The sequence below is a fragment of the Leguminivora glycinivorella genome, chromosome 2 (assembly GCF_023078275.1).
Source record: "Leguminivora glycinivorella isolate SPB_JAAS2020 chromosome 2, LegGlyc_1.1, whole genome shotgun sequence".
Taxonomy (NCBI): domain Eukaryota; kingdom Metazoa; phylum Arthropoda; class Insecta; order Lepidoptera; family Tortricidae; genus Leguminivora; species Leguminivora glycinivorella.
Genome location: NC_062972.1, coordinates 8,607,465 through 8,679,553, shown reverse-complemented (window position 1 = coordinate 8,679,553; position 72,089 = coordinate 8,607,465).

Sequence of the window (72,089 nt, the reverse complement as noted above, 5' to 3'; positions counted from 1 at the left end):
TAGCAAAAAAACTAAAATAAATATTATATTAAGTATAAGTATTAGTATTGAGGACTGGTGGGTTACTTCAGGGGATAGGGATGCGTGGAGGAATTTGAGGGAGTCCTTTGCCCAACAGTAGGACAATACGGGTTCTTAATAATAATAAGTATTAATATTGCCCAAGCTAAATTAGGTGAGCTGAGTACTTACCATAGTTTTACTTGTCTATCGTAGTTATTTAGTGTTAAACCCTTATAAAGGTCGCTACTTAGGTATCTACACCTTAAGTTGTAATTTGAATAGAATGTTTACTAGCAGTATATAAACCTAAATCACTTCAACAAAGATGCTAACTACCCATCATTGCCTTTACGAATTGATATGCACCAATTAGCATTACCATTACAGGCCTTAGAAGCATTAGGCAACCCACTAAATAGGATCACAAGCACACATTGCGACTATTTTTAGGTAGTTGTCAATTTGTCCTTCGAACGTGAGGGGCATAAAATTAATGGACTAGTCCTTCTTTGCAACTACAGGGGCCTACCGCGAAAGACGATGCTCGCAAATGTGTCTCTGTGATTGTCACAGAAAATTATGTCCACACTTTGCGAACTTGCAGTGTTCGCGGTAAGCCCTCAGAATCGAACGTTTTCAAATTAGCATTGATGACGCCGCTGCCGCTCGGGATCTTCCATTTTCGCCTACCAAGCACGTTTACTACGGTAAAATTAACATTGGCCTCGTGTCCATGAGAACATAACGTCTTCTCCTTTTCGATGAGAACCGTTGAGTCGTGGTCGTCGTTAATAGTGACGTAGCGCTGTGTTTGTAAACGGTGATATTAGGTGCCTACTGAATAATCAGTATGTACGATTTGTACTTACATGTATAATTAAAAACATTAGTAGAATGAAATAGGCTTCCTCTACAGGTGTCTACAGAATTTCAATTCACTGACGCATATAGTTATTTTAGTGAATGGGAACAATAGGTAGGTACCTACATATAAATACATGCATGACGTTTTTGATATTGGGCATGTTGCCACTTTATTTAGGTAGATAAATAAAATTATAAATAATATCGGCTGAAACAAAAAAAAAATGTCATTAAATGTCTTTGTCTGATATTATTACCATATTGGATACAAATGATATATTGATGTAATACGCGTAGCGTAGGTGTATCATATCGTCACTACTTTGAAAAAATCTCGTATCTCACACTGCTCCTCAAAGGCAAAACGTAGTAGGTAAGTCTATATGTATTCCATACATACTTAATACATTTTTCTTTCGTTTTTTTCAAAGTAGTGCGATATATCGGTTGCTAGCCAAACTGGCCCGTCGCCAGCACACGAGCTAAGAGTATGATAGAACCAAACAGTCTCGGATTAACTTCCGTACAGTTTTACTTTAAATTATATTCGTGGCCATTCCGTTGCAACTTCATATTGAACGTTTTCACATTATCCGAACCGATATCGGATGTAGGACAAATATCCTATTGGCTACGAGCATGCAAGAGTGGCACTGATGGTCACAAATACCTAGGGGAAGGTTGCGATCATTGGACCAGCGCTTTGATTGGACCACTTCAATATTTCAAAATCTAATCGTGCTAGATGAAATCCAGTAAGGTACAAGGTGACCTTAGGCCTCACCTTGGGCCACTCCGTAACCTCAGTCGCGCCTCGATTCCCGGAAAAGAGTGACGCGTCCAAGTGTGTTTCGAGCGCTGTTGAAGTTAAATTACGTGAAGGAATAAAATCACGAAAGTATAAATACATTGACAATTGAATTTGTGTGTTGAGGTAATGCTTTTAAATATTTATTAATGAGCAAATTTCACTTACTCAGATCAATGGACCACCTGTGGGTTCTATCATCGGACCGGTCCAACTATGCCAACCTTTTTATTAGTATTATTCACCCGTGCGCATATATATGTTATGGACCAAGTGATAAATTGGACATTATACATAATGCCCGGGCATTATGAATAATGCCCATTGTGAGTGGGCTAATAACTATTCAAATAATTAAATTGCCCGGGCATTATACATAATGCCCATCCTTTGTTGGGCAAAGTAATAACACACCGGACAGCTGAATTTTGCCCGGGCATTATACATAATGCCCATCCTATGTTGGGCAAAATGATAATAACATATTGAATAGCTGAATTTTGCCCGGGCATTATACATAATGCCCATCCTATGTTGGCCAAAGTGATAATAACATATTGTATAGCTGAATTTTGCCCGGGCATTATACATAATGCCCATCCTCTGTTGGGCAAAGTGATAATAACATATCGAATAGCTAAATTTTGCCCGGGCATTATACATAATGGCCATCCTCTGTTGGGCTAAATAATAATACCACATCGGATAGCTGAATTTTGCCCGGGCATTATACATAATGCCCATCCTCTTTTGGGCAAAGTAATGATAACACACCAAATAACTGAATTTTGCCCAAGAATAGATATTTTATAGACATTTTTTTATTTTATTTACACAAAGAAAATTACACAGTATGAGCATCCATACTAATATTATAAATGGGAAAGTGTCATAACGCCGGCGGTCTGCTGAACGGATCACCGGAATCTGGCTACCGCAGTCTCACCTCTCGACAACCTTTCAGCCACTCTTCAAGTGTTGCTCTGTTGTCGCACCGTGTGTGCGCCCGTTTTGCAGGGCCCACTCAATGAGTTGGCAAATCACCTCCTGTCTTTTACAATTGTGAGACTTATTGTCACGGCAGGTGTCCGATAGTCTCCTCCCATAGCCCAGTTCATCCAACTTACAAAACAATAACCCATGACTTTAGCTCCCATCGTAGCACAAAAGACAGTGTTGCACTGCAATAGTTTTTGCACCTGGCTCCCCCATACTTAGTGCGCTCGGGGATGGTATCCGCCACGTGTGTCATCTCTACTCTTGCCTTTAGATTTAAATGTCTTAATGGACCTCTGTGCTGTTGGCTTCGGCCCCACGCATGCCTCGCAAAGGTCCGTGACCCCACGGTCCAGAGATATGCAAAAGACACACCGAATAGCTGAAGTTTGCCCGGGCATTGTACATAATGCCTATCCTCTGTTGGGCAAAGTGATAATAACATACCGAATATCTCAATTTTGCCCGGGCATTATAAATAAATAAATAAATAAATAAATAAATATTAAAGGACATTCTTACACATATTGAATGAGACCCACGGTAAGCTCAAGAAGGCTTGTGTTGTGGGTACTCAGACAACGATATATATAATATGTAAATACTTATATACATAGAAAACATCCATGACTCAGGAACAAATATCTGTGCTTATCACACAAATAAATGCCCTTACCGGGATTCGAACCCGGGACCGCGGCGCAGCAGGCAGGGTTACTACCGACTGCGCCAGACCGGTCGTCAAATTATGCATAATGCATGTCCTCTGTTGGGCAGAGTAATAATAAAACATGTAGAAAAGCTAATAGATTGATTGGCGCAGCTTCAGCGGACTTTCGTGCCGATCTGTCCAAGAGACTGTACGCAGTTTCATATCAAACTACTTAGTCGGTTCTAAAGTTCTGTCACAAATGCTTTAACTGATAAAATTGTATATAAAGGTTTTTATTCAATAAAAATACATGATATCAAAACCTGTTTTATACTTATTAAAATGTGATATAAACGATCGAAAATGTAGATCATGATTTTTAAGAATCCTAGATTACTTTGAGTTTGTCGATAGACGTCAGCACGCGGAAAAATAGACTTCGCAAAAGGAAGAAAAAAACATTGTTACATTAGCCAAATAAAATAATTATTTTTTTAGTATGAGTTCTCTGAATTTGGGCATATTGAATTACTGGTATTTCATTTTCCTAGAAATCTTTAAGTCTGCTAGTAACCTTTAGAACTTGGGTACTTTTCAGTAAAACGCTTAGATTTCAAAATCATCAACGGGAATGAACAACAAAACGTTGTACAGTAGCAATATTGTCCATTTAATTCACAAAAATCATATACAAACTTAAAGATAAAAGACCCAGCGTTTATAATAAGTATCATTAAAGCATATTAAGCAAATTAAAAACGTCCGGAAGAGGTCGCGTGTTTCTTGACTTGTTTTTTTTACCAAATTTTCAGATGTTACAAGGAACCACGCGAAACTGCGACAGCAAAGTACTTTAAGTAATATTGCAATTTATTCAGTATGAAACGAGCTTTCAAACCATGCATATGCATAGTAAGAAATATCTGTCAATAAAGTTTTTATCACTTAAAACCTTTGTGACAGAACTTTAGAACTGACTAAGTACAAAGGACACAGCCGCGAGCCGCCTGCAGTGCCGTAGGACCTTTCAATGTCAAGGATGGCTAAGATAGGACTTATAATCGATGATTTAGAGTTAAACGACAAGTCCGACATAGGCCGCAGAGCAGAGCTCGCCTTTAGCCTTAGTGAGATATAGATGATGTCGGGGGAGGGCGAGAGCCATAAGGCAGAGCTACCGGTAAGCGCTATCATAAAAGTGTACTTTCACGAATGGCAAAGCTGGTGAAACGCTTAGTTTGTTTCGTAGGTATGACCAAGTGTCCCTTTCTTGCTAGGAGAGGGATAAGATAGCACTTTAGTGTCAAAAACCAATTGTTAATAAACTTAGATGATAAACTAGCTCTGCAGAATGCCCCCACAAACATTGTGCCGCGGTAGGCGGGACCGGGTTATAAAATTGTACCGTTTGCAAATGGTGGTCAGTCGGCTTAGTCGGGTTCTGGTACTCTCGAAGCAGAAAAAGAGGGGTTGACTTATTACGGGCAGCTGCAGCATCATAATGCCCGGGCAATGTGATAAAAAATGGCGTTCAGGCAAACTTGTTAAACTTATTATCAAATTGCCCAACAATCACGTAGCAGTATCATAATGCCCGGGCAATGTGATAAAAAATGGCGTTCAGGCAAACTTGTTAAACTTATTATCAAATTGCCCAACAATCACGTAGCAGTATCATAATGCCCGGGCAATGTGATAAAAAATGGCGTTCAGCCAAACTTGTTAAACTTATTATCAAATTGCTCAAAAATCACGTAGCAGTATCATAATGCCCGGGCAATGTGATAAAAAATGGCGTTCCGGCAAACTTGTTAAATTTATTATCACATTGCCCAACAATTACGTAGCAGTATCATAATGCCCGGGCAATGTGATAAAAAATGGCGTTCAGGCAAACCTGTTAAACTTATTATCAATTTGCCCAATGGTCACTAGCATTATCATAATGACCGGGCAATGTGATAAAAAATGGCGCCTAGACAATGATTAATCACTTTGCCCAATATGGCTAGACATTATTCATAATGCCCGGGCATTATACATAATGCCCTTATTAATCACTTGGTCCATAACATATATATATATTAATTATAAAATTTGTAAAAAAAATATTGTTTAAAAAAATATTTTTGTCGATTTCCATAAGTTTCCTTGATTGGACCATTGTTCTAAATTTCCTAAGTCCATTGGTGGGGACTTTGTGGTCTAGTGAAGGCGACTCTGGTCCAAAGAAGGCAACATCTTATGAAAACCTTTTCACGAATTTTCTCTAAATTTATTATATTTTTTTATTGTGAATAAGGTAATTCATAAATAGATGTCAAGAATTAAAACTTCTCAAACTAGTTTTATTTTTTGACATAAAATCTATGAATTATAGAGCAGCGAAGTTAAGTGGTCCAATGATAGCAACCTTCCCCTACACGGTATCTTATGGACATGTCCAACATTAATGCCAGCGGCGGCGGTTGGAACTAAATTAACACAATAAAATTTTACACGGCAAAGCCCACAAAATGAGGGCAGCACCAGTCGTGCACTTAACGAATATTATGTTAAAGGCGCCATCTTTGACGTTTGCCTTTGACATCCTTCGTACATCCGACATCGGATCGGAAAATGTGAAAACGCTGTGCAAGTTGATATCGGTCAGGCAACGAATTGTCGCAATGTTTTTAGGAAAAGTTGGCTCGAAAGACTCATATGTGTTCTACTCAGTTTCTTTGGGTTAATTGTCAATTCAAACTGATGATAGTTTGTAAATTGAAATAGATATTATACATGACGACTGGTCTGGTCTAGCGTGTAGTGACACTAGTGACCCTGCTTGCTAAGCCGCGGTCCCGGGTTCGAATCCCGGTAATGGCATTTATTTGTGTGATGAGCACAGATATTTGTTTCTGAGTCATGGATGTTTTCTATGTATTTATGTATGTAATTATCTATATAAGTAAGTTTATCATCGCCTAGCACCCATAGTACAAGCTTAGCTTAGTTTGGGGCTTGGTTGATCCGTGTAAGGTGTCCCCCAATATGTATTATTTATTAATTTACAGTAAAGAAGGAGTGACTAAAACCACTGGCGGCCAAATGTGATGTGATGATATAAATAGCTATCTTAAGTAATACTCTTTAAATAAATTAAAAAACTTATATCTCCGTTAATTGTTTGATATAACATGTTACATAGGCGTAATCACGAAGTGTTAAAACTCCCATTTGCATTACGTGATTATAATTAAAGTGTTGTTATCTTATCTTTTATATAAACATGTGTCACGATAGTGAAAACTGACTCACTCAATTCGAGTGAACACAGAATGATAGCTTAATGATAATACCTAAGTATTTAACTACCGTGAGCGTCACGCCAATGCAAAGTTCAAATAATAATATGCACAAAATATCAGTTTGATGTCAACAAAGTGTCTTCGAATGGAGATGATGATGAGTAGGTAGGTACCTACTCATTCCGATAACCATATTATTCATTTATTCGTTGTCAGTCACTGTTCATGGTATAATCTACGTGTTTTCAGGGTGTTTATTCAGGTGCAGTAACAAAGTTACAAACGATCGTTTTACTTTTGAAATCATGCAATGTGTTCCATTTACACATTTATTTAAGTATTTATTGAGTCTCCATGTGTGGTAGTAAACACGACTAGAGTTACTATAATAAGTTTGCTGTCAAACTATATCTCTCGCCTGAGCTTTGATTAAAATGAACATTGTAACATCTTTGATGACACAGGAGACTAAGCATTTCCGTGTTCTGTTCTAAGCATCTATATTTTAAATATAACTACATGTATGTCATGTTTAATTAGACGAAATATTGACTCCACCACAAAGTATACATGTACAATATTTTTCTTATAATGTGTAAATCCATTTATTCAGGGTTAAAAAAAAAGTCAAAGTCATAACCAAACCCAAAATCCATACCAACAAAAATAGTTCGTGATATCAGCAGCGCAGGCTTCGTCAAGTGGACATAAAACAAATCAGCTACAGGCTTTGTCACCTACACATACAAATGAAATAATCCGCAACAGGCTTTGTCAAACTTAAACACTATAAACTACCCTATGGTGCCACCCCGGATCGTAGCTGGCCCAAATGTTCCCATGACACTGGCCACGTTACCTCGCTGTACAGCCAGGGAAATTTGTTGGACCAGGTACGATCCGGAACGAGGATCGCAACCCCTGTCTCTAAGCCGCCGACCCAATTCCCACACAAACTTCTTAGCCTCTGCACCCCAAGGCCCTGCATGCAGTCTCCACCGCAACTGGTATAAAATCATACCAGTCGCGCGACCGTCGCCCACGCAAGACACGGCGTAGAAACGTACCTATATAATGATCATAAATTCATACTTATGTATGTATTTCGAATCTACAACGTTCGACGATTCGATTAGATTGTCGATAGGTGGTATCAAATCCCTTAATGTAAGTATTAGAAATGAAACTAATCATATCAAATATTTCTATAACATTGTTGGGGGTGGCATTATCAGAGTCTAAATGTATCGTAGGTCTCTTTTGAATACTAACTAGTCAATATGTTTCACAAAAATTATAGGTAGTTTGACATGTGTCGAGTTATTTGCATCGGCAGTTTAGTTCAGGTAAATAAATATATCAAAGAAATTAATACAAAAGTTACGGGTAGATGAACTTTATATGTTTTGTCGCGTCGCCTGGCCGTTGGCCAGATCTTTATTTATGAAACCAGACTGAACTTGGTTAAGAATTAAATGAAGTGGTCGTTTCAGTCAAATAAATAAATAAACATACAAATTTGCTCACGACGAAATTTAGTGTCTTCTTGGTTCATGTTTTAATCCAGGTTATCTGTCAGCTACTCAGGTCTGTCAATAAGCGGAAAAAATACGTTCTCAGTTTACTGAAATACTTATTAGGGCCGGTTGCATCAAACCGTCTGTCACCGTTAAAGCGTTCGTTAAATTGTATTGTATGGGAAGTTCCATAGACGTCTGCTGCGTGACGATGATGTGTCTGTCAGATGTGCTTGGTGCAACTGGCCCTTAGTAATGAGTGGTAATGATGATGGAGTGGACTAAATTATGGATGTATACCTACATAATTAAGTATCTAATTACTTCTTGCGGCTTACTTCTTGGTAATTACCACATATGTACCTACTTAGAACGTGCTCCAGGGAAATTCAGTGGACACATATATAAATGGCGCTTTGGTTAATAGTTCAATATAAAGCCTACCAGTAATGACAAACCTAGAACATGAACTGACAACGTACCTTCTTCATTCTATCTAGAAACAACAGACGTTGTCAACAAGAAAGCAACAATCACGTCTACCTACGTTATTCAACGTTATAAAATCCGTCCTGTCGCAACCTTGCCAGACGTATCGACTAGATATGACTTCCCGTCTCCTACAGGAGCCATGGGCATTGGGCAATAAATATTGTTTACATAAATATATAATGCACATATCGTTTTGATAAATGCTTATACAGAGTGTATTTTTTATAATTGGCAATATTTTGGTGGGCTGGAATGGGAAGGGAAATATGATATTTTACGGTATAACGATTATATGATATAACGACAGGGTGTTATAAGTTTCACTGTCTGTCTGTCTAAGGCATTGCTTTCGAATGGATGAACCGATTTTGATTAGTTTTTTTCGTTTGAAAGAGCTGAATTAATCGAGTGTTCTTTTTTTTTTTAATACAACGTCGGTGGCAAACAAGCACACGGTCCGCCTGATGGAAAGCGGTCACCGTAACCTATGGACGCCTGCAACTCAAAAAGTGTCACATGCGCGTTGACACCCTATTAGAAACTTGTACACTCCCTTTTGCTGTGTTAGATTTAATAAGTATGTTAGTATTATCTTCTTAGCCATGTTTGATGAAATCGGTGTAAATAGGTACTATTTTATATTTATATATGTCTATCCTATTATGTATTGTCCTCATGTAAATTTTAGCTTTCTAGTACTAATGATGATTGAGTTAAATCGTAGACGGACAGACTGACTGACGGACAAACCAATATGCGGTATAAAGATTTTTAGCTAACTAAGGAAGTTTAAAAACATAATATCCGGGTCTCTGTACCTTATTTTATGAGTTTATATATTTTAATATACTTTAAATAATTATAAGTATACCGGAATAAGATACACTCATATAAAGTCGTGTACTTAATTACGGCAGTCAAAAAAAGGCTGTATTAAAAGATAAACAAGATTTTTTTTCTTAGTATATTGGAAGATTATATAACAATTATACTCAAAACTTTGAAATAAATAAACTTTGTGCTTTAATTTTATGAAATAAAACAAATTTAATGTTGATGCCAGTCCAATATTTCGCACGTATTCCTCAATGAGTATACATTTCGTATTCAATTATCAGATTAAAATCTAAAAAATATATGTACCGTAATTATGTCACTATCTATAGTTAATTAAATACTGCATTAACTTAAGATTTTACTGATAGTTTCCTTATTTTGCGACAAAAACCAAAGTATCCCGGAATAATGTACCACATTTTACTATCCCGGAATAGTGTACAGATACCTTAGCAACACAAATATAAATGCAGAGTTTAACAAGCCACCTTGTTATAGGTACTATTTTGACGATGAGTGGCCCTTGTTCAGCGACTAACAAGTCCCCTTTGAAGTTAAAAAGTGTACTGTCTGTATTTTAGGTTAATATTGAGTTATGAGCTTTGGAGATTTCTTTATTCACTGTTTGGGAGTTTACGACTTGGCTTCGGTAGTGATTTTGTTGGGTATTCGAGAACAAGCGCGATGATTTGTTTTCATGCCTTGTTTGTTTCTAGTATCATAATGATATATGTTTATCATTTAGATACCTACCTCTTTTAAGCCTTTGATGTTAAACCTAAGATTAATAAAAAAATCTTCTAATACTTACTTACTCGTAGTTTGTTAAATGAGTAATTAAACCTGCAATTACATATTTCGGCGAAATAATAAAAACATGTCGCCTATTCATTCTCAGGACATCCCCATGTTAATTAGCATTATTTGTATACCCATAAATTCTAATTCAGTATAATACATTACCCACCTGACACCCCTAGCTCATTTCCATACCAATTCTCACTCACGGTATCCATATCCAATTATCAATTTTAAAACTAAAGAAGCTTAAGTCCAAATTTAGACCATCGTAAAATCCTTTCAAATTCAACAGCAAATAATATCAAACGTTGTTCCTCAGCGCCGATACTGAGTCCTTTTTAGCTTGGTTTGTGTCGCACGTCACCTCTCGTTTGATTATGGGGTTGTAAATAGGTATAATGCTAAGCAGAGATTGCGCGCGAGAGTAGCGAGTGTTTTAGGGTGGAAATCGCCGGGTGCGCTGTCGTTTGTCGGTGACTGAGCGGGTTCAGGGTGTATGAGGTGTATCGTTCATTTCCCGATCAGAGGCGCGCGGGTTGCATTTCTGCGTGCAATCTCATTTCTGACGTAGCGTCAGCACAGTAGGGTAGGTATACGGGGACTTAATAATTTTCATTCACCACTATCATATTCGGAGGTTTTCTTTGAATAATGATGCAGTTTTAATGTTTAAACCAAGGCACTTGTTATGGGAAAAAAAAAACAGGTCGATATTGAAAATAAGGTAACTAATTGTAGTGTGTCTTATTGTCTGTAGGTAAATGTTGTAAAAAAAGGAACTCTTAAAATAGAAAATAAATAAAGGGACGTTAATCTCTCTAAGGCCCGCTTGCACCAACCACTTAACTCAGGGTTAGTGGGATGTCAACTGTCAAATTCCATATAAAATGGTGGTTTAACCCTCGGGTTAACCCTCATTTTCGTTGGTGCAAGTGGCTCTAATACTGTTATGTAACACTTGCTTATTGAATGAGTGTTCTCCTCAATCGTCTATTGTATAGGTACCTAAATAATATGTGTATAGGAAACGTGAACGTGGGTTTTCCTTGGCTTTTTTCTGGGTCCACGCGCAGCCATGGAGTATTATTGACATGGAGGATTGTTGAGATAAGTATAACCGGTTCAACCAGTAGAGAACAACTAATCCAACAAGCCGTGTTGCAACTTAGTGTAACGCCCTGTGAACTATACCGTCACATACATATATACTTATTTAGTATAGCTAGTAAGTAATGTGTTAATGGCAATGTTTTTGTGATTTGCAAGTGGTTTTCTTGTTGGAGAAACTTAAATGATATAAACAAAGTCCCCACCGCCTCCAAAAAAATATTAATTTTCTTTTTAATCTATTTCGAGTGTTTTTGTGCTCCGTACTTCACTCGGTTTGCACTTGCAATCTCCGCGCCTCACCGTGTAAAGGATAACATCGGATCTTACTCAGCTTTATTTTCAAAACAAACTGCAGAATCACACATACACACACATACACACACTACATAATCAGTGTCAATGGGGCGCCATCTTTATCCCTTCGTAATCCAAAACCCAGAGCTCCTTGTCACATAATATTTGCAAATTTATGGTAATTTGAATAAAATATCTAATGGTAATAATATGGTGTTTAATGTATGGGATCATTGTTTGCAATAATATTTTAAGTTGGTTGTTTCATGCTGTAGTTTTTTTTACCTTAACTCAATATACAATTATGGTACCTACGTACCTAATCTATGTGTTTTAATCAAACAGAAATGACTTCGAGTGAAAGTACTACTTTAGTTCGTTTCATATTATCCGATCTGATATCGGATGTAGGACCGATATCCCATTACATTCAAGCCGCCATCTTTGATTTTTGCCTTTGAAATCCTTCCGACATCCGATATCGGATCGGATAATGTGAAAACGCACTTAGGGTAAGCTTGGTTAATGCTTGTGCTTTTAAAATCAGATAAAAACGTTTATTACTTTAGTAGAGTTAGTTGGTGCCCTTGAAACGCGCAAGTGACCCTCAGTGAATAAGTTATAGGCACCTTCGATATTCTAATATTTACTAGCACCTATAATGATTTGCATAAAATGAACTGGAGCAGATTTTACTACTTAAATAGGTACCAACTGTTATTTATTAGGTACTTAATACACACTCACCTTACCACAAATCAAATTCTGCCAGGAAACGTGTCTGACAAACTATATATACGTTTAATTTAAATCCATTAAATTTCGAGGTCTCGCCAAGCACATTTGAAATGAAACCGATATATGATATGTAGGTATCTAGTACCTACACTCATTTATTCGCGTAACATCGACCGACAGGCCTTTTCATTTCCGAAAATTGGCCATTACGTTCGAAAAGATCCACCTCCTTTAGTTGCGCCTATAAAATCAAAACGAATCGACAATTTGTTTGCGCGTTATCGCCACTCGATTCTTCTTTATGAGAACAGTTAAGCTAATTGCTGAATTTTAATGAAAAATCTTTTGCGATTCTTCTCAGAGATGGGATGGAGTATTTCGTGTAGGTATCGTTAGGTTTGTACATCGAGTTTTCTCAGCGTGACATTACTTTAATACGTTGTTTATTTCATGTTGCTTTTGTCTTGCGTAAACTGAACATTTTATTAGCCCATGGGTGATATTTAAAAAGGGTGTGTGGTGGGTGACTTCACTGGTGTTTTAATTGCACTGCATTATTAATAAGATAAAGACTATGAGACTACCCGGCTTATAGGCATAGGTACTTTACCTATGTAACTTAATAATCTAGAGGAAAAAAGGAGGAGTAAAAGGATATCTATAACAGGTCTACAATACTCAGGTAGTATACAGTATTTGTTAGATATTCGATTCATTTTAGTCAAGGCTTTGATAAGATTGGAGAACCTTTTAAGGGAAAATCGATTTGTACTTATTAGATATGACAAGATTTTTGATCCCGGACGTGACCGAGCTGCTACGTGAAAACGAAGGAACCGCATTTTGGCATCCTCCGTCAATAATAGATAGGTTACTTATCCAATTTTCTATCGGATCCATGCCTACCCCTTCGAAAACGAAAACAGCCCGACCCTCGCTGGGGAGACGTAGGTTACGCGTAATAGCTAAGAAAAATATTTACCAAACCTCAAAGCGAATAAAAAGACGTCCCTTAATACGGACCCAGATGCATTCGACCTATTATTTGTTTCCCCAGAAAAGGTTACCTTGCCCAAGAAATATGAATAGGTAAATAATGCAAATCTACTTTCCGGATGGAAGAACGCTCTGCGGGCACGATTTTCTTCCTTCTATCTATGGAAATACACCGCTGGGAGCTATGATATTAGAGCAAGATATCTTACTGAAAAGGATCTTACCTACTTTGTGGAGCTTTCATCTCCTTTATCTCGAAAGATAGTGATACGAAACGTCTTTGTGCAATTTGTCACAATAACTCACTAGCTACTAGGTCAGCGAATTTATTCCATGCTTACCAATAGGTTCTACATTTACTACTACGAGTAAACGTACGTTTTAGATTCGCTTCACCAATTTAACAGTCAAAACCAGTAACGGTCTAGGTCGCGTGCAGGTGTTTAGATACTTAAGTCTAAGAAATGGAAAGTTACGATCGCATTCAAATGAGTCGTGAGTCACAATCGTAGCGTACGCATCCGACTTATAAACTGTGACGTCACAGATTACGACTCGCTCGTAAAATTCGTTCGTCCATTGAGCAGAACAATAAAACTCCATCAAATGGTGTCACTAGCCCCGCAAGTTCAAGTGCGCTGTTAAGTTGCACAACAGCCCATAAACGAGGAATAAAAACGTAAATATTATATCATCGTAAACGGTATCGTTTATAATAATAGCGGGTGCATGTTATACGGCGGGGTTAGGTATATTATCAGTATCGGTGTGCTCGTAAAAGTAAGAGTAGACTAGAGGCAGACGGTTTACGGCGTGACGCGGCGGGCTTGCCGTGCAATTATTTGACAAGTGTCCACGCTTTCGGCGCTTTCGACGGGTCCAACTAGAACGAAGCAACTGGGAACTATGGACATAAAGCTGCATAATTAATGGAGAGAAGTTGTCCAGATAGAGAGCTAAAGTATCCTGGAGCACACAAAGTTAGCCTTTTGTTTGGATAATCCGTGTTTTGAGGGATGTTGATTTGAATTAGGTTAGGTACCTATATTTTGACAAGACAGGACTAAGATACAGTATAAGTTAAGTATATACCAATTGTACATTAAAGTACTAAATATAAACTTATTTGTATTTTCACGAATGCTATAACGGTCTGATAATTATGCAAAGAAAAAGTTGATGGCTCTGTTTACACACGTTTTCGATAGGTGGTCTTGGTTCCAATATGCGAATGAACCTACGTTTTTAAATACATATCTTATGTTGTTTGTTTCAGTTATTTCGAGATAATGGCTGACTCTGGACAGGGATGTGTAAGGTGAGAAGTTTATTACAGTTTTATGTACTTACCTACACTACTTATATTATAACCATCTGCTGTGTAAACTATAGGAACATAGCTTCTTATCTTACTCTACCTACATTAATTTAAAAATACAAATTGGAAGGAATGGATGGTCCTTTTTTGATAGCCTACCTATATAATAATGTGTCCCACTTGCTGGGCAAAGGCCTCCCCTGTTTTCCGCCACTCGTCACGGCTTATCGGCGGCGAATGGTTCTTATTGAATAAATTAAAATGGCATGTAGGCAATGTCATGAAGTACATAGGTAGGTGTCGTGAAGACATTTATTGCCTCAAAAGTCCCAATTATACAATTTTATACCTACTTTCGGATAATGTTGCACGCGAAGTAATGTAAAATCTTTATAAATAAGTAAATTGGCTCCTAATAATTAATTGGCTCCTAGTATTTAATTGCCTTGCCTTAGCCTATTCCATCTTTTTAATTTACCTATCAATCATTCATTTATTTATTGAACAATAAACTGATTCCTGGACTCGAATAGGGATATGCGTGGCAAAAGTGATTCAACCGTTTCTTGTTAGAAGTCAATTTATCTTCTTATGCCTACCTAAGGTAACGGACCCAATCATGGACAGTTTAAGAAAAAATTTCGCCTCTTTTCGATATTTCACTGATAAATGTAAAAATTCTACCGCTAAGCGTGTTAAATCTTGAATGTCCTATCCTTCTTTTACATTTCAAGCGTATTGCAGAATGGATACTCCTATTGGTTTCTTCATAGTTAACAAATTAAAAATAGGTGTTTTTTCTCCAATTATGGACGGCAGTTCTCCAGTAATGGATCCCCCATTATGGACAGTGAAATAAGTTTAAAATTTTACTTTTAAAGCCAACTGATACTCAATGCGTCAATATTATATACCACAAATACAATTAGTTTGAGTTATTTTAACATAGGATTGTTTCTTGTAAATTTTGGTTTTGTAAATTGTTCCTTGTCCATCATAGGAGGTAGGCAGTTTTTCGGTTCCAGTAATGGACACTCGCAAAATAACGCTATTTCTTTATATCTTTGGAGCAACAAACTAGTATGTTTTATACCTTATCTCATGCTTAATGCAGTAGGTAAAACGCATTCAAGTTTACACCAAGTATTATTTTTTTATTATTTTATACATGAACTCAACTCTCTTAGCAACATTACTAAGAATTCGTCTTGATATTTTTTTCAGTAAACTGATGAATTTTATCTTGTCGCCAATTCCTTCAGAAATAACCGAATTAATTGAAACTTCAAAATGAAACAGCTCTACAACTCTAGTTTATGGTACATAGCTGTCAGTTTTTAGAAACTAATTTTAGATACTTATTTTTAAGGATTTGTGTTTTTTTGTCCATAATGGCATCACCGTCCATTATGGGGTATTTCACCTTACAGTTGTTTCAATCCAATTCAATTACTTTATGCTAATATCTTGGTTTTCCATACTAACTAGCAAGGTAGGTGTTACAATGTAATTTTATAGGTTTTTAATCGTCCTATCATGAAGTTGAATGGCTTCAATTAACAATTACCTAAGTAGAGGTAGGTTAGCAATAATTGATAATAAAATCTATTATCCAATCTTTGTAGTATGAAAATTAATAATAAGGCAGTCGAGGTACCTATAAGGGTCTTTCATCGTTTTTGTGAGGGTAGGTAATAGTAATAAGAAGACCGGTAACACATGCAAGGCGTCTACCAAAGATGACACCTGGGCATTGAGAATAGCCGATTGAGAAATAAAATTACACCTTGTCAATGACATCAATAAATAAATAAAAATAAATATTGAGGACACCTTAGACCGTTTTCACATTATCCGATCCGATATCGGAAGTCGGAAGGATTTCAATAGAAAACATCCAAGATGGCGCTCGTAATGTATGGGACATCGGTCCGACATTCGATATCGGATCGGATAATGTGAAAACGCAATTACACAGATCAACTTAGCCCCAAACTATGCAAAGCTGGTACTATGGGTGCTATGCGACGATATAAGTACATAAGTACTTAAATAGATAAAATACATACTTATATACCTACCTACATAGAAAACATCCATGACTCAGGAACAAATATCTGTGCTCATCACACAATGACGGATGCAACGTAAGGTGAAATGATCATTTCCGTACCTATTACAGGTTTGATTTACATTTCCTAATTCCTATCAACGTTTAGCACTGTTTTGACTAATCTACATACATTATCAAAAGCTTCGCTGTTAACGTTAGGGTAAACATTCCTACAAAGTTCACCTTCCCAGCCGATTGAAATTAAAGTCAAGCTTTAAAAATGTCTCAGGCTCTTGATTGTTCATAATTTTTGTGTTGTTGCAATTGAATATCACGTAACGAGGCATTTTAGTTTTTGACACATTATCATCGAGTAGATAGGTAGCTAATAGGTAGGCCAAAAACCGGCCAAGAGCGTGTCAGGCCACGCTCAGTGTAGGGTTCCGTAGTTTTCCGTATTTTTCTCAAAAACTACTGAACCTATCAAGTTCAAAATAATTTTCCTACAAAGTTTTTATAAAGTTCTACTTTTGTGATTTTTTCATATTTTTGAAACATATGGTTCAAAAGTTAGAGCGATTAGCTACCTACTCGATCATATTTATAAATATATTTTACTTTATTAATAAATAATCTTTAATATAGTAATACTTAGATAAACAGGGCAAAAATATTTTGTTTGCAACTACCTAAAACAATGTGGATGTATAGGTAGACAAAAGAGCACAGAGTATTAGCATTAGTTTAGGCACTTTAGGCTGTGGTTTAGCTAGATAGGAAGGTACCTAAGTCCCAATACATTAAGATTTTTTAGCCTGACCCTGACCCATATCTAAATTCCGCTCCACTTTTAAACATTCTAAAGCTACCTAAATCACTATTACGAGCCGGGAAACCCCTCATAAAGGTTCAAGTTTAGAGCTCCTCATAAGTTAACAGCCACATAAAACACGGTCACCTGTTGGGTCAGTGATTTGACGGCATTAAAACTTTTAATGCGCCAATTCTGTACGTTTTCATTCAGTATTTACGAGGAGACGATGGGGTTAGCTAGTGGGCTTTATGAGCTCTTCAATGGCCCAATTCTTCACTTTTTTGTTATAGTTATACAAATAGACAGCCTGATATCAACATTCACGATTTTACACATGTTAATTATAATAATAAAATTAACAAAACGGGACTTAATCGCTTCTTAGGTAGGTAGTGTTGGGTCAGTGATTTGACGGCATTAAAAATTTTAATGCTCCAATTCTGTACGTTTTCATTCAGTAGATAGATATTTACGAGGAGACGATGTTGTCTTATGGTAAGGTAGCTAGTAGGATTTTATGAGCTCTTTAGTGACCCAATTCTTCACTTTTAAAGCTGTTTTTACCTAAATACAGCCTGATTTATACATTCATGATTTTAGCCATGATTAGATAATATTTACAATGAAGAAAACGGGACATTAACCGCGAATAAATAGGTAAATTAGTATGTAGTTAATTAAGAAATTCATTTCCGACGAATATTTTGTCCTTGAAACGCCGCCGAAGGAAGAAATTGTAATGATATATGGTCATACAAGCAAACTAACTTCCCGTTTTCGTAAATGATAATATTATAGATACCTACCTACTTATTGTGGCCTAAGTTCCTATGAATATTTATTGTCTGCCAAACGAATTGTTAGATGATATTTATGAGAACGAAAGATAGGTAGGTCTACATATATATTTTATTGATTTGGTATTTTATTATTACTAGTAGGTAGTAGGTAGGATTCTTAAAAAAATGCAGCTGATAAAGTTCCTACAAATCCGTCCCACAAATTGCGAATAAATACTTAAATATTTGTTCAAGCGTGGGTGTAATTTATTTTTGTATCGACTTAAATAAGAAAGGTATTTTATACGTAATACATACATTATCAGTCAGCAATATATTACAAAAGGGTCATTCCAGCGAAACCGACACCACAGGCATAAAAATTAAATAACTTAATTTACATTTAAATCTACATCTAGAGAATAGAACATTATGCCTAATTTTATGAATCAATGAGTTTTTCCTTTTTATGACATTTTTTTTGCATTTTATATGTGTCCAAACGTACCCCTAGCACCAGTTGTCTAAGGTGGCATATATATACCCTAAGTTGGCAGCGCTATTTCGCGCTTTTAATAAACATTATGGAGAAAGTGATATGTGTAAAAGAAAATATATTTAAAGCTGTTTAAACCAGTGGCAAGTAAATTTAAATTAAGTTTCATGGTTAGGATTTATTGGGCGTCTACACAATGCGTAACTCACGTCCCGCCCGTCACAATAAAACAAAGTTTTTTCTTGTTTACCCTAAAAGTATCTAAACTCTTGATGTCTTACTTTGTGAAAGTAACAATTAGGTTGAGGTTGGTTATTTTAGCTAAAAAACGCGTTGCTCTTGTGAATAAAAGTATACTTTTAACGCTTTTCAAAGTAGGTCCCACCCGTCACAGTGACGGGTGAGCAAAATGGGTTATCTGATAAAACTTGAGTTAATGAGTATAAAATCCTTCTTTTAAGTTTAGTTAAACCTAACTGGGTTATATTAAAGCAAATTATATGTCTAATATTGCTTAATTCGGTTGTGGTATTACTTTTTAGAACACAATGAATGCAATGAGGCCTATGAGTCAGGAAGAAGTCTTTTTCATTAAAACTGGTAAAATTTTTGACATTATTTCTGACCCACTGATAAAAGTATGTGGTAATAGACTGTTTGACAAGGTTTGACAATTTTCTGAACCTTTAAAAATTCAAGTTGAAAAAATATTTTTTTTGGTTTAATGCTCTAAGAAAACTACTGAAATTATTACTTGTAACATTAAATAATTAATAAAAGAGCTGATTTAAAGTAAATACAAACGAACTGTCTTTATATTTTTCATATATTTGTATACTCAAATGTTACTCGTCCTACCCGTCACAAAGCGCTGTCCCACCCGTCACAAGCATTGAGAAGCAAAATTATTTTTGTTTTACGAGTTATTTGCGTAAATTATACTAATACCTAATCTATATAATATCAGGAATTAAATAAAAAATGGTTGTTTAACAAAAGTTTCGTAGTTTCTTACCAATTGCGAATTGTGTAAGTCAAGTCGGAGAGGAGAGGCACTTTGAAGTCCCACCCGTCACACTTCTTATACCATCAATTTCTCATAATAATAATGACATTTTCATATTTTTTTTGATGGTACAGTACGCATTGATTATTCAAGTAATTGATAATGTCATATTTAATACGCTAATTGTTGCCATTTGGCAGAAATAAAGCAAAATGTAGGCAAAAAAGAGTATAAATATCCCACCCGTCACAATGGAATGACCCAAAAGTAATTTAACTTGTCCAAATAAATCTATCCATCTTGTTCTAATAAATTATTACATGAAAAACATCCTAAGCCGGCCTCATGTCTTTCACCAAAACATACCAACTCAATATTTCTGTAGCGAAACACGTAGCTCTGCGCCATAGGACATAACTCAAATGACTGCATACGTCTGGAATATAAAGGAGGATCTAGAGCCAAGCCCCGCCTGAAATAGCATGGCCGCTCTTTTTGCACACGCCTTCGTCTCTTCATTGGTGTAATCGCCTAAAACCTGTTTGCCCCTTCAAGTTTTGACCAATCAACGGTGCGGAGGTACCCATCTTCTAATTTAGAATTGAAACTATTTATCTCCCTTCTTTGAATAAGTGTGAACGGTGCAGATAATAATGTGCATGTAGTGGTGAGTAGCTTATACGTTGCAGAAATCTGCGTACAGATGGCGCTGAAGTGCACGAAGTACAGCCACTGCGCGCTAGATGGCGCTAGTGCATGCTGATTTAAAAAGAGATTAGCGTCAGCTGTGACTGAAACACTTGTGTTGGCTGCAGCATCTACGAATATGTTGTCCAACAAAAGACTAAACGGAAAGTATACTGAATATTCCCACTATTTTTATTTGAAGAACTTAAAAATATTTCTATTTATAATTTAAGTATAATTGTGCTTGAGAAACAAATAAAATAAAAATAATAATGTATACACATTTATGACTTCTTTTAATTTTTATTTTATTACATATTTGAAAACAGTTTATTTTCGGATGACACTGGTAGGTATGGTCATAAAAACATGTTGAATGTTTTTCTAATGAGAGAAATGAGAATGAGTAATGGTATGCTAGACAATGAGAGGTAGTAAGTACTAAAATTGTACCTAAATTTACCTCCTTATGGGAGGATGTAATGATAAATTAACCACTAGATGCTTGTAAAGTTTTATGAATGAGGGTATAAACTATAAAGATAATATTTATGGTAAGACTTTCTTAATCGTTGGGTAAACCAAAGCTGTGTCGAAGGAACTGCTTAGTGAACTTTAAATACTCCTTTCCTACTACCTACATACTTCGCTATTTAAAATCTACCTAGTTTTTTATTAAAAAGATCATAATTATCTCCTCACACCTACATATAAGTAGCATAATGTAGGTAGGTATATGGGTTTGGTATGGATATGCCGTACTTGAACTGCCATAGCTTGTGACGGTTATTATTTTTAGTTGTAAATTGATAATATCTATAACACATTTGCATTAATAATCACCACGTACATACAGAACCAAAATTGTTTCTGCACATGAATTAGGTATAATAATAAAATACAAATATTTACGACTCCATTTATATACCCACATATAGTTTAAATACACACACCTTTTCTATTCGTCATAACTTCAGTTTTAATAGCACTTATGCATTTTCATATTAACGTTGGAACAAATCTAATTATTTCTACTCATGCACTGAAGTCAAAGCAGTAGGAATAATGAGTTTTTTATTACCTAAGTCACCTTTACTATATTTAGCTTTCAATTGTTTAAGGCACTGTTAACATTTTTAAATGCGTGGTAGCTCATTGGTAACAGAAAAAAAACAATTACCATTGCATTAAGTACCTGACTTATTCAGCTAATATTCACAGCCTAGGACTCGATGTTGCTGTCGACATCTTCACCTGCCTATTATATTTATTTTGATTTTTTAAAGCGACGAATGTTCCACTTATTTTTCATTTAGCTAGGTTTTAATCACATAACAATCCAGACATATTAAGTACAATTCGGTAAAATAAATCCATTTTACCTAAGAAAATATACCTACCAACAACATTTTTCTTTTAATTAAAATATAAATCATAAAATAAATAAATAAATTTACATACCTATTATTTTGTTAATGTCAAATATTTTATATTTCATTTACAACAGCTGATTTGCCGAACCGTGAATGTTCGCGTGCGCGACGGTCGTCAGTTTAACTCGCCTATTCGTAAAATTACAAAGCAAAGTGACAGGCTATAAAAAACAACTATCTCGTACTATGGCAAGAATAGAAAAGTGCTTTTTGTTTGGAGGTTCTGTTAAATAAATTAGAAATAATGATTATATTTTAGTAATTCCATTCATAAATTTTGTATAAATATACTTACGATCGAACACTCACCCTTACTCATTAAAATTAATGTGAAAGAATAGCATCAACAGCATGTTAGGTACCTCAAGACGTACCTATAGGTAAAAAAAATGCAAACTACTTCGGCTCCCAGCAGCATATTTATAAATTTAATATTTTTTGAGAATTAGGTATTTATTAAAACATTATTAAACCCCACCCTAAAAACTTATCCATATAAAATATAATAAGGTACAGCGGGGCAAATCTCGACTGGGGGCAAATGCAACTGGTCCATTTTTTCCATGTTTTATAATGTTTGCATTATTAAATAAAGTGTCCACCGGTTATTGTTAGGCATGTTCAGTGGATACATGTAGAACTCAACATCATAGTGTAGGTAATAATGGAAAAATGGATCAGTTACAATTATCCCCTAGTCGAGATTTGCCCCAATGTACCTTACTCGTATACCTATATGACTTTAAAATTCAACATGTCTCTCATCTTTATGTAATATTATATGTACTTACAACTACTTACCAACACATTAAATTTCATCGATGCTGGCTAGTCTGGATACTGCTGGACCACTTCTGTTTCTTGTCCTCTACCTAAAGGTTGTCAAAAAAAAAACTTAAAATAATTCTTAATTGTTACAAATGTGTGACAACGAACTTTGGTTCTCTTAAATTGTTTATATTTCTTAGACTGTGTCTGCTGACTCGTATACTTAGCACCTTTATATGTATTTTTGTTTTCTCTTATGAACGTAATATTTCTTACACGAGTATAAATTCCAATAAGCATGTCTTCTTATACATTACAATTTTATATATTTTCATTATGTAGGTACTTTATTTTTTTATCAAACAGTTAGATCGGATGTACAAATAAAAAAAAATACAGGAAAATGGAAAATTTACACCACCAAGACTCGACCCTTTTGGAAGATCTGTCCAATTCGACTTGCATTTTTTTTCCTTTAATTTAAAAATATTGAATTGTACATAAATAGGTTTATGTTGTTGGGTAAAGAATACCGTTTCAATAGGGATAACCCTATTGTCAGGCATTTGTCTGATGTGTGATGTATCATGTTGTTTTGTGTCAATGTCAAAAATGTGATTCCGGTTTAACGATATGTTCAGGACCTACCTAAGATTACCTAATATAAAACCATTATATGATTTTCTTTATCAGTTTAATTGTCATCACAGCTAAATTAGAAGCTCCCACGGAACCTTAATTCGAAATCAATAACCAGCGTTAGTCAATCGGCCATAAAATCGATTCTGCGTTCAGTAGTGATGACGCCTCATTATCTAACGTTTTCATTGAATAGAGATCGTTTTAATAGTGAATCTAATTGTTACTGCGCTATTGATAACATTATAATGTAGACTTTACAGTCAAATGGCTTGAATATTAGCAAACTTGCATGCCTGTGTGTAGACGTAGGTATTATGCGTTTGCGATTTGTTTCGATAGGTAAAGCCTGACCAGGAATTGCATGAGCAATGTCATGAGGGCACTGCTGTTAATCTCATGTAATTATGTGCCGTGTTGACAGTTTATTATCATTATGAAATAAAGTAGTCCTCTTGAAAATTTAACAACATAGCGCGCAGTCATATATGTATTATATTTCTCGTCAGGATTTCTCTATATTTCTATATTTACATAAGGTAAAAGTATCAGTGCTCGACAGTGACCCAGCAAATGCCACTTTCAATCTCAAGTTATGTTCAATAAAAGTGTTAGAAAATGTCATCAATTATGTGTGAGTACTGGCACTTTTATCTTACTTACTAATTGTCTATTTTTTGTGTTAAAGTTTGTCTATGGAAGTCATCAGCGCTCGCTGACTTGAGGCCATTTCGTGACACACACGTCCTTACTGTTTTGTTATATTGTGTAATTTGTCTTGCGTGTGGTCACAAATACCTAAATATGTAAGTATTCTATTCAATTCTAATATAATTCATATAACCATACGCTTTATTGCTATTAATAATGCAGTATGTATCAATAGTCTACTTAGGTGGTCTATGAATAATTTGTATGTGGATCTTGTCCATTGTCTTTGAGACACACCTTCCTCTTTGTTTTATGGCCTTTTTATGGGTAGAAATAACGGCTAAATACTTACTTACTTTATATTTAAGTAGCAGGAAAATAAAATTATATTAGTAAATTACGATGTACAAGTGTGGAAGAAAGGTAATTCGAAACAAATGGCGATAAATTAGAACTCGATCGAGTTTTATCTTATACTTTTAAACGAGCAATTCTTGTATATTTATTTATTTATTTATTTATATATATATTTATTTACACTGACGATCTCGGAAACCGCTCTAACGATTTCGCTGAAATTTGTTATGTGGGGGTTTTTGGGGGTGAAAAATCGGTCTAACTTATCCTTAGGTCCCGGAAAACGCGAATTTTCGAGTTTTCATGCGTTTTTCTTCGCGCGCCATCTCGTGTGCAGTAGTTGTACTGTTAAGACAGAATTCTTTCGGTCGATGTAAGTACTATTTATTGCAAACACTAGATGGCGACACAGGTCAAGGCTAAAACGAATAGAAAATACACTATTTGAGTTTTTGTGGCGAAATGCGCGCCATCTCGTGTGGAGTAGTTGTGTTGTTAAGGCTGAGAATTCTTTCGCTAGATGTAGGTACTATTCATTTTTGAACTAGATGGCGACACATGTCAAGGATACGAAACAGAACCGAGCGAAGCTCGGTTGCCCAGATATTGGATATTATAAATGATTTCGAACACCCTCTACGCACGCGTATCGTACGACTTAGGTAGGAATCGCAGTACATAATTATGGCCCTTTGAAGTTAAGACATGTCTTAACTTCAAAGGGCCATAATGTCATACGTCGTCATACGTGTATGAAAATTAACGTAGTACTTCCTACTTCGGTAACTAATGCTGAAATAACTCAGCTTTCAGACAAAAAAAACTAAATCTAAGTCGGTTCATCCGTTCGGGAGCTACGATGCCACAGACAGACACACACATACAGACAGACAAACAGACAGTTAGACAGACAGACAGACAGACAGACAGACAGACAGACAGACAGACGAACAGACGAACAGACGAACAGACGAACAGACGGACAGACGGACAGATGGACAGACAGACAGACAGACAGACAGACAGACAGACAGACGAACAGACGAACAGACAGACAGACAGACAGACAGACAGACACGTCAAACTTATAACACCCCTTCGTTTTTGCGTCGGGGGTTAAAAGCACCGTATGTACTGAAAAAAATATTTTGCTATTAAGCGTTGCAAAATCTTAATTTACAGCTCTCCTGTAGCCACATATCAAAAGCTTTTATGTTCCCTTTTCGTTACGATTTCCACGCAAATAGTCGATTTGCCCTTAAAATATTGCTTTCGCTAATCTTGTAAACTTAAACGCTTTACCTATGTCATATTGTAGTAAGTGTCAAAGGAATATACACCATGTGTCGTTTATACAATGAATATTTTATGTTTGCATGGGCTATCAAGTTTGCGTGAGTGCGATCGCAAATTTGTATTCAAAAGGTACGTACCATCGAAGTACGCAATAATCGTAAAACGAACAATTTAAACTCCGATTTCGGCAAGTTTGGAATATCTCTTATAAGAACCTCAGTAGGTATGTATCGGTTACCTGCCTAAAGTCAGTTATTTTATTTATAAACAAAGATGCCGAGATAACTGCAGGTCTTTGAAATATTTTTTATCGCACATTTATTTATTTTTATTTTATTGTACTTAATGAGAAGTTGAATAAGTACTTACTGGATATCATCAATAGGAAGGGTAAATTAGGTAAATAAGTAAATGAAACAAAACATTTTTCTATCTTTATTTCTGTTAATTTCATTAATATTGTGTGGGATTGGATTTATTTGGAGGTAGCGTAGGAAATAACTTTGCTATTAAAATATTATCTACATACTTACCTACTTATTATCTAATGGACCGTAAACAGAATAACGTATTTTTATACCTAATTGATGATTGTGTTATAATACGAGTATAATCATTTATCCATAGGTACTAATATTATTAATGGGAAAGTGTGTGTGTCTGTTTGTTTTTCCGTCTTGCACGGCAAAACAGAGTTACGAATCGACTTGATTTTTTAAGTGGAGATAGTTGAAGGGATAGGAGAGTGACATAGGCTACTTTTTGTCTTTTTCTTCCCCCCACTTCCCTAAAATGGAGGGGGGGGGTGGAAATTTTGTATGGAACTTTCCGCAATTTTCGAATTTAACGCGAGCGAAGCCGCGGTTAAAAGCTAGTCTTGTTATAAAACCAATTAATGTATTGGTAAGTAAAATTACCTCCGAACACTTTTGTTGTCTTAAACTAGATTATCAGCAGTAGTAGATTCCTTGTCATAAGGGAGCAAAAAATGATACCTATCTATATACACAGCTATTCATAATTCGTAAAATTTTGTGCATTGCCTATTTATTAAAATAATTCAATAAATGATATTAGGTACACATGTTGGGTCATACATTTAAACGTAGCTAATTTATTCGAATTTAAAAAACGCTTCTCTCTAATAGGTATTTACGTTACTTCTAATTCTCCACAAGGTGATTAAATTTTTTCTCTTAAGTAAATGTTTGACATTTTTTAAATACAAATTAAAAACTGTCCCACGCTGATTGCAAGTGGAACTAGATCAACCCTATAAAATCGACGAATGTATGGTCTGTCCAAACAACTTACCAATTCACATACAATCGGAAAAATACGCTCGTCCGCTCGACTTCCTACGATAACATCTAACTTGCAAACAATTCCAACTGATCGAGTTTTCTACCCATTTAAGGGTGGAATAAAAATTTCTGAACATTTTTTTCTTACATTAATTGTCATTTAAAGTCTACTTTATTGAATTTCTAATTATGTTTAGGTATCTATTCTATTTTCAGGTATGTTCTTTTCTTCTTATATTTTATACGAATACATACTTTCAACCTTTAACAAGAATAGCCTTATCTACACCTATTAATGTAGATTTTATGAATCGTGTTTTTTCTCCAGGCGGCGTTACTGAGGCGCCAGGTATTTGTGACAGCAAACGTCGAAATCCAGCAATCGTATGAAATCGACATTTATTTGATTGGTGGATTTTTAAGTTTACTCATAAAACTATCATTTGGCATCGCAACATAGTAACTTTACCTTTAGGTTGATACATTTCATTTGTGCTAAATACTTAGATAACAGAATATCAATGTGCACTAACTTTTTAATTGCAACGCTTAAAATAGGTTACAGTTTTATTATGTATCCGTTGATCACATTGCAGCTAGGTAAAGTGTCGCATTTATTTATGGCGATATTCATTGATGCTATAAAATGCAAGGTAGCATTTATAGAACAAGCCCTTACAGTCTTGTGTTACATTTTAAGCTCTATGTTATTATTTTTCAGGTACTACAAGGTATATCTTGTAAAATTCAAAATTTTATCATTAAATTATTGCTGTATGGTAAAAGTACCTACCATGCCGGACAGTGTACTAGTGGATGTCATTTTTAATCTTAAATTACTGTCAAAAAATGTGACAGACGGGTGCCATTTATTGGGCACTAGCTTTTGCCGGCGGCTTCGCTCGCGTTAGAAAGAGACAAAAAGTAGCCTATGTCACTCTCCATCCCTTCAACTATCTACACTGAAAAAAATCACGTCAATTCATCACTCCGTTTTGTCGTGAAAGACGGACAAACAAATAGACACACACACTTTCCCATTTTTAATATTAGTATGGATTAAACGTGTCATACGTACACACTGCAGCATTGGTACTTTTAACTTATATAGCTTAAATCTTATTACACAATAAATACGTATGTAATACACGTAAGACGCGTAGTAGTTTACAATTCCTCTTCAGGGTGTAGTCATGTCTTAACTTTCGTCTCCTTCCGCCATCAAAGATATCCCACCTGAAAAGATATAAAATGGCAAAATTACATAACAAAACAAACATAGGTAGATACGTATAAGAGTTGCGTATCGCGATAGGCGTGTTACGTGTTCCGAATGAGCCCTGTGTACGATAGCACACATATGTATATTGAATGTGGGCCGGGAGCTCTGAAGTGCAGTTTGGGAATACCGCACCGACTGATACGCCCGTAAACTACTGAAGTAGGTGCAGATGAGAACGCAGCGGAAGATTTGTTTCAAGATAATTATTTTTAAATGGTGGGAGAAAATTTTTGCCAGGTTAGAGCAGCGAGGAGAGGGCAAGTTCCTGATGGTCCTGGAAAACTAAATATGCAAATTCACGTGTACACCTGGGGCCCAGTTTTTAAAGCTACAAGTGACAATTTACAAGTGGTTGTCAATGCAGTGATCAATGCAATGCAATGGTGTGCAATGTCTAATATGCAGTGATCGGGGATTTAGATGCCACACTGCGGGATGTCAAGTAGAAACAGTGATATGGATACGCCGTCTGGCCCGTGATATATTTTTATGTCATATTAGACAAATGATCAGACGGATCACCTGATGGTAAGCAACTACCGTCGCTCATGAACAATGAGATTACAAGACTTGCAAGTAAAATAAACTGTTCGAAAAATAAACGCTATTCCCGTGCAGGTATTACAATTTTTATAAAATAAACGATATCGAATAAGCAAGTGTTGTAAATAGGAATGATTATATAAAAAATATGAAATATTACAGAAATATAGGTAACTTATTATATAGGTGTAACATAAAAAAGTCAAACTTCATCATAGAACCTGTCGTGAAATTCCATCCCTATCATCTGATTTGAGAAATTCTTCTTTTGTTTGTAACGAGGTAGGTATTTTAATTCTGATCTGATTACATGTAGGTATGCCTATTTCGGTGTTTTCTTAAGTAACTAATACTACATTTCCTTACGGAAACTACCATTTTAGTGAAGTAGGCTTGTTGATGAAGTTGGTATGTAATACTTACCTATGTTACCGTCTAGTGTTTTTTGATGATAATAAAGTGAATTTTTATATAAATCACATATTTTATTGTGAGGCCTATACTTAACTAATTAAAAAAAATCAGCAAATAACATTGATGATTTGATGTCGCATTTAAAACATTGAACCGTAATAGCAATATATTGACAACCAATTAATATGTAATCAATACCTATGTAATAATATCAATATGTAACGCGGCATATCCATATACTAGCATAATGATTCAGCCGATTCAGGTCATTCACCCCGAGTGGCATCCAAATCCCCGATCACTGCTAATATGATAAGTTGGAAAGAGACTTCCGCTTGTAACTTGTAACTTTCTGTTTTGAGAAATGGGCCCCTGCTCCTCTCCTTCGTCATCGGTCAGTACAATACTGCTGTTATCTAAAAATCTAAGGACTCAGGAGTAGATGCCCATTTAAAATGATAAAATACTAGTGCAGGAAATAGTATTTTATGCAACTGTCGTTTAAAAGACGAGTGGCGTGAGTAACAATTTGAGGCGAAGCCCAAAATTGTTATTAAAGACGCCACGAGTACTTATTTTATGACTCAGTTAAACACCAGCCTTGAAAATTTAAGGAAAGTTAGTGTTTAAAAAAACCTTAAAACAAAAACAAAAATAGCCGGCGGGCCGAACTAGGTAATATGCAGACATTAAACGTCGATACGAACTCTACATTATCCCAAAGTTTCATCCTTGAGAAAATGAGGAAGATCTGGTGGCTCTGGGCTCTTAATCCATTAATTATTCTTCAGAGGAGAATCTTGCTCTTCAAGTTTTGCCAATATATAAGTACTTACCTAAAATTAAAATAATAAGGGTTTCTTGCAAAAACCTCCCAGCATATTTCCGGATTCGTCTCACGCCCGCCTCTCGTGTGGAGCGCAAGGGGTCAATAAAATATGTACACCGCGCGAGAGGCCCTCTTTCCTATAACAAGAAGAAATTTCTCTATGCATTCGACGTATCACTAAAAATGCTTTAACACATGTAGATGCTCGCGGTTTTATCACGTGATTGCTCATGTGTTGCTCAAAACGATATGTTTTGGTAGTAACAAGCTATTCTTATATAAAAATATTGGGCGTTCGGAGAAAATGCAAAATTGATTGAACAACTTGAAATTATATCCGGTGTCCCTAAAACCAACGCTAAAATGAGAAGGGGTGATATCTCATTATCTATCTCATTAAGTGAATTAGACCTTACCTGGGGGGTTACTATGAATGCTAAAGCCGTTCAGTTTAGGTTGAGAGAGAGGGACGGAGCTATGTAACTGCTATAGCTGTGTCCCTTTCTCTCAACCTAAACTGAACGTCTTTAGTACGTCATGGTAACCCCCCAGGTCTGTTTCATTTTGGCGTTGGTTTTATGGAGGGACACACGGTAGTAGATACGTATTTATATTTGTAAGTCTTATGTAGGTATTCAGACCATATCGATAATGTAGCTGTCTAATATGTCTGATAATTAATACTCTTTCACAGATAAAAAGATTTAAGTTCTTGGGCATGCTTCAAAAACTGTGTACCTAAAATGTAATAGTATTTAAAATTGACCTATTTCTTGTGCAAGCATCAGTTGCACAACTAAAGACGAGCAATAACTCTCAGTTATTTACAATAAATACATCAAATTGAACAAGTAAATCATATTGTAATCATACTGAACTCATTGATTTAGACAATATTGCGGGCACTTGGCAGGGCGTATCTATGGCATAAATTAATTCTAAATGTGTCGGAATGAATTTGTGATGTGTGCGTTGGCGATAATAGGAGCGAACGAGCGGGGTTCAATTGATTTAGAGCAGTGGACCTTCGGGGCAAAGTGCTTTCTGAACACTTTATGGCTGCTATTGCTGTGCAAACTGGTAAAGGAGTTCAGTCAGAATCAATAGTGGCGGATGAAATAATGCAACAAATTATTTGACATACTGAATAACTTTTCTAAATACATAGTAAAACTGTACAGTTCGTGCTCAGAAATGTAAGTTTAATTACTGAAGCGTTATTTTGATCCATTACTTTTGACGCTGACTTGTACGACTTAGGGTGCAATCAATGACAGAACGTCAAAAACCAAACTTATTTTCTTTATTTAATTTAACTATGAAGATGTATTAGTACCTATGTATATATGTACCTATGAATAATTGTCTTATGTAGGTAAATGAAATACTTGACCTTATTTAAAAACACGAAATCGAAAACTTAATAGGTAATAGGTAATTATCTCTATCTCTCCAGGATTATTTAGCGCCTAATCTGATTATGTCTTGTCATCACCTCAAAATTTTAAATACATACGAAAGTAGTATCTACAGCCGTCTCTCGATTTGGATGTAATAAAAAATACTACCTAACTACTTGAATATCGTCACACTTAAAAGCAGCAAGTAATAAATGTAGTCGAACGGTAATTTTACCGTTTATGGGTGATACATATGAATATAATGATAATTTTGGGTCTATATCACTTTTTAAATGTTTTTCTTTAATTTTGAAGGTTTTAGCGAGTAGTGCGTAGGTCGAATAATCAAATGCCACTGCAGGGTTTCCACCGTCTGTCTGTTCGGCATTTTATTATCGAGGCATGCTGCGATTTCAATCCAACCCTTTACTTAGTATGTACGGTTCCTTTTGAACAGGTATTTAAGTGAACAAAAGAAAATAAAAACTTGTTATACCGTCTTAAAAACAAAGTTTTATTTGCCATTTTATTCAAAATGTAGATACATTTTAATGCATTTCAAAGGAAAAAATACCTACTTATAAAAAAATTTCCTTTTCGAATATGTATCTGTTTGGCAGATAAAGGTATTTCCTGATAGATATTTGAAATCCAATTGGGCTCGGTGCAACAAAAACACTGGATTTAATATTATATTTCTATCATGCAGACACAGAAGTAGAAATATTCTCATCAAAAAACCTTTACATGGAAACCTATCAACCTATCTGTCTAATACCAACCTACAAAAACCTTCATTTATTGTTGTTGTATAGTGTATGTAAGTAAGTAATACCAATGTCGGTATACCAAACTATTTAAAAGAATTACCTATCTATTTATAGAGTTATAAAAACATCCAGACTGCTGGATAAAAGTAATCATCGTTCACTAATATTAAATACGTAATCTAAGTTCTAGTAATTTTCTTGAAACTTCACTGAAACCCCGCCCTTCCAATTTCAGTCCAGTATTTACTCAACCCACTCGCACGTCACTATTTTCCTTCCACGTACCTTGTAACTGGCACAAACGACGCTGTCTCATTAACAAGAGGCTACGCTCGTTGGGCAAAGTTACGCGCGGCCACCGCACTAAACTTGCTGGTTGATTGGCAAACAGCGTCGGGAGGGTTAGGGGCAACCGTAGACTCGTATCGGTTCGCGGACCCTAATTTATCATACCTTTTTACGTTATTTTTTCCTATATAGGTATTTACGTATTAGCATATTTGATACATACAACATAAAGTGAACGTTTTACTCGAGGAAGTTGGATGATAACGTGATATTTTTGGGCTTTTAACAGGTGTGCGATTAAAACGGTTCTGAGATAATAAAAACATATTTAAGTTAACTACCTAATGAATTTAAATTATCAGAATATGTACTTTAAACAATAAGTGAAATCACGTCAATAAGTTTTTTAGGATTAAAACTAACAGCTTAGTGGCGTGAGCTGAAGACTCGAGTTCGATTCCCAGCTCGATCAAGGATGTAGGTACCTATTTAGTCGCTTTTTCTTTTGTCTATGATATTTATTTGTTTATAATAGGCTAGTAGTATTTACAACAAAAAACGTAGGTAGTAATCTACAAAACAAGGATATAGTTTCAAGGATCTTACATAGAAGATTGTATTTTTACTTAGGTACTGTAAGAGGTTTCGCATTCAGAATGAAACCTTTTACAGCAGTCATGGTCGCTGACTGGCAGTCCCTGATTTAAAATTGGAACAGTATAAGAACGTCAAGGAAAACAGACACTTCAATGGGGCATTCATATAGAAGCAGCGATTGAGAGTGAACGGTTGTACTTAGCTCCTAAAATATAAAAAAATATTGATTCAAAGCGTTGTTTAAATGTTTGGATGCTCTCCACTGATAGGCCGACTCTCTTACATGGTGGAGGCACTAACGTCTGAAAGTTTCCCATAGTTTCGGTTTCAGAGTTTTCAGACAACGAACCCCGACCTCAAAGCGCATGGAAGCGCATGCCAAGCGATAAGCTTAAGACGCTGTAAAGAGAAGGAATACATATTGACCATCATCTCCAGTACAACGAGATATTCCGGGTGATATACTTCTTATATTATGTAATACTCATTATCACCCATTCCGTAGTTAAAATATAGCTGTGCAGAATTGACGTAAAATGGAATGCGAGACAATCAACGGAGCAACGAGCGCTAAAGTTTGTATGGTTCAAGAAACTCTCGACTCCTCTTCGGTGTCCATGGGCGTCGATGCAAATTGCGTGAACATCAGCACCATCATACCTATATACATAATCATACACATATTGTAATGCTTTAAAAAAAAACCTTCCTAGATATGTAGGTTACATTAAATAGGCAAGGTAAATTTAGTTTCAATCTTTTAATTATACATTATAATGTAGAACTTACGGAATAATTGTGATTTGTGAACTAAAATTTACATTATTTCAAAGGAAAAACGATTTGTGACAGAAAATGTCATTTGCCTATCCCTAATATTAGAAAAGGTTAATTATTTGTAAATAACAACATAGAACTAATTATTTTGGTGCAATATATAACATGTAGACTATTATACATATAATTTATGCAATGTTTATATTAGAATAAAAACTATTTGATAGGCTTATTTATTCCATAATGTTTTCCTATAGCTACCAATAAGGTTAAGTTATATGAAAATATGTAAACTGTGGAATAAAACACACCCCAAACTGTAAATATTTAATAAATAGATACAATCGTTTAAAGTTATCAGAGTAATGTCACAACACCCTTATAATTACCTGACTACAAAGAACAACGTTCATACACATTTCTTTTACATGTATCAAGACAAGGCCGACTAGATGACCAGTTGATCCAGCTGTTCACGGTGTGGCGAGATGGCTGGCGGTCATATGCAACCCCCACTTCGTCGTCATCACCAACGTGCAGCACACTGCAGCTGCAGCAATCTTCATGAGCCGTTCGGGCTCCACTTCACTTCGCAACCGGCGCGGCGGGAAGATTGGCGGCCATGAGAAGCCCCCACTTCAACGCCACCGCCAACAAGAATCGGCATCTTCAAAATTTATTATGTTTTTTCATGTGAAATAAACGTTTTGCCTTGTTTTTTTTACTTGAAGTTAGGTGAATTTGCTAACAGCTGTCATGTCAATGTCATCTAGTCATGGCCACAGACAATTAGCTGTCAGAAAGTTCAAAATAAAAGGGTTTAGTCGATGGGCAGGGGTTAGGTTTTTGCCATTGGTTTTCCTAACCATAGTCCATATCTGACTAATTTGCGAGGACCTTGGCTATAGTCCAACTATCCAAATTATGGCGGTCTCAACCGTGGACTAGGCAACCACGCAAAGAGCGTTAGATGTTGGCTACCTTGAATGAGGCTGTCACTATTGGGTGTTAGGAGATTTTTTTTTTGTGTGTAGGGGGGCCTGGCTTAGGTAGGGCCAACCGGTAGTTAGGATAGAATAGGATAGGATAGGGTGTAGTATTGTGAACAATGGCTGCTTCTAACATAAGGGGGAGGGATATGTAAGAGGTTTCGCATTCAGAATGAAACCTTTTACAGCAGTCATGGTCGCTGACTGGCAGTCCCTGATTTAAAATTGGAACAGTATAAGAACGTCAAGGAAAACAGACACTTCAATGGGGCATTCATATAGAAGCAGCGATTGAGAGTGAACGGTTGTACTTAGCTCCTAAAATATAAAAAAATATTGATTCAAAGCGTTGTTTAAATGTTTGGATGCTCTCCACTGATAGGCCGACTCTCTTACAGTACCTACCCAATAAATGGACTATCAATTACTAGGTACGCGTTTATCGAATGAAATTGCAGATATAACGCTACTAATATATGTACTTATAGGTACTTAGGTACGTAGTCTAAATATGTTTGCATATCTATCTACATAACAGGTAAAATAACTTGTCAAATAATGTCAGGCTTTTAATTACCTATGGCTGCAAATACCTATGCAAGTGCGTAATTAATTAGGTAAACTATTGACTATAAATTTGACTTAGGCTTTCTGAGTTCGATCTGCAAATACCCAGCAACCTAAGAGCATAATATGATGCAAGATGAACTAGTTGGACAGTAAACAATCTGTAGTTTATCAGTAATTTTACGACATTTCTTGAATTAATGAACTTTTTTCCTATTTCGGCGTTAATAGGTACAAATCTCCGCCGTCGCCTTGAGTGCATTTACCTGAGCTCACCAAAAAAGCTTTCAAATACCTACGTGTTATTCAAGCTGACATCGCCGGCATAGCCTATAAAATAGTTAACTTATACGGCGGATATTTTCTTATTTACCTCCCGCGATATAATTTTAAACACTTAACGACTCTGATACATACTAACTGTTTACATTTCAAAATTAAGAATACCTCGGTCCTCGATAATAAAGAAGATACCTCCGCGTTAATATTTGGGTAGATTAAGAAAGTCGTTTTTTCGAAACAAGGTTCTTCGGAAATTGCGCAAGCACTTAAGAGGGAGGTCAGGCACGAGAACAAAAAATTAAGCTACTCGAGGTGCCGAGCTTTCACGCTCGATAAGGCGAAACTCAATTATTTTTCATATTTCGAAGGCTTAACCGCTCGTAACGAATTCAAAAGATGAATAAGTGGTAATAAATATGAATTTTTAATTTGTCATCGATGGGAATCTGAGCAGGCGTTCTTTCTTTCGAAATTATTAACACATAATAATGTATTTTTATGTTTCGTTTTAATGGAACGTCGGGGCTATCGGCGCGGCGTGCGCAAGTGCCCGGCTGAGATGCGGCCCCATAACACTTCATGTTAATGGACCCGGCCGATAGAGGTGCCACTGCCCAACCCTCTGGTTACTCGCCGCTAGCTATAATACCCTGTACCTACGAGTATGCTCTATCTATACCTACTACATATATAAACTCATATAGGTAGTACTTTTATGACGGAGTTGCTGCTACTTTCAGAGACTACCAGGGGCTTCAGAATCATAACTTCATAACCGGAAAGATCAGCTTCAACCTAGTAATATATGAAACACTAATTATTAAGTAAAATGCGGATGCCCAGTTTTATTAAAATAATCTTAATTTTTATCTGCCAGTGTCGACCATGAACTTTATCGCGACGCAAAGAGATGACGTTTTATTATTAACGGCCATTCGATCGACCTTTGGATTGAATATAAAAATTACAGTTTACTGTTAATCGAGAAAATAATTGTTATGAAACCTATAAAAGTCTTTCATTGAACGAAAACGAAAATAGGAGCCGCCCTACGCCTGACAAGCCCGCGGGCCGCTTAATGCGGCCATTAACGCTTTATCTAACACAACCGAAATATCGACATGTTTTGTTGTTATTCTTTTAACATTCTATAATTCAGCACTTATAGCTCACCGTACAAATGGATCTTGAAAAACAACCAGTTATTTTGACAGCTCGCTCCTTTAAACAGGTCGTAAATCCCCATCACTATAAGCTGTAACCTTCCCTTTTTCGTCGATCTAAAGTCGACTTCACATTGCGCTATCTCAAGAAAATATGAGACTCTGTACTTTAGTTACGCTAGACCTTTATTTTAATTTGGAATGAGCTTTTTATAGAGGACTTTCGGGAGAGAAACGATTTTTCATAAATGATGAGGCGGCACTGATTGTGTATATTGGATAAATATTTTAAAGAAAAACTTCAGACGCGGAAAAATGCGGGGTGTAATAAATATTGAGGGTATAAGCGGCGTCGACACGTGTGGCTAATCGCGGCGATGGCCGCCCTTAATCAGGCTTGTTCCAATTCCAACTCACCTAGGGACCTGACAAACCATTAACGAAGATTACCCACTCATTTCTACCAGTTACCGTGTCTTCTCATTTTGTACGCGAATTACCCTCTGAATTCTACATGTTACCCGCGGGATGTTCTCATTTGGTACGCGAAATGAAACCAAGAAGTCCATTATTTAATATTTTGATAAATGGTATGAGATTCATGGAACTCAGATGGGTCCACTAATTTGGAAATTTCCCAAAATATCCAGACAATATGGCGGTGGTAGGTACCTGTAATATTTTAAGCTAGGAAAGTGCATTTTGTGTTCAAAATTTTATAATTTTATGTAGACAATATTACTTAGCCGTACGACTCAATTTAACGGATACTGCAGATGTTAACCTAAAAGAATAAATTGAATCGAATTACAATCGAATTACAAAAAGTGAAGTGCTATCGTAATTGTTTTTTTTATTTTTTATTTTAAGAATAGGTTTTTATTTTTCATTCTGTATTAAACCTGAAATCGTGCGGAGTTAATTTAGTTTTATTTAATCCGAATATGTTTAGTTCGTAGTTTGGTTTGGGCTGAAAAACAGCGCTGCAGTGTCGCACATGTTATGTTGATGCTGTTCAGCATTATGCTGACGCTCAAACCATTTGCCACAGCAAATGTTTTGTTAATAAAAATAGTATTATTACGTCAATGACCAAAACAGTTACAGTAATTTAAGATTTAGATTAAGTATATAGGTATTAAGTTTAGATATAGATTTTACCTATCTCATATCTTTGTATTCACTGTGTTGTGGCAATAAACGAATCTTCTTTCTTTCTTTCTTTCAATATTTACTAAGTACCAGTTTAACTAGTGACTACCAGATAAGTACCTATTTAATGTATTTAGATAAACAGTTAACTACTCATATTAAACAACACATTTTATGGAATTATAAACGAAACATACCTTAGGAACTAATTAAGCGCCATATAAGTATACCTATAAAGTATTTATAGTAAGTACCTATTAAGTAATAATTAAGTTCTTAAAAGAGACACATGAACTGTTAGATGCGAGTATATAACTACTGGAAATTAAAGATTTTACGAGTCTCGATATCGGGGTACTTTGCGGTTTCTATTACAAAACCAGCAGATAACAAAGATAATAATATCGATACAAAAGTAAAGTTAGCATATCTCATCGATTTTGCGATTTTTCAAGGCCAAGAACACCGTATTGTCCAATTATTTTTAATTGCTTCGAGGTATAAGTGAATTTTAAATAACCAACAGATATCTATCGCATGTAGATACGTAAAATGTATTAATCCCGGTTATCGGAGATTGAATTTAAATCTCAAAATGTTCGCTAATGAACTCTCTACTTTATGTTGAAGAGAGTGTACCTACAGAACACAGATGTGTATAATGATTTAATTTCGGCAAAATCGCGCACCCCGCCTGCTATTGGTTCTTAAGCTCAGAATTAATCGACTGGGGACCTTATTTTAACATTTTTATTAAAGCCTTGATGAAACATTTTTTTGCCCCTGCGCTTCCTAGCGGCATATTTCTGGGTAATTGATATCCTATGATATAATGGACCAAACAAAATATAAAATATACATTATAATTACGTTTACAAAAAGAAAGATAATTTTGTCTGGCATGTTTTATTAAATATTCGCAAGTTTTGTCGAATGCAATAAGAAAATGTTGTCTGATACAATGGAGGAGGTACTAAACATTGGATTGTAATGCCCAGGGAATGTATAAAAATTACAACTTTATTTGATCACTTCGTGTTAACTATATAGGCTTTTAGCTTTAAGTACGTACGATAAGCGGAATTTTAGTGGACATTTGTGGTGTTGAAGATTATCTAAGGAGACCGTGCTGACTTGCTGAGTGCTGGTTATGTGCACGTTAACTCATATTCTTAACTGAAACATCAACATGCTTCTGGACAATAGATGTCTTGAGACATCTTGCTGATTGTTTCTTGCGTCCGCAAACAGCAAAATTTATTGTTTACAGCCTACTTATTTAAGTACATTGATTTAATTTAAGAAGATCTTAGCAACGAAATATTTTGCTTTTTCCTGTATTTAGCATAAACATTATGCGCCTACTTAAGTACCTATTTCATTACTAGAAAAAATAACATTTAGAAATTTTGGAACCTACTTAAATTGCAATTTTAACATAATACATATAAATATTTACATTATTAAAGTAGCTATCGAAAAACTAACTAAAACTAATAAATGAAATAATAACTAACCCAAATAAAATACACAGGTAAGTATTTAAGTGGGTAGTAGTGGATACTTTAAAGAGGCCAATATTATTGTATTACCAAACTCTTCAATACAAGTGCATTCATTAATTGAAAAAAATACATTGATTCGATAGGTGGATATATATTTTGATTAGGTAATGAATAGGCAGGTAGGTAAGTAGGATTAAAATCTTTCTTTTTCTATTCACCATATATTAAAGTGATTAGAAAAATGGAATGTATAAAAAAATGTCGAACCTATATGTAGGTACGGATGCGATTGCCTGCCCTAGATATTGTTATTGTTTATTATTTATCTGAGATTTTTTCTGGGTTTGGATTAGATTCGTTTTTAACTTTTTTTCATGTAGTTTTTTGCCAGGAGACAAGAGCCTATTTACATTCATTACCAGAATATAGTGTGATGATTTTAGTTAATAACATCTAGTTACAGAATAAATTGTTGAGATTAATGTTTACGTAGGGTAAGAAAATAACATTGTAATACTAACTACCGACTTCCCACTCGCTGAGCGGTAGGGAGACGGTTGTGATTAATTTTTACGTTGGGTAAGAAAATAATATGATAATGCTAACTACCGACCTCCCACTCGTTAAGCGGTAGGGAGACGAAGTAAAAACAGTGTGTCCGGACGGACGAGGGTTGATTCGTTGTTGAAAAGTAGACGAGATAACTCGGAGTAGTGTTTTTCCAAGTTGAATAATTATATAGAAAGTAATAACTGTGGATTAATGTTGGAAAAGAACACGAGTTCAGTGTTTATGCAATTGTGAATTATCGTAGATAAAGTGAGTGAATAAACTTGTACTTATTGTGAATCTGAGAAGTTTCATTTTACCTCAGAAACTGGGATAAAGAACCGTAAGTAAAATTCAATACTATAGTACAGCAATGAAGAGTGAATGCAATTAAGTGAAGTTCAATTTTATTTTAATATGTATGATGATAGCACACGTTTAGTGTTTAGGATGTTTTTGATATTTAAATAAAAATGACTTTATTTAAATTAGAATCTATAATTTTATGCTGACACGTGTGCTACACAGGCTAACTATGCCTGATACTAGCCACGTGAATCATGCCTTGCATTTCGACTACACGTGCCTTACAGAATTAAGTAAATCTAAGAACAGATGCGATTATATGGTGCCACGTGTGTGGTACAGGTCAAGTATGCCTGATACTAGCCGCGTGCGCCATGCTTTGTTTTACTATTATATTTTATGGTGCCACGTGTGTGGTACAGGTCTAGTATGCCTGATACTAGCCGCGTGCGCCATGCTTTGTTTTACTATTATATTTTATGGTGCCACGTGTGTGGTACAGGTCAAGTATGCCTGATACTAGCCGCGTGCGCCATGCTTTGTTTTACTATTATATTTTATGGTGCCACGTGTGTGGTACAGGTCTAGTATGCCTGATACTAGCCGCGTGCGCCATGCTTTGTTTTACTATTATATTTTATGGTGCCACGTGTGTGGTACAGGTCAAGTATGCCTGATACTAGCCGCGTGCGCCATGCTTTGTTTTACTATTATATTTTATGGTGCCACGTGTGCGGTACAGGTCAAGTATGCCTGATACTAGCCGCGTGCGCCATGCTTTGTTTTACTATTATATTTTATGGTGCCACGTGTGTGGTACAGGTCGAGTATGCCTGATACCAGCCGCGTGCGCCATGCTTTATTTTACTATTATATTTTATGGTGTCACGTGTGTGGTACAGGCCAAGTATGCCTGATACTAGCCGCGTGTACCATGCTGTTTTACTATGATGTTTTATGGTGACACGTGTGTGGTATACAGACTAAGTATGCCTGATACTAGCCGCGTGTGCCATGCTTTGTTTACTGTAATGTTTTATGGTGTCACGTGTGTGGTACAGACCAAGTATGCCTGATACTAGCCGCGTGTGCCATGCTTTGTTTACTGTGATGTTTTATGGTGTCACGTGTGTGGTACAGACCAAGTATGCCTGATACTAGCCGCGTGTGCCATGCTTTGTTTACTATGATGTTTTATGGTGACACGTGTGTGGTACAGACCAAGTATGCCTGATACTAGCCGCGTGGGCCATGCTTTGTTTACTATGATGTTTTATGGTGTCACGTGTGTGGTACGGGCCAAATATGCCTGATACTAGCCACGTGTGCCATTTATTAACTATTATATTTTGTGGTACTACATGTGTGGTACAGGTTAAGAGTGCCTGATATCAACCATGTGTGCCTTGTGTATACAGTGTATGGTAGTACATATGTGGTACGGGCTGAGTATGCCCGATATTAACTATGTGAGCCATGTGTGCCTAATTAATGTGTGGTATTTCATGTGTGGTACAGGTACAGAGTGCCTGATATCAACCATGTGTGCCTTGTTTATACAGTATATGGTAGTACATATGTGGTACGGGCTGAGTACGTCTGATATCAACTATGTGAGCCATGAGTGAGCAGCGTATGGTAGTGCATGTGTGGTACAGGCTAAGAACGCTTGATATCAACCGTGTGAACCATACGTATGCAATATGTGGTAGTTCTTGTGTGGTACAGACCCAGAGTGTCTGATATCAACCATGCCTGCCACAAGTATACAGTCCAGAGTACTGTAATGGCTAAGTATGCCATATTTACTCGGCCCAGAGTGCTGAGGTTGACTTATTGCAAGAAAATCCTAAGATAAGTATAGTTCATAAAGTTTTGATGCCAATGTATATACTAGTTTTTTTTTTTTTAGGCCTTAATATGATCTTTGATAAAGTAATAACCAAATACATATTTTTATTTAAATTAATAGTGGTTTATACAATTTAATAAAGTTATATAAAATAAAATAAAAAAGATTCTAATAAAGTTATATTATCATAAAATAAAATAAAAAAGATTCTAAAATTAAACTTAAAAAAAAAAGTAATTAAATAGCAGAATAAAATTTAGACATTTAATTAATTAAGTACAATACAGACGAATACTATAGAAATTGATCATTGCAGTGTAACCATGGTTTCGGAAGAAGATGAGTTGGCTGGTACGTCATATACGCCATCACCTCCGAGACGCAAACGAAGGAAGCGACGTCGCAGGAGGTCGTCGACTTCGTCGAGCTCAAGTGGCAGATGTTCACATAGAAAATCAAGTCGGATGTCTACGAAGGACGTCATCAAGCTGCTCGCTACATGGAAGAATGAACCAAGTAAGAACTTTACTTTAAATAGCAGCAACATGAACAACGTTGTACCTGAATTTAATCCCACGAACAAAGCCCAGACTGTTGAAATTTGGATCAATAAAGTTAATGAGTGTAGGACCATATACGGATGGGACGAGAAGCAAACCATTCATTTTTCATTACAAAAGCTCAGTGGACTTGCAAAGTCATGGTATGAGACTCTTCCCTCCGTAGTGTATACTTGGGAGGAGTGGCAACATAAACTCAAGAGGGCGTTTCCAAACGAAGAAAATTTTGGACGCCTTCTTGAAGAAATGTTGGCACGTACTACCAGGATTGACGAAAGTTATCGCGAATACTTTTATGAAAAACTAGGCTTGCTGAATAGATGTGAAATTAAGGGAAAGAAAGCTGTTGATTGTATTGTGCATGGTATTGTCGACCGAACAGTTAGGAGTGGAGCTCAGGCTCAAAACTGTACCGAACCGGAAGATCTGCTCAATTACCTCTGCTCTCAACAAAACCCATCTTATACTAACAATAATAAATCAGGGAAGAATCGCAACACGAATAGAAGCAATAACTCTAGCGTAGTTAACAAACAACAAACCTTTGGTGATGTGGTAGCAACATGTTATAACTGTAAAGAAAGGGGACATCCATATTACAAATGCCCCAAACCAATTATCAAATGCAAAAAATGTCATAGGGTTGGGCATGATAATGACGATTGCCAACTAGAGCTTTTGAAACTCGATAAAGACCGACGAAAAGTCACTAGTTCTCAAAATAAAATTTTAAGAATAGACTGTGCCAATGATCCTAATGATAAATATTTCAAAACTGTCAATGTCAATCAGAATTTAATATCAGCATACGTAGATTTTGGCGCTGGGAGCAGTCTTATGCGCAGTACCGATGCTAGCAATTTGAATCTTGTTAAAGACTTTGCCCGCATACCCGTTTTAAGGGGATTTGGTCACTCAGCCATTAAGCCGCGTTTTAGATCGTTTGTCGACGTTAAAATTGATGAAGTAGAAAGGACCATCGAGGTTCTAGTTGTAGATGATACATATTTAGAAACCGCGATAATGATTGGGCAAAATTTCACAGAACTACCCGGCATTACAGCCTTAAAGGATAATGATAAGAATATATTGATATTCTACGAAGCCCCGGCCTCCACGACAGATGATGATAGGCAATTGAAACTTTTTGTTACTGAATCGGTTTCCGTTGCACAAGGTGGTCTCGTAACCATACCTGTTCATGTCGAAAATGCTTCGTTTACTGGAGATATTTTAGTAGATGGATATAGCACCACCGAACCTGGAAGAGAGTACCGTGTACTCTCAGGGGCCTACAGTATAGTAGAAGGTAGGGGATCTCTAGTACTATCTAATCTGTCACAACGTAGCTTGGTAGTAGAGCCCAATACTGTGATTGCTAGGTCGACTCCCTTCGTTGAAACTAAGAGTTGTCCCATAAATCGCGTTCAAGTTGACGTATCAACCTTAGAACCACTTAGGAAATCCGATATTAAGGTGGGGCAAGAATTAAGCAATACGGATGCAGAAAGATTACATTCATTACTACAGGAGTATCGCGACTGTTTTGCCGAAAATTTGAGTGAGATAGGCTGCGTAGTAGATGTAGAAATGAGGATAGATCTTGTAGATGATAAGCCCGTCGTATATCGGCCCTATCGTTTGTCATTTTCTGAACGAGAAAAAGTTAGGGAAACAATCGATGAATTGTTACGTAATGATATAATAGAGGAATCAAATTCAAACTTTGCTAGTCCCATACTTATGGTAAAGAAAAAAACGGGCGACCAGAGGTTGTGTGTTGATTTTAGGGCGTTGAATCATAAAACCATCAAAGACCGTTTCCCACTACCGATTATTGATGATCAAATTACTAATCTAAGCGGGAATACGTTTTTCACTACCCTTGATCTTGCGTCAGGATACTATCAGGTTCCTATGGCCCCCGAAAGTCGTCACTTGACGGGTTTTGTTACGCCTGATGGACATTATCAATTTAAGAGGATGCCTTTTGGTCTGGCTAATGCGCCGGCTGTGTTTCAGCGGATGATTAATAAGATTCTTGGCAATAAGCGTTTCGAATATGCTCTAGCATACTTAGACGACATCCTTATACCGTCACGAGATATCGATGAAATGTTTTCTCGGCTGGAGAGCATACTAAAACTAATGAGAGAATTCGGACTAACATTAAAACTAAGTAAATGTCGTTTTTTTGACACTTCGATTTCCTACTTGGGTTATGATATATCATCCGCTGGAATACAACCTGGTGAAGCGAAGGTAATGGCTGTCAGGGAGTTTCCCCCACCTCAAAATATACATGGCGTTAGGCAGTTTCTCGGACTTACCGGATATTTCCGTAAATTTATTAAAGGATACGGTGAAATTGCACATCCCTTAACAAAATTATTGAAGAAAGATGTACCTTGGCAGTGGAGTGATAAAGAGGCCCAAGCTTTTAACGAGCTGAAAGTTAGACTAATCAGTAGGCCGGTTTTATCCCTTTATGACCCGAAGCTCGAAACCGAGGTTCATACGGACGCAAGTGCGATGGGCATAGGGGGAATATTAATGCAGTGGCAGTCAAATCCCAGGGTTTTGAAGCCTGTTGCTTATTTCAGCAGGCAGACAACACCTGAGGAAAAGCACTTGCATTCATATGAGCTCGAGACACTAGCGGTTGTATGCACTTTAAAAAAATTTAGAGTTTACCTTCTGGGACTTTACTTCAAGGTTTTTACTGATTGCGCCGCATTACGTACTACTTTAACCAAACGAGATCTCATACCAAGAATAGCTCGATGGTGGCTTCAAATGAGCGAATATTCGTTCGAGATAGAATATCGGCCAGGAGTGCGAATGGCACACGTAGATGCGCTAAGTAGAAATACGACCCTTCCCTCTGACTCAACTGACAACGACCCGACTGTTACTATCTACTCTTTAGAAAAGGAAAATTGGCTTTTGACCCTTCAATTGGCAGACCCTGATGCTTCGCGAATTATGAAGGTTTTGAAACCAGATGTCGATGAAGAGTATACAGACATAAAGAAAAATTACACTGTCAAGAATCATGCTCTGTATAGGAAAGTAGGCGACCGACTGTGTTTAGTAGTTCCCCGTAGCGCAAGATGGCAGGTATGTAGGGCCAATCATGATGAAATAGGGCATCTAGGTTATGGTAAGACATTAGAAAAGATCCAAGAGACGTACTGGTTCCCTAAATTACGGAGATTCATTAAAAAATACATCGCGGCATGTATAGAATGTGCTTACAATAAAGACACCTCAAGTAGGCAAAAATCTGGGTATCTTTACCCCATCGAAAAGGTAGAGATACCATTCCACACCATTCACATCGATCATCTTGGCCCTTTTGTCAAGAGCAGAAAGGGTAATACCTACATTTTGACCATAGTAGACGGTTTCTCCAAATTCGTGTTCGTTAGGGCGGTGAGAGACACTAAAACCAAAAATACCCTCTCGACCCTTGAGGCAATATTTTATGACTTTGTCATCCCGGCTCGAATTATATCTGATCGTGGCACATCATTTACATCAACAGCTTTCAAAACATTTTGCGAACGTCACGGAATAAAACATGTACTTAATGCAGTCGCTTGTCCCAGATCCAATGGCCAAGCAGAAAGATTCAATCAGACGATATTACATTCTTTAGCAGCACAAAATTCTGATGGTCACGAACGGGACTGGGACAGGTGTCTGGGAAAAGTTCAGTGGGGCATCAATAACACTGTGAATGCCACAACTCAGAAAACGGCGACCGAAGCTTTGTTTGGAACTAAAATGCGTGATGATCTTATTAATAAACTGGGTATTGATACCTGCCCATCCCGAGTTAATATACAGGAACTGAGACGTGAAATTACTTCTAATATTGAAAAAAGTCAAGGCAAGCAAAAGCTCAATCATGATTCCAAACGAGTACCCGCAGTTAGTTACAAGGTTGGTGATCTAGTAAAAATTGCTCGCAACAATTACAGTAACGACGGGAAAAGTACAAAGCTTCTGTCAAAGTTTGTAGGTCCATATAAGATAGATAAAGTTCTAGGTAATGACAGATATGTAATAAAAGACGTGCCCGGGTTTAATAAGAAAGGAAAGTCATACGAAAGCGTTATATCTGTGGACCGAATTAGACCTTGGATAAACATTAAAGCTCTGGAAATACACAACAGCGACAGTGACAGTTCAAGCCAAGAAAATGAAGAAAGTGAGTAAATTATAAATAATGAAAATAAACATGATAGTATTTATGAGCTTTAATGGTTGTACCAATTACTGACGAATGTATTAATTAATTTTATTAGCTTTAAACTACTTTATAAGTGTCTGAAACTCATTTATGAATACTATAGCCGTTTCGCGAATGTGATGATTTAATATAACTTGATTATAACTTCGAAAGTTATATATAATTAAATATATATATATAATGTTTAAAAAGTGTTAAAAGTGTGTTGCCACTGCAGTGTTTGTTAAATTGTTAATGTTTCAATTTACATTTAGTATTGCCTTGTATTTTGTAAGTGCGCCAGTGGCAGCACTATGTCTGATGGCCGAATGTGATGATTTTAGTTAATAACATCTAGTTACAGAATAAATTGTTGAGATTAATGTTTACGTAGGGTAAGAAAATAACATTGTAATACTAACTACCGACTTCCCACTCGCTGAGCGGTAGGGAGACGGTTGTGATTAATTTTTACGTTGGGTAAGAAAATAATATGATAATGCTAACTACCGACCTCCCACTCGTTAAGCGGTAGGGAGACGAAGTAAAAACAGTGTGTCCGGACGGACGAGGGTTGATTCGTTGTTGAAAAGTAGACGAGATAACTCGGAGTAGTGTTTTTCCAAGTTGAATAATTATATAGAAAGTAATAACTGTGGATTAATGTTGGAAAAGAACACGAGTTCAGTGTTTATGCAATTGTGAATTATCGTAGATAAAGTGAGTGAATAAACTTGTACTTATTGTGAATCTGAGAAGTTTCATTTTAATAGTATTAATTAACGTGTTACCAGTTATTAACCAGTTAAGTAACTTGTGTAAATTGAAAAAAAAATACTTAACCTAACACAATAAATTAGCAATTCAATGTATCTGGAACGCTCATACGAGCTCCGCTAGAGTTGACGCACCGGATTGTCAAGTGCGGGCAATTGAAAATACATAAAAAAGCTATAAAATCGATCGTAAAAGAATTGTCATTCCGGTGTGCGTTATATCCTTGCAACAGAAGCGGTGTAACGAGCGCCCATTTTGCCGGTGGCATTTTAAAGGGTTAACTTTAATCGTACGCAAAATAGGGACTAAATTACTCCTTTTGTAATTTTCACACCTACCTCAGATATCAGTGCCGATTAAATTAAGTTCAACAATATAAAATTACTGAAAACGTGCAAAGAGCGATACGATTTTAATTATATTATACCTAAAATGACGCTTAGTTTTCGAGGCGAATCCTTGTTATTTTTCGAGTGTTATTTCTGGTTTTATACTTATCTCGGAAGAAACTCAATACGAATTCCTATCGAAGTAAAGATAAAAGTTTTAAGAATTTATTTAAGAGCGTTCCTTTCGCTGCAAGTTTGGTCGTAACGGTCCCGCCTCGAGCGACCCAACTCCGAGTGAAACCCAGAGTGAAATATTTTTATGTAATCCTACTTGGGTTTATTCGGTACCTCAAATGACAACAAATTGCGTCTTAGGAAAATGTACGCAGGTGTCTAGCTCGAATACCTAATTTTTTGAGATAATTTTTTATATACATAGAATTTCCATGGGATAAGATTCTAAAGATCCATTTAGCATTTCTCCAGTACTATTTAAGCATAAATTTTATTTCGTAGCTAAAATCCAATTGAATAAGTCAAAAGTCATACGCGAAGTAAAATTCAAATATTTTGATAGGTATTTCAATTTTGTAACGATAGTTGTATGTATACATCTACTTACTTAGTTGTATACTTACGTACACATGGCGAAAGTCAGTATTAGGTAGATTTTCTTTTTGAACATAAATTCTATAAAACCTACTCAAGAAAAACTAATTATTTACCTATGCATGTACTTGTACCTACGTAATTACAGGCCTATCACGCGTCGTCTCCCAAAACTTTGTTTCCATTAGTTTGATTAAGAAAGATCCGACATGCGAGTATTTAACTTTTAACTACCACAACACACATATATAACGAGTATGTGCTTCCGTCTATCAGCCGCAAGCATCTAAAGTTCACATTCCCGGCGTACACAAGCTACAAGCATCCTAAAATATACTAGTTTCGGTTGTGTTTTGTTCGAAGGGTTGATGGTAGATAGGTCTATGTAGAAACGATGTGTGTAGTATCGATTGGTAGTGCCGATACAACGCTATTTACGCTTACCTATTTATAAAGCGAGCTATCACGCTCCCTACCTGCACGGGTCGCAATCGACTCGAGTCGAGTCGCGGGAGAATCGATGCTTTTCTAAATTGGTGTTGGTATGAATGGAAAGGGACGAATGTGATGTTTGTATTGACAAACAAAAGGGAGTCTTGTTTGAGTTTATTAACGGAACAGTTACTGATGGGTAGTATTGGGTTAATCAAACTTGCCTATTATGTAGTTGGAACTTGTTACACGCTGTCTTGTTTGGCGGTGCACTAGTAAGTAAACCTAACTCAAGTTAAAGAGAAAAAAACGGATGAGGAATTAATTTTTATTGCTAATAATCGGCTCCACTGCTTTCTTTCGTCTTACCGAGCTCTAGAAATCGATGCTAATCGTTATCTATGTTGATTTCTAATGAATATAATTACCCAATATTAAGCGGATTCCATTGAAAGCGCTTGATCTCTTTAATAATTCCTAATTAAACTTGCATAGTAGTGGCATTTCTTCGTAATCATATCGGATCACTATCTTCACACCTACGATTCCGTAAATCCTGTGATCTCGATATTCGTTATCTGTAATATCTGTTTCAAATTGTTCCTGCTGTAAAATAACGTGCCTATTGAGACACATTAGTGTAATTTTAGGCACATTAGTGTAACTGTCCAGTTAATTTCATTTCAGCTGTTAGTAGTAAAGTTTCATCTCCCGAGATGTCTCTTCGATCGTTACTTCGGGTTGATCAGGTGGCGCTTGCACAGAGCGGCGCGTGCCGACTTTACTGTCCATAAACCCAAACTGTTAGAGCTCATTTTTCTTGTTAACGAGCGCCGAGAATTGTTTTTATAGTATAAAAAAATAAGCATCCGCAGACTCGAGGAAATTAACGACCTAAAATATTTACGTCCTCTGTGAAGGCGTGAAGCTAAGCCTTAAACTTACTGAGTATCAGAACTAAGTCTCGCAACCAAAGGAGAATTACGCAACGCCCCATATATTATTAAAGGCGGCCATAAAATGGCTGAGTTACCGATTCCATCGACGTTTAGTGTGGAACAATCGGCCGTGGTCGGTGAGTCAGTCGGCGCCCGAGGACGGACTCCCAACTACGCCTACAAATCGGAAAATATTGCCCCTACCATGTGGTACTAAATAAACATTCGGGGCCTACGCAAATTGAGTTCGGTGGCGAATATCGTAGGTAGGTACCTACTCGTACGGCATTTGTTTTAACTCGAGTCAAAAGCTATCAAGTCACATAAGTACATAATTGGTACCTATGGAGTCACCCATATCTAATCTTGATTTTTAGACCTATTTGTAGGTACCCACTGTAAAAGTAGGTAAGATTCTTTTAATCAATCCATTTATATCTGTTTGAAATAGAGTTTGGAATCGATCTTCAAGTAGCTACGGAAGTTACGCGAGGAAAGCTACCAAGTTTATGAAGTTTTGATTAGAAGAGTTTTATTCCGAACGTGATCCGCACTCCGTTCCTAGGAAACGAAACAGTCGAGTCGAGTAAGGGCCCGATGGGCCGTGTCGCGAAGTCTGTTTCGCGTTAACCTTAATTAAATATTTTAATATATTCCGACCGTTCTACGAATTACTCCCGTGCGCTGGCTTCTAATACTCCACTGGAATATTAAATCGAAACATCCTACTTCCCCTTACGTAACATCTTTTAATTAAAAATCAAATAAGCTACTTTTTTTTTACATGTGTTTATAATCATAAAATCAAAGGCAAATTGCTACCGTGTATCAATAAAGATTACCGAAAAAAGTAAGATATGAGCACCTATAAAGTGTTTAAAAACAATTAAATAGTCGTAAAAAGCTGTATTCCCACCATAATCGCCATGTAAGTCTGAGTCGTTTCTACGAGATGATAAACACGCCTCTCGTGCCGAACGTAAAATATCTTTTGTTACCATTTTATGACAACAATTATGACCTATAAAATGTGCGGCGATTATACGTAGCGATTCTTGTGGTCGCTCTGTCATCAGCCGAGCTGTGGTGGAGCTACTACTGACACCAAGCTTTTCTGAAAAAATCTTAACAGTCACTTCGAACTTTAATATTTTAAACTCTATTTCACAAAATGTAGAGCCTTTTTTCAATACATTCCGTCGTCGCCTACGTAGACAAGATGGATGAAACAGCGCAGCCATTAAGAGAACCTTGACTTTGTCTTTACGTATTTATAATTTTCGTCAAAGTGTTTATTTTGGTTACGTAAAATATAACAGCGAGAGAATTCTTTGCAGTGGCTTTTTGCTATATGAATGCCTGATCGTGTGCTGTTTTTCCGATGTATATTTTCCAGTGTAGAAGTGTAACCTTTCTATAAAAGGTTTTCATAAGGAATAAAATGTTCTTCTTATTTTTTGCAGCACTGATATTCTTAATATGTATGTAAGTAGGTAGGTACTAGCAAACACTGCGGAGGTTTGTTCAACAAAGAGCACCCAATTTAACCAAATAATCCAAATGGCAGTGTTTACAAAGCTGATGTGTTAAAATTTCACGTGAAAATGCAGCCAATTTGGCGGAGGGGACCAAATTTGTGTTGATAGTTGTTATCTACGGTATCTACCCATCTTTCGGCTGCGTACTGGTTACAAAAAAAGAACACAAGTTGGAGGTGCAACTTTGCCCTTAGGTTATCATCAGGCCTTCAATACTCGTTTTTGTTGGGTAAAACTTGAAATCGAAAAGAATATAAGGTAACATAATATATTATGTACTTTTTGAAGGCGCGTGAGACGCCCTGGTGGCCAAGCGGTAAAAGCGTGCGACTTACGATCCGGAGGTCGCGGGTTCGAACCCCGGCTCGTACCAATGAGTTTTTTGAAACTTACCGTTTGTCCTTACCGAAATGTCATTTGATATTTGCCAGTCGCTTTTCGGAGAAGGAAGACATCGTGAGGAAACCGGACTAATTCCAATAAGGCCTAGTTACCCTTAGGGTTCGAAGGTCAGACGGCAGTCGCTTTCGTAAAAGTAGTGCCTACGCTAAATCTTGGGATTAGGTCAAAGCGGACCCCAAGCTCCCATGAGCCGTGGCAAATGCAGGGATAACGCAAAGAGAATGATGACATAGCTAAGTATTCGAGTCTTTTTACGGTGAGTATTTTTATTTTTGACACTACTGAATGCATCACTTAAATACCTACGTATATTTACTGTCTAAAAGTTATTGGACATTTAGGTTAAGTAACGTTAAAACGATCTCCTACTAACTATCCTACGGTAGGTATTAGGTACGTTATAGGTAAATCAGGAACTTATGTACTCTTAATACGAAATGTCTAGTTATAATTTAAAGATTACCGCTACGAATACCGCCTGTTAAGTAAATCCTAATGGTATAAATTATATGCTTCAGTTTACATTAGGTGCTCGTAGATTGTAACATTCGCAAGTCTGCCCTTTATCATTCATTTACATGCTTGGCATTCAGGATTTGTTTACGAGTTTATGCACCCAATTGATAGGTGTACCTTTACTTAAATGTCAGGACCGTTAACTATTCGTGAAAGGCTGCTTTGATATTTTGTAAGATACTGAAATATAATGGCCGTGAATGGACTGGAATCAACCTCGCCAAAGATAGGAGAAATATGTGGAGCTGACTGCCAACCTTCACTAGTTTGAGAGGCACTTGAAGTAGAAGAAGGAAAATTATAACATTAACTATCTTCATGTGGAATTAAAACTTTCATTATATATTTTTATTAAATACTTATCTTTACCTAGTTATTGTATGTTATGTAGTTTGTTTTGAATGACTACAAAAATAAATAGGTATGCGGTATAGTTATGTAAGTAGCTGTGGCGGCTGGTGAAAATTTCTGCTAGGCAACACTGAGCAAAAAGAAACCTACCTTAACATTAGGCACTTTACTAGTACTTAATCAATTTTAGGCAAGTCGATGGGCTTGTATGGACCAGCCGCTGCTGCTAGGTACCTACTTAATCGGAATGAAAAATTCTTACAAACTTGCAATTTTAGTACAGAATTCTAAGTATATATTTTCTTAAGTTAGGATACTGAAAGTTACCCGTAGATTACTTGTTTAATTACGCCGGAAACATTTTTATCAAGAATTCCTTTCATCTTCAAGATATGCATTACGTTAAGACTTGAGATCATTTTCTTATAATTTATTTGATGTCACATACGTATCACCGTTCATACAATGTACCTACATACAGTTACATGCTTCGTCACCATTCAATGTTATAAAATGTGTTTTTTGAACCGCATACATTGAAAGATGAAAACAAAATATATTTGAGAAAATAAATGTTCTCGGATTAAAATAAATTTTATTTTTTCAGGTACTTTAACATCTTCTCCAGAAACCAAGTAAAAATGACACGAATGATACGTTACATTATTTTAGTAGTATTTGTAAGTATTTTAATTTCATTATTAATTAAGCCTGATCTGGAGTAATGTAAACTTAGAAGATCCTCCTCGTTAGAGTTTATTCTAATTGTCTTTTAGCATTGTGATTTGTTGTATCGGTTGCAGACTTTCTGCTTCATACGAAATTAATTAATAAATACATCTCTCTTTCCATCCTTCTCAAAAATGTTTTTTTCTCTATATTTGAACTCTGCATTATTAAATATATTTCCGTGTAAGAATGCCTCATTTCCCGACGCTACCCGCAGCCTGTTTCGTATGCGGCTCGCGCTCCCCTATGTTTGAATGAATGAGCGAGCTAGCGCCTACATTTCATATTTTAGAACATATTGGTTTAGGTAGAGAAGTCTTACTATAATATTTATAACTTTATAATTTTCCGAGATTAGAAAACATTGCTCAGACGATCCTGTTTTACGTATCTAAGATATACATAGGTACCTACTTATCTATTTAATGACATAGATAGGTGTATGTATGTATGTGTATATAAATAAACATTTATAAAGCTAAATATTTATTAATAATTTGACATAAATATTTATGAATTAGAAATTTAAAAACCCTACAAACAGAAGTCTGTAGGTATTTTTTTATAGGTAAGTAGATAGTCAAAACTATTAAATAAATAAATAAAAATAAATAAATAAATAAATATTGGGGACACCTTACACAGATCAACTTAGCCCCAAACTAAGCAAAGCTTGTACTATGGGTGCTAGGCGACGATAATAACGACTTAAATAGATAAATACATACTTATATACATAGAAAACATCCATGACTCAGGAACAAATATCTGTGCTCATCACACAAATAAATGCCCTTACCGGGATTCGAACCCAGGACCGCGGCTTAGCAGGCAGGGTCACTACCGACCTATTAAGTACTAATTAGGTAAGTACAAGCCCAAGTAAATTAAAAATACCTAAGTATTATATATTCTTGTTACCTGGGAAATGCATTATCTTTATGGGGTGAATTGGATTAGTCCAATTTAAGTATACAAATTACATAAACAAATACAAAACAAAGTGTTACACACTCTAATTACCAAGACAATAGAAGAGCGTATGCTGATACTGTTTGGATTAGTAAAATTTAAATATACAGTATCTGCTTACTATAGATACTATTTAAGGGGAGGTATACTTGAAGAGGGACCGCACAAAACGTTTCATAAGTAAGGAGGGTCCACGGGCCCTCGGATGGGCATCACTTTATTTTCAGGTTAGCATAATTAGACTTGTTTGCTAAGGACCGACCGGCACACAATCCGTCTGTTGCGTAAACTTGTAAAATGTTAATTGTGATTGTCGTTGCTTGAATTGGAGTTAATTGAGGCAGAAGAATATCTAAATTTAAGTACCTAATAAAGAGTTTGTAACATGCCTACATAATCTAGATATGGTGTGTTAATCCTACTACTTACTATTTATAGATTGAAAGCAAATTAAAATAGTGGACAAACAGACTGTAAAAAATAGTACATATTTATAAGTGATAATAACCAACGATGTTAAGATATGTACAGCTGGGAAATACTGCCAGCGTCAACGGCAGGTGCCGTGCTACGGAGGTCGTTTTATATCAAAATATTTTCTTTAAATTTAAGTTTATTTATATTTAGTTATAGTTTATTAAGCTGGATAGGCTACTAGACTCATATCGAATTTGGCATAATAAATGATTGTCTTCTGTGGTATTTAACATTAAAAAAATAATGTTTATAGATTTTGGGCATTAAAATAAAAGTGTATGATGACTACGTATTTTCGATTAAAAATGTGTGTAAATTTTTATTTATTTTGGACACCAAAAACGCTGTCAGCGATGTAGTGACGTCATCGAATTCGAACCTTACTGCATGTCAAAACAATCACTGACATATTGTACTTTACGCCTTCATAAGTACTTAAAAAGTCTGAAAATGTTGTTTTCAAGTAGAATGATCTGATGCACAGATAATCTATAGATTAACATGACTCTGTTGTTTTCGCCTGATTACGTAAAAGTATACTTAAAAAATATTTTTTGCTGCTTTTAGGGTTCCGTAGTCAACTACGAACCCTTATAGTTTCGCCATGTCTGTCTGTCCGTCCGTCCGTCCGTCCGTCCGTCCGTCCGTCCGTCCGTCCGTCCGCGGATAATCTCAGTAACCGTTAGCACTAGAAAGCTGAAATTTGGTACCAATATGTATATTAATCACACCAACAAAGTGCAAAAATAAAAAATGGAAAATAATGTTTTATTAGGGTACCCCCCCTACATGTAAAGTGGGGGCTGATATTTTTTTTCGTTCCAACCCCAACATGTGATATATTGTTGGATAGGTATTTAAAAATAAATAAGGGTTTACTAAGATCGTTTTTTGATAATATTAATATTTTCGGAAATAATCGCTCCTAAAGAAAAAAAAAAGTGCGTCACCCCTCTCTAACTTTTGAACCATATGTTTAAAAAATATGAAAAAATCACAAAAGTAGAACTTTATAAACCGACTTTCTAGGAAAATTGTTTTGAACTTGATAGGTTCAGTAGTTTTTGAGAAAAATACGGAAAACTACGGAACCCTACACTGAGCGTGGCCCGACACGCTCTTGGCCGGTTTTTTAAGTCATAATAAAATATGGCCATATTTTATTTCGGTTAATTGGAGAGTACTTAATCATATAAGACAGACTTTAAAAAAGGGTCAAGTAGCCTATTATTCTATTACTGATCACTTTACATCAGGTTTTTGTTACATAAATCTTACTTTCTTATGAACTAAACTTTGACTTCTTTTTGTTTATCCGCATAACTTTGAAAGTTTGAATACCAAAACTTCCTACATTCAAGTTTTTATACTTCCAGCGTATTCAAATGAAATAACTTGGCTTGGCTTGAGCTTGTTAACTTCATATCCGACTTGGATCGTTCCCTTGGCAGTGTGCCGAAAGCGGAGCCATGTTTCAGTGCCATGATTCAGTTCGGCGTCATCATCATTAAACACAGGCTTGCAGCTAATGATGATGAATATGTTAATTTAATACTTGATTACTTTAAAATATGTAGTAGCAAATTACCTGTAGGTATTTAAAATTATAGAAAATTGGATAGACGCATCTAGCTGATAAGTTTTCGATGCTGAAGGCATGGAAGGGATTTATGAGGGTAGTGAAAGGACCTTTAATCTAACTTATTAGTAATTTAGATTAAAAACTGGAAGACACTGAGGTAGGTTTTCATTTTTTTAGCCTATATATTTCAGTGTAAATTTAGATGTTAAATTTTGGCTACCCTATGCCCTAAACAAACATAATGCACCATCTGTTCCTATCTTTTAATAAATAAGCCCTTCCCTTCAATTTTCAGTAATCCCCGAAAATTAAAAAAAAAATCTGTGCCCCCAAGATGGTGGACAACGAGCATCAGGTGTTTGTAAGTGATCCCAAAGAATGCTATTATCTGAAACATACTCGGGGCTCCGCCTATTTGCCAGGGGTCCCACTTGGAATAAATTACATCGATTTTTCTTCCTGTTTACATAAATATTAAATACCTCTTTATCGAGTAGGTACATAGGTAAGTAAAATTTGCACGTATTTCAACAGATCAAAGCGAGGAAATATAGTAACAAATTAGTAATATTTTCATACATATTGGTTATATTCTGATATTGTTACACTGTTGCAATGACGTACCTAGAATGAAAGGGACTTAGAGCTCCGTCCGACACTATTGCCTTTTTAATACTCTTTCAAATGGTGGCTTTATTGGTATAGAATGTATCCATTACAATATCTGTCAATAGTTTAGAAAGTTTAGATCTTATGTAGGCATATATTTGTACTAAATAAAGATATGTCAAATACTGCTAGTTAACTTCGTAACAACGTAATTTCTAGCTAACTTCGTAATTATTTACAGCTGACCACTGGGTATAAATAATTATAATCAGCGATTCCTTTTGATTCTAGTTACATTTGCAAGTCAAATACAATTCACGCAAAAAGCACAAAAAAATCTTATTTTCTCCGTCAGATGAAAACAAATAATTTTGTCATCCAAACCATTTCAATTTTCACCGAACGACGGCATAAAAATGCGTTAGGCGGTTTTTTTCGTCTCAAGAATGACGGGTGAAAAATAGAGAATGTGGCGGCACCACAGACGATTTGGGACATTTTGTTTTCAATTTGTGTCGACCTTTCGTCCGGACTTTGACCGAGCATCGAACGGGAGCTCGTCTAGACGACGCTGCGCTGATGCATAGCTTACATAGCTATAGCCTGACGGATGTGGCGGGCGCTCAAGCGTAGAACCTGATACGAATACGAGCTAGCTACTTGGCTACTGTCACCATAATATATGCCTATATTTAGCTGTATATATATCTCAGTTATCTTGATATGCAACTTTTCGTCTTCGTCGTGAAGATTGGGCATGAAAAAATCTCGCATCGCAAATATTTTCAATGTCAACCTACGTTCTATTATAATTGGATATTATAAGGAACCTAATGATTGTATTGTTATAATTGTATAAAATTTGATATCCACAAATTATTTTTAAATGTGCTGCTTGATATTCCTGCCCGTCTATTTATATTCTAATAGGTTCCTACTCACGACAACGAGTCCTAAACTTTATTAACATTTTCTTAAGTATTTAAAGCAATTTTCTTTTTTAGCGTCGCCTTTTTCATCCTTTCTTGAAAATATCTCACCTTAGAAATGGTGTGTCTTTGAATAATATTCACACCGGATCAATTAATTAATTTATTTATTTCAAATTTCAACATAAATACAATAAAAAAAAATCGAATTATTGTTTGACAATTGTTGAGAGGGTTCATAAGTATACATATTTGAACGATATTACTATAGGTACTAAATTACATTAAATTAGCTGAAAATAATTTTCCTTTCAAACACTTCAGTGTACCTACAGGCAAGGCTACCTACTTAGGCATTTCGTAGTTAACTAACACTAAGTGTTAGAAATTATGTTTCACATTTACCCTACTGTTTGTAGTTGTAAGTGTCTATAACACAGATTAAGATCTTTAGTAAGTTCCAGAGTTAGGGTTAACACAACACAAAATACTAGCGGGGTGATGGCAATTTAGGCCTCTTGGGTTGGTCTTGCTTCTAGATTTTCAACCTTCTTGTGACAACTTAGAGTTTAATTTACTTAGGGTATTTTGAGTTGAGGTGACATTTTTGTTTTATTTGTCATACTTTTATTTTACGAGTTGCTATCTGTTCAAGATACGGCTAAATGTGTTATGTAATACGTTTAAATTGGACGGCGGGCGGTGGAAGGGTTGACGGGACTATAACATTGTAACGTGTTATAAAAGGATGGTTGTTAAAGAAGTATTTTTGTATTATTTGTGAATTAACTGTTGCATAAATATAAGAAAGATACTTGTTAAAGAAAAGTTATTTCCAACTTTAGTTTAGTGGTTAATTAAATTATTGCCCTACCTGTAATTTCCAAATTAGATATGTACCTAAAAATAACATATTTCTTTTATTTTGTTTCGTGTAATTTTTATTTTTATGCAGGGCAATCTTGCCAAACTGTGCGGACGGTAGGTTTTATTCAAATTTTAAACGATTGTTTGTAGCACTTAGGAAAATGGGTGAAACTGAAAACTAGTGTAGGATGCGTAGCCAAGGTGACAATCGTTCGTTCGTGGCGAATGTTACGGTAGTCTCTATTGCTCATCCATTTTAGTGCGACGAGATTGAGGGTGGTTCGTTCACTAACAGAGTGTAGGTAAGTGATTGACGTCATGGCGTCGCTCCCTGGACGGTGAACTAGCGCAACGACCCTGTAAAACTCTATTTATTTCGATAGGTACATGCATTTCAATCGCATAACCCTATTACGATAATCGAATACCTAGGTAGTACCTACACTTTCGTGCATAGGTAAATTGTGAAGACATTATAATCACCAGAAAAAATAGCACAAATATTTTTAAATTAAAGGACAAATGAAAAAAAAATTGGTATAGGTAAGATGCATTCTTATGGGTAGATGTCGCTATACGCCACCCTAAAGCGTTGAGGAATTGAGGGAAGTCATGGAAAAAAATCGTACACATCCAACAAGCCTCTGTGGCTCAGTTGGTGAGAGCGGCTCGATCGGCAATCCAACAGGTCGCAGGTTTGAGTTCTGCCGGAGGTGTGGTTTTTCCATTTTTCCTTTAATAAAAAAAAATATTTCCGCTCGCAGACGTAGACAACCTACCTATATGCAATAATATCAATAATATGCATGATACCTAGAGGTACCTTCCTAAAAATAAATTTTAATAATTTTGCAATTCAAAAAAAAGACAATCGGATAACCTATTCCTTCGTTATCATTTTGTCTCGAGCTCGACTTTTCAGCGAAAATCGAGTGAATGTTATCGAGCGCGGGTTGGGAGGCTCGGCATTCGTGTGGTTTACGATCGCCCAACTCGAGAGGCCTCTTGACTGTGCACTACCTATAGTACCTACCTACGTGTAGCTACATATAACTCACCAAGTGTAGCTGGGTACCTTCAAAGATATCTTGTAAGTAGATAGGTACAGGTGCAGATTTCTTCTATTATTTGTGATTACCTACCTACATGTAAAAAATATCTGAGTATGGAATTACGTATCACTACATAGTATAAAACAAAGTCACTTTTTCTGTCCCTATGTCCCTATGTCCCTTTGTATGCTTAAATCTTTGAAACTACGCAACGGATTTTGATGCGGTTTTTTTAATAGATAGAGTGATTCAAGAGGAAGGTTTATATGTATAATAACATCCATTAAATAGTGGAGAAGTACTGTTATTTTTGAGGTTTCTAATGTGATGTCGTAAATAATTACATGCGGGTAGATTATATTTATTTGTCTACCCCGAACATTTATATAAATTAATATCGGGTAGTTTTGTGTTGTTTACATCTCCGGTGACATTTTGCTGGGACGTCAGTCTTCCGCGACCACGGCCAGTGCAACCTGGCCGAAACGTTGGGAAAAAAGGTAAAAATAATGTTAATTAATCGCATTCGACCTGTATGTGACTTTAAATATGTGTACAAAGCGCGAGAACTTAGTGTTATCTTGATAAGGGATAGGGATAGCGATAGGGATAGCGATATCACTACATAGTATAAAACAAAGTCGCTTTCTCTGTCCCTATGTCCCTTTGTATGCTTAAATCTTTGAAACTACGCAACGGATTTTGATGCGGTTTTTTTTTAATAGATAGAGTTATTCAAGAGGAAGGTTTATATGTATAATAACATCCATTAAATAGTGGAGAAGTACTGTTATTTTTGAGGTTTCTAATGTGATGTCGTAAATAATTACATGCGGGTAGATTATATTTATTTGTCTAGCCCGAACATTTATATAAATTAATATCGGGTAGTTTTGTGTTGTTTACATCTCCGGTGACATTTTGCTGGGACGTCAGTCTTCCGCGACCACGGCCAGTGCAACCTGGCCGAAACGTTGGGAAAAAAGGTAAAAATAATGTTAATTAATCGCTTTCGACCTGTATGTGACTTTAAATATGTGTACAAAGCGCGAGAACTTAGTGTTATCTTGATAAGGGATAGGGATAGCGATAGGGATAGCGATAGGGATAGCGATAGGGATAGCGATAGGGATAGCGATAGCCATAGCGTTAGCGATAGCGATAGCGATAGGGATAGAGATAGGGATACGGATACGGATACGGAAACGGATACGGATACGGATAATATGGGTATCGTTAGAGGGATACGGATAACCGGTCGGCGGTCTCTTACAATCAAAGTGCTCTAAGACGATCGTTGTTTGCTTGCTTGAAGATTACGTTTGCGATAAGTATAAGCAAAATGTAAAAAATTGTAAGGGATAATAGAAAAAAGTACTTTTTACCCACCGATCATATAGTGTCGAAATACGGGCTATGTGGGATGTTTATAAAGGTTTCCCCAGCGTATATAGAATTACCTACGCTGTGGTCGATATGTAATATTTCTACAATCATTTCAAGCAAAAGTATTATGTGCAATCGAAATAATCGCAGATAAATATACCAGAGAAACCTAAGGATCCAAATGAAAATCTTAATGAATACTTTTATTACGCGGGCGAAGCCGCGGGTAAAAGCTAGTTATGAATATTTTAATCAAATTATTTACTTTTATTTTTAGTAACTTATTAAAATCTGCAGTATTTTTATTTTTCCGTATCGGAAGATATTTAATATATTTAGGTATAGGTACCCAAAAGAATATCTTAATTTTATTTTAAATAATACTTAATTTAAATGATATCATTATTTTACAATCTATTTATAAATAAATAATTTTATAACTGTCTAAAATAGTTTTAAAATTAAGTAGGTAAAAAAATATATTTAAATATTTATTATCCTACTTTTTTGTAATAGAGTTTTTTTTATTTATAACACACAAATATAAAAATAAGCTTTCAAACCTAAGTAGGTATATGAACAAATATTTGCTGTCTAAAGTTTTACAAAATAAAATCGCATCACATTTAATTTCCTAACCCATACTTCGTCCGAAAGAAAACGCCGAGAAATGGAAGTTCACCCAAACTGGAAATATAATTTTAAAGATGGCCGCTTTCGTCCTCCCCCCTGCCGCACCGCATCCCGGCGCAGCCTAAAATATGCACCCAAAAACCATTGTCTGTTGCCATAGCGACCACTCGCTCGATAATACCGCCTAGCGGCCGCACAATCAAACTTACATTTATCTCGTTTACTCCTTAACTAGTCAGAGGCAGGAACAGGATTTGGGTGATTGTTTGTCTCATTCGCACCACGCACGATGGCTGAACGGCTTAGCGGAGATGTCTTGTACAGTCCGGCACGTACAATCATAACTGATTGGAAAACGATTGGCTTACAAGAAAATTATCGAATGGGCTCAGTTGGAACGGTTTCGAGTTTGATAGCCTTTTAGAGGGCAAAGCTAATATATTGGATTAGTGAAACTTACATTTTTTTATATTTGATACCTAAGGCTTCAGTTTCAGTTTCAATTTGTTTATTGCACTCGTGTTAATTTATTTTACTTTATTATAATGATTAAAACGATAGAAGATACCTATGTAAAAAGACAGGTGTGCTGTATAAACTTACCAGTGTTCTTTCGAGAATAGAGCGAACCAGCAAGGCATTTTCATAATCATCACAACACAGGCTTCAGCTAATTAAAAATTAGCTATACTGGTACAACCATTTATTAATTAATCAGTAGGCTTCACATTAACACTACATTTGAGTAATCACACTGAAGCACAAAACACTAACAACATTATTTTAAATTTAATTGATGTTTCTTTTTATAGTTTATTTATCCTTTTGATAGGTTTCAAAAACACTTTTCAGTGCCAAAAACTAAATTTTAATTGACTTGAACACTCAACTCTCAATAGCTTCTGTACAAATGATCATAAAAATTCTAAACCAAAAGTCTGACCTAAATTAGAAAGTTGCAACACTTGCCTCCCATTGGTCGGTTCGAAAATAGAACAGTTTTTATTTACCTTAAAACTTTCTCTGTTTTGTTACAGTTTGCCTTCCTGTATACCTTTACATCGCGGAAGGGTTTGACTTTCACTTTGAAACAAAGGGCTATTGTTCCTTGGACGCCTTTGAGCCAGATGTTTTAACTAAGTTATTGATGGTTATAAAACTCATAGAAGATATTTTTTTATCCGCTTCATCCCTGTGCTTCATTTAATAGTAATCGAAAATGTACTTGACTTCGAGAATTGTGTGTCAAATATCAAATTCAATCATAAATAAAAAATGCAAAATATTACATTTAATTAGCTACCTACCTCCTTAAAATCTAATTCATATGCTCGACTGTACCTACCTCGTCAACTTGTATCTGTCATTGAACTTTGTATTCTAACTGAAGTGCTTAAGGTGCTATACAGCTTACGTGTCTCTCCGGAAAAGATAATTAAGTATGCATGGACCTTAGGTCAGTAGAAAAAGTCGTAAAGTAGACCTTATTTGTGTAATGAAGGATTCATGAATGTTAAAAATTAAACGCTGAGAAACTGTTATCGTAATCCAATAATTTAAAGTTTTTGCTCAATAGAAACAGTAAATTATAGTAAGTAACGTAAGTTTCATAAGTATGTACTTTATTAGGATTTAGACACATTTATGGAATATTGAACCCAGAACATACTTATTTATTTTAATTCATATTGCATTGCATCTCTAAGTACTAAAAGCTCTACCTTTTCGCAGGTATCCTTGTGAGCTTTCCAGTTTCTTAAAAGTTCCGCCCAAATCTCAGAGATGGCGCCACTTTCGACGGGTTCTAAATTCTTAACTTAACTTTTAAACTATGATCTTTTAACAATTTTTATTGTATTCTAAGATAATTTTTTCTTAAACTACTATGGATGTCGTACATAAATCCGCATTTTCCTATCAATAAAATGTGTTTATTTCTTTATTCACTCAGCGACTTTAGTAGAGTGCATTTCATATGAATCTAAATAATATAATATACTGTATGTTGCAACTCTCGCTTTTTATTCGATATGTCTCTTAGAATTGTCATATCCCGTTCTATTCTAGGTAGGTAATTAAGTAGGTAAACTATCTACATAACATCAGCATAATTAATACTTAGGTACTTACTTAGCTACCTCAGGATTGACATATTAAGATACTCAAAGTATTCAGGCTTTGTGTAGACTAGAACTGAATAAATTTAATGTAAATAAATAGTATAAATACTTATTAATGTAGGATCTTACCTATGGAATAGAAATCCAACGAACACCACCTGCTCTCATACGAGCTCTTATCTACCTAATGTATAGTTACCTTATACTTTCTTATATTATAGTAATCAACTAATATTTGTGGTTTTCCTTTACTTATAATTAATATGCGGGTTTCTTTTAAAAGGGTCTTTGTTCCCATGGTTAATCCCTCCTCCTAAGACATGTAGCATTTGTTTGTTTTGATTTTGAAACTCTCAAAGAATCTACTTAAGTATAAAAAAATTAAAACATTTTGATATATTTACAAATAGATATAAGTTATCTTGGGAAACCCCTCCCTAGGTATGATATGTAAAGAATGGTAGACACTTTTAACGCGTAGTCGGATCGTGCATACTTTGATGCTGAACTTACTCCACAGACAAGTATTTTCCAATTCAATTACTTATTCAATTAAATTTATTTACTTTTAAGAAAGGGGTAAAAAACTAAATTGCATCATTGAGGCTTTCATGTAGAGACCAGACCCTTAAACACAACTTGCCTTGTCGCGCGCGAGTCCATACATCAAGCGCGACTTCAAGTATGGACTAGCACGCGACAAGGCAAGTTGTGCTAGAGGGTCAGGGAGTTATATTCTCTTTCTTATCAATTACCCTTAGGTAACCTAACCTATCCAATGACACAAACATGATGCCCTTGCCGGAATTCGAATCCAGGACCGTGGGCTGTACACACAGAGTCACTAGTTCACTACCAGCTAAGCCAGACTTAGTCTGTGTTCAGGACTATATTTCTGACATTATGATAGGTACCTACATACCTACCATCGCTTTAAACTACCGAGAATGGTGGTAAGTATCTACCTATAGGTTGTATTCTGATCATTTTAATGCTGACTGTTCTTGCATATTTTACAGATTTCTTTAAATGATTTTGAATAGGCGCGTACATTTAATTGGCTATATCTATTACCTAAGGTAAATATTTGCTATATATGTAGTTACTGTCGTCGTTAAAATATGTTTACATTTTTTAATTTTATCACAAAGGGGTAAAGTTTACATGATCTTAGTTGAAACATATTTTTGAAGCTTACTGTACAGGAGAAATAAAACGAAGTTTTAGTATTTAGACATATTTATTGAGTTCAACTGTACCTAGAAATATGAATAACAAAATAGTCACACACGTATTACTTGATTATCGTGTCAAAATCAAATATAGCATTAAGCAATAATTTTAAATTTGTATGACAGTTATTGTATCTGCCTCAAACTCAAACTATGGAATATTTTATAAATCATTTATTAACTCTATGATTACACAAATTATATTTTTTTATTTTTAACCAATACCTACTTATTTTTTATTAAATATCATTACCTATACATATCAACAGAGATCAGTTACTTAACAGAAATTTAACAGTAGGTATAGAAATACACAATAATACACATAGGAACCCATAGAATTTACATCAGAAGGTAAGATATTTAAGATTAATTACTTATAAAAAAAAACATTTTTTTGCTAGTTAAAATTAAGTACTTACACGTCAAAGACATCGAAAATAAATTACCTAAATCCTACATAAAAAGAGCTTCTTAATCAGTAGAATTAGTTACAACTGTTACAAGGTAAATTACACTTAAGTACCTACATAAATAATTCACTACGTGAAAAGCTCAAAAACAGGAAAGTAGGTAAACAATACCTAAATGGCATTATTATTTACTTTAACGAAAAACTACGCAAATAACTACATAGATAAGTTTCGTTATAATTAATAATAACCAAATGTACGAAAAGCATAAAAGTTATAATCGTTTACAGAAAGAAGTCATCAAGGGCATCTCAGCATCCACGTCTTCGGGCGACCAGTGTCATCTTCTGTTACGTATACTGAAGGTATACCGGAAAGAATGAGGCACTCAGGATACATTCAGTATACGTACAGAAGGCGACGCGTACTCTTCACTGCGTCTTCTGTCCTCTTCTCTGCTGCTGAAACAATCGAAGAAATGTTATCATACTTACCCAAGTGAGCATCAACCTGTTACCAAGATAGTCGGAAACCAATCGGTTTATCGCCCCTGTGATGCTGGCCCCGTCGTTCTGAGGTCTCAGTAATAAGTTAAGAGCCGACCGCAGCCCGGCTCCTGGTTGCCCCGAGCCCGGGGGACCGCCACCTATAAAATAAAACACCCGATTTACAACACGCCCGGGTTTTCAACGCAAAAAGGGTTACACTGATAGCACATAAGTTCCGCTATCGGAAATCGCCTCCGGCGACTCAGACGTGGCCATCGTAAATAGAAAACATAATGGAAAATTGTTTTAAAAACACACATTCATTGTCGCGAAACTATCTATTGTGCGCTTAAAAACCAATGGGAGCGCGAGAATCTCGCAAAAAGATAGGATTGGTTTGCAAAAATTATATTCGCAATGTTGCGAGCCGGTAGCGAACGGGGCTATTGTCTTTTGGCGTCTTCGAGCGAGGTGGGATCGTCGTCTCGGTGCAAGTCTTTTGTCCACCGCCTATTGTTGCACATAAAAGGATGAATTACAAAAGAGTCGCCGTTTGGACCACCACTCGTAAAGATAACTAAAGAATCTGACTCGTCGCGAGCGACAGGGATTTCTAAAGCTTTAAAAGAGCGCAAGGGTGCATTATATTTGTAATTTACGACTCTCTGCAATAGTCTCGGTCCGCAACAACGTTTTATTGATTCTAATACACAAACGAAAGCTTCTCGTTTCAGAGTGTCTATAAAATCACGTGAACGGCAGCAGTAAAATGGTCGGCAAAGTCGGGGGTGGAAGCACGTGACTTACCGGTCGGTCAGCTGTGCGCGGCGTGTCCGATAAGTAAACAGTGAAGGATGGTTGACGGATGGCGGTGGTTGGGACGTGTGAGCGGGCACGGCGTCGGCGGGCGTCTGCCGGTCTGGCTGGCGTCGGGACGAGCGTCCCGGCCCGACATCGATTGCCGCCCTCGCTACGCCGGCGCGCGCCGACCAACCCGCTACTAATCCCAATGCAAGATTTCATTACATACGCCATGATCGTTGTTATTTGCACCCTGTAATGCTTTTTGATAGTTTACCTAGGTGGCCTGAGCGTCGATATTGCTGCTGTGGCATCAAACAAAGGGAATTACTGTAGGCAGTGTTCAGAACCTGCCTCAACATTAATAGTTGTCACTCGTCACATGTAGACAGGCGACGTATGTCATCGTAGCGGTCGCATAGTTTAAGCGTCGCTTGAACTCGCATGTCGGGAGATAAAAAGTCGATGAACATTAGACAGAACGCTCCCTTCGCCACCTGCGACTCTGAGTGTACATTAAATTATATTTACCCAGATAAGATATTCGTACCTTTCGTACGCTTTGTGCTTGCCTACCTACGTGTGTAGGTAATGTCAAAAAAGGAAATATTTGTGTAGAAATATAGCGGCGTTTTCCTATCTCGCCGGAAATTTAATCCCGCCACTTATGCCTAGATAAATAATAAATTTGTAACATAGTGAAACCTTGTTTGAGCTTAGGCGGCATAATAATGATCCTGAGTAAACGATTGCTTACAGTTTTTCACTACCTAGAATAAAAAAAAAACATTAAAACGTCGGGATGAATTTTAAATTCATACGCGATTTAATCCGTTTCCATAGTTTTATTTCATGAAACATTAAATGGTTAATATTTATGACATCTCCTTGGAGGGTTCCAGGATTGAATGTCAAGGTTCAACATTTTTAGTGGGTAGGTATATAATATACCACGTTAATAGGTACGTACGTAGGTAAGTAGGTATACTGAAAATGTTATCGTAAGTATTTTTCTTAGACATCATTATGGTTTATGTTGTAGTACCTACCTGTAAAATTATATGTAATTGTTTCTTTTATTGCAATGTGGAGTAATTATAACAGTCTAGTCTAGGATGTTTATTTACCTACCTACCTAAAACCTTACCTAAAAGATATAATATTCTCTCTTAACCAAAATTTAAAATTTTAATTACATATCTTCAAAGTACTTCCAACAATAGGTACCATCTACGTATAAAATTTAAATAAGTTGATTAACAGGTAAACCGGGCGCCGCCGGCGTTATATTTTCACAAAAAAGTCTTATTAAGCTGGGAGCTCGGGCAATCTGCTCCGCTGCCATTCGCATGCCGACGGGGACACGTGTTCAGGTATTTGCAGGGACAGCGTTTTGCTGATCTTGGGTTGTTTACTCTAGGTATACAATAGGAAAACTTGCTGTGTTAAAAGTGTTATACCTACCTACTACTGATAAGGTACAGCGGGGCAAATCCCGACAGGGGGAGGGGACAAATATAACTTGTCTATTTTTTCCATTTGGTTACTATGAAGTTGAGTTCCACATGTATCCACTGAACACACGTGCCATACCTATATAACCAGTGAACACTCTAATTAATAATGCAAACATTGTAAAACAAGGAAAAAAGGACCAGTTGCAATTGCCCCCAATCGAAATTGTCCCGCTGTACCTTACTGTAAAAGAGGCACAGTGACGTATTATAAATCGTATGGTGCTCAGTTATATTTGAAGGGACAGCGTTTTTGATGATCTAGCACTGCAGCTAGGTGATGATTATTTACTTTGTGTAGGTATATAGAGCCTCAGGTATTTGCAAGGACAGCGTTTTGCTGAACTTGGGTTGTTTACTCTACATAAAGGTACAGTAGGTAGTAAATTTGCTTTGTAAAAAATGTTACTACTGGTACTGTAAACGAGGAACAGGGTTAGGTATTAAAAAACTCAGGGGAGAGGTTCAGCGGGGACAGCGTTTTGCTGATCTTGGTTGTTTATTCTAGGTATACGTACCTTCGGTAGTAAATTTATTGTGTAAAAATGTTACTAGGTACTGGTACTGTAAAAGATGAATAGCGACGAATTAAAAAACTTAGGAGAGAGATTTAGGTATTTACAGGAGCAACAGTAGCTACAATAACAAAACGACTGTAGAAGAGGAACAGTAACATACAGGTACAAATTACCTAATCATCGTAAAAAAATCGTCTATAACTCAGGGGAGGAGCTCAGGCTTGTACAGAGGCAGCGTTTTGCTGATCTAGCTGGTTTTATATTTTAGATATGTAACGGGAAAATTGTCTGTGTAAGAATGTACCTAATTGTTATTCTAGAAGGGAAATAACAGGATAGTATAAGTGACTTACCCAATTGATACTGAAATAAATAATAAATAATAAATAAATAAATAAATATTATAGGACATTCTTACACAGATTGACTGAGGCCCACGGTAAGCTCAAGACGGCTTGTGTTGTGGGTACTCAGACAACGATATATATAAATACTTATATACATAGAAAACATCCATGACTCAGGAACAAATATCTGTGCTCATCACACAAATAAATGCCCTTACCGGGATTCGAACCCGGGACCGCGGCGTAGCAGGCAGGTTCACTACCGACTGCGCCAGACCGGTCGTCAAGTACCGTGAAAATACCCTACTACCCACAAGTTATTACATAGGTGCCTAGAGTTTTTGTGGTTACAGCACAGAATATAGGTATAATGTTACAGTAATTAATTAGGTATTTAGACTAGGTAGTCTCGGTTTTCGTGAGTTTCGTGAAATGCTAGTATGCGCGTGGGGACTGTTTTAGGTAATATTACATACCTACAGCACTGCGTAAATTACGACTATCTGTTTCTTGTCAAGCAGCTCTTCTGGTCTATCATGGATACGTCTCGTCCAAACTTAGTTACGGATTAATTCTATGGGGAAACTCTGTTGATATAGAAAGGGTGTTCAAACTTCAAAAGAAATGTGTCCGCGCTTAGCAAATGTTCATATAGGGACTAGTTGTAATCTAAACGTGTTACTTCACCCAGTGTTTATAATTAAAGAGCGATTGTTTACAACTATCGGCACACGACGTGATAGCCAAGTGCTCTATTATATTAACTTGTTAGTACTACCTAACACTTAGTTAAAATGGAATGGGCAATAACCTCTGATAAAACACTCGAGATACGCTCGGAAATCCTCCATGTGACACGAATAAGGCTCCGAAAATCATTTAAATATATTCAATACAACCTAAATAGGCAGGTATATCACTTATCTATATCGTTATTAAGAAACTATGTTCTAATAGGTGTTATTTCAGTAATGTGGCAACCTTGTACTTATCTCGATTTTTAGTTATAATTTATGAATAATGATTAACCTTAGTTTTTTAGTTCATTGTTTTACGTTATCTCTATTACCTATATGTAATAACATATGATGACCGGTCTGGCTCAGTCGGTAGTGACCCTGCCTGCTAAGCCGCGGTCCCGGATTCAAATCCCGGTAAGGGCATTTATTTGTGTGATGAGCATATTTGTTCCTGAGTCATGGATGTTTTCTATGTATATACATGTATTTATCTATTTAAGTATGTATATCGTCGCTTAGCACCCATAGTACAAGCTTTGCTTAGTTTGGGGCTAAGTTGATCTGTGTAAGGTGTCCCCAATATTTATTTATTTATATTAATTAATTAGCATAAATATAGTTAACCCTTAATTTGGCAGAGACTCTGGTGACATAAATTTCCCGATTTTACTTAATATATTGTATAACAGGTGTTTTTAAAGCGTCCGAAAAATATTTAAAAAATCTAGATTTATTAGTTTTGGAAAAAAAATATGTCCGCCACAGCGGACTCTGCCAAATATTGGGATAAATTAATATGTCCGCTGAGGCGGACACTGCCAAACATACGGTCATTTAAAATAAACAAGTATTTCTTAACATATATTTATTTCAAAAATTAACAAATATAATAATTTTGTCTGAAAATCAAACTGACACATATTTATAGTCAAATATCATTATTTTAACTTTTTTCCGACTTTTTGGCCAGGTTGCTCAGGCCGTGATCACGACAGACTGATGTGACAGTGATGTCCCAGCAAAATGTCGTCGAAGATGTAAACAACACAAAACTACCCGAAATTAATTATATCAATGTTCGGGGCAGACAAAGAAATTATAAATTTTGATCTACCCGGTTTTCTTTAATGTTTATTGCCCCTCGCGCGACATGTAACATTCACAATATCCGCGCACTACGTATACCTAAAAGTGCCAAAATTTTAACTGCTTGGTCCAGCACCACACGCTGTTGGATTAAATAAAAAATCTAAGCATAAAAGCAGGCCACCAAAACAAGAAAATCAAAATAATAAACAAAACAATATAATAATTTGTTACAACACGTGTCACCGCAACATTGGCATAGTCCGCCACGGCGGACAAATCGTATTTAGTATATATTTGGCACTGTCCGGTGCGGCGGACAACTTGTTTAGATGATGATTATGAGTATTAGAAATTGAGAAATAAATTGAAAACATAACCACTTGCAACTATTATGTAATATATTTTATTATTTATACAACAGAAATACCCTGTTCTTACAAAAACCAAAAGAAAAACGCATAAATATTTTGCTAAAAACAGTTGACTTCTGATGCGGTGCCATCTTGACGAGTAACTGTCAAACGAGTGTTGACAGTGGTCAAATAGTATTTTTATACAAAGCATGTATCATAAAAGAGTCTCTTTCCATATGTTAAATTAAATAAAATTCTACCAAAAAAGCGAAATATTTTTTTTTA